Source organism: Mytilus californianus, unplaced genomic scaffold (genome assembly GCF_021869535.1).
Source record: "Mytilus californianus isolate M0D057914Y unplaced genomic scaffold, xbMytCali1.0.p SCAF_10, whole genome shotgun sequence".
NCBI classification, from domain to species: Eukaryota; Metazoa; Mollusca; class Bivalvia; order Mytilida; family Mytilidae; genus Mytilus; species Mytilus californianus.
The window spans coordinates 9,468,638-9,522,467 of record NW_026262582.1 but is presented as its reverse complement, the minus strand read 5'-3'; the positions used below and the strand labels follow the sequence as shown (position 1 = coordinate 9,522,467).

Below are 53,830 nucleotides of genomic sequence, written 5' to 3'. Positions count from 1 at the left end.
GCATTCAATTTCAGCAATTCTAAATATATAGAGAAAATGCACACCCTATGCATCAAAAACCAGATCCTGCGGGAGATGTTATATCATTATTGACCTTGTTGTAAGTCAGTTGCTACTGATATAGTCAAAACTCAGCCCACCATGATAAATCTTTATACTAATGATCTCAGAAGTTTAATTACACATTGCATTTACTTTTTTCAATATGGATTTTATTCATTTAGTACATAACATAATATATTTTGTTTTTTGATTGTTACAAAAAGTAAGTTATGCATGTGTACACAAAATGATCAGTTGGTCAGTTTAGGGGATCCTTATGGAAGATTTTTAGAATTGTAATTGTATACAAGGACAATATGGTGTTTTACACAAAGTAGATTTTGTTCAATTTTGCAGTTTGAAAATGAAATATTTAATTTGTATTTTCTTTTAAAAAGAATTCACATCTAAACATTCTCCCCCAAGAAATTCCAGTACATTAATTGTTATACAATTACATTTGTTTAATTTCTGTACATTTATAGTTTGATTCCCTCTATATCTCCAAATTGTTACTTTTTTTCTCCTGGCAGCTCCATTAATGAAATGTATTTTCATTTGGAATTCATTATCTTCATTTTTCCATTAATCCCTAATCCACCTCTTTTTCGTAACTGCTATTTGCATTGCTGGTCAGTGGTCATAAAGTTATCGAATGATTCTATTGATTAACCACAAAGTACTGCCCACATGTTCTTATCTTGTATCAGTCATGTGATTAGGAACTTTCCGATTGAATTTTCCTCGGAGTTCAGTATTTTTGTGATTTTACTTTTTTCAGACACGTGCATTTGATTATAAAACTAATTATCATCAAAACTCATTAACAGTTCAAGATATGTAAATGAATTTTTCTTCTGTGGTTTAGGAATATTAAGAAGTAACAATAACAGCTGAAAATAAAATTTTGATAAAATTTGGTTGCTTTTGTATTGTGCTACCTTAATATATTACCAAACAGAAAACAATAAACTTGCGGAAAAGATGGTATACCGCAAACATGAGGTGCAAAAATTTGTACACCATATCCGGATTTCGACAATTAATGTCTCTTCAGTTATGTAAGGAATCGACACGGTATTTGGAAGGTCATATAATTTACCTTAATTTAGGATAGACTCTTGAATTTTGAAAGAGTCAAAATAGGATGAACGGATCATATAAACCCGAAGGCAAATATAATACAAGCCCAAACGAAAAAATATAAACAAGTCTAAATTGAAAACAACGTTCAAACCTATGATTGCGTTGGACAAAAACCGCAATCTTTATACGTTTGCATGCAAAACAAATTTCTTGGTAGAGGGGTCTAATTACAGCACAAACAACATTTTCTAAAAGACCAAATGAGTGAAAAGGTATATTTTAACAAAACGCATTTGACTAGCAGGTCGAACAACTGATGTTCTTAAACCCTGCTGACTGCCATTGGCGATTGCCAAATAAACGGATCACAAGATGTAACAACAAAGATCTTATTATTAATATATTACCAAACATAAAACAATATTGTGGAAAAGATGGTATACCGCAAACATGAGGTGCAAAAATTTGTACACCATATCCGGATTTGACAATTAATGTCTCTTCAGTGATGTTGGGAATCGAAACGGTATTTGGAAGGCCATATAATTTACCTCAATTTAGGATAGACTCTTGATTTTTGAAAGAGTCAAAATAGGATGAACGGATCATATAAACCCGAAGGCAAATATAATACAAGCCCAAACGAAAAAATATAAACAATTCTAAATTGAAAACAACGTTCAAACCTATGATTGCATTGGATAAAAACCGCCTTTTTTATACGTGTGCATGCAAAACAAATTTCGTGGTGTAGGGGTCTAAATACAACACAAACAACAATATATATAAAAGTGACAACTCTACGACATATCCATGCATAGAATCACCAGTGAAGGTGATACACGGCTGAAAACACATTTTATATAAATAATTACTTTAAATATGTATATATTTGTGTAAACCAAGCTCTCTAAAGTAAGGTTTTTCCAGGTTGTTCTTATGTCGTGCTGTTGCACCACTGTCCCAGGCATAGGGGGAGGGGGTTGAGCACTCACACACATGTTTAACCCGGACACATTCTTAATTTGTCTGTCCCATGGTCCCATGTCAGAAGCTTGTGGTTCACTTGTATTTGTTGGTTCATATCTGTTATATTTGTTTTTCGTAAATTGATTTGTTTTAAATCAGGCCGGTAGTTTTCTCAATTGAATTGTTTCATATTTTTCATGTTGGCTCCTTTTATAGTCGACTATACGGTATGGATTTTTCTCATTTATGAAGGCGTACGGCTGCATGTCATTCATTACATCGACTTCATTTCTCATTGGCAATCATACCACATCTCCTTATTTTTTTTTTTTTTTTTAACTAAATACGTTGAATATTATCAGGTATTTTAACATACCTGGGGGTACTTTAAGATCGGTATTCGCTGTCTTTCATCATAAACATGTAATTGTTTTGGGCTTCATTCAAATTTGATTAGTCGAGCTATTTCCAACTGAATTTTAAATTTTATTTTCTTATATTGTGCTGTTACACCAGAGTTTTGAGCGCTGATAAACGTGTATAATCAAGCCGAATTCTATATTGGCTTTCCCAAGTCTGAAGCTTTAAATTCATTAGTTGTCGTTGGTTACTTTAGGTCAAATTTGGGTTATTTTTACTCTTGTAAACAAATTTTTTTTCGTTTGAACTGTTTACATTTTTCCAAGTCAATGCCTTATATACTAGTATCTTATAATACGGTATGAGTATTTGCTTATTGTTGACGACAGTACGAGCCACTGTAGTCGTTATTCACGCCATTTGGACTCTGTTTAACAGTTTGACGCTCCACATCACCTTATTTGATATAAACTTTAGTTGATGAATTCAATCTCTTTATCAGAAATTGTACATGATATTGAATAATTATTGCAAGTTATATTTCAAACAGATTAATATATATTTCTTACAAAAAGAAGATAATACAAATTCATCTATCTGTATTTAAAATATATGTTCGTCTTTTGGAAAGACCGGCGCACAGTTCTACCAAACATGACATGTGCCATCGGGAATGACGATGTATGTTTAACGACCCTATTGCCCGAAATGTTTTTATCTCTTTTATAACATGTTCGATGTATACACGTCTCTTCCTATGCATTCGATCTACGTCGCCGACGTCTCTCTGGTCTTTGTTGATTTCTGATATCAGTAGATTGGTATGGGGTTATCAATAGACAACTGTTTGGATATATGCTATCCGCTAATATATAACAATTTAATGGGAAGTTTAACGGCAGATTTGATCCGATTGGCCCTATTTGATGGTACGAGTTCGCATCGTTGTCATGCCCAAGAAAACCTAAATGTACCATTAGTTACATAGTGTGCTAGTGATTTCCATATGGGGTGAAAGCGAATTTATCTTACCGACTATCTTAACATGTGGTATTAAGACTAGTGACCTATCAAAGTGAACAAGTCTTCGATACCGTTAGCATTAAGAAACTACTTCCATTGGTCATACAAAAAAACAAATGCCAACAATAAAATCTTGTTAGCTTTAAATGTGTTTTATGAATTTACTTCAATCTTTAATCATCAATTTCTTCGTCTGTTGAAACCTTCAAGATTTTTTCTCAATACCGTTTTGTTTTTATAAAGGGACGTAACACCACTGCTAACCGTGTATTGAAATAAGCCCCGCTTACTAACCTAATATGGAATATACACGGTCTCCACGCGGTTGCTTTTAACCAATTATATTCCTAGAAATGTATAGGAGGTAAGATAAAAAGCATACAGAGTATCGATTACCAAAAATGATACTCGACTAATCGGTTTCCTGTAAGAATGTTGTTGCTTTCTTGCTTTCTTGCTTTCTTAAGCTAAAACAACAAATAAATTTTTTTTTTGAGAGCGCCTCCCGGGAAATTAAATAGTAATAAAAATTAATAAAACTTAAAATTCGATTCAAATGTTTGTGTCTAAATGTCATTTGAAATTCCTCCAAAGAGAGGTAGGATATATGAACAAGAGCATGTTTCCAAGGCTTACACCTTTGGCTAATCTTAATTATTCTTCCACTTCTCTTCCCAGAAAAAGTATACATGATGATATTTTTCAATAAGAACAAATTCGTTGCACCCTGTGTTGACCCTCAGAAAAGGATTAAGTTCTAATCATCACCCCTTTGGTGATCATTAAATGTGTTTTTTACAATAACTGTTGTTTGAGTTATCATTTTTTCTATAGATATTAATTAATTACTTGGTTAGATTATTGTCAGATTACATAATCAGTTCATGTAGTAAATGAACTATTAATTATGATATAAAATTCCTTGGACTATTATCTAATCCTAAGTAATAATGTTGAGGGTTTAACGTTTAAAATGCAACGACTCACAATACATAAAATGGATATAATTTTGTGTTTCCATTTTGTAAATATAAAATGCTTGACCGAGCGAGTACTCGAGTATCGCTCGGTAAATCCTACGAGTACTCGATTAGTTTATCTTCACCGAGTTGACATCCCTAATAAATACAATAACAAATTAAATAAATAAAAATTTTTGTACACTGTAACATATGTAACAGCACAAGACAATCAGTTGATAATTTAAGGATTGATTATTTTTTGTATTAGATTTGCTTATATTTAATAATGATGTCTATGCGTTGAGAGTCTCAACATATTGCTCGGTTATATTCTTTGTGATACATAAATGACATTGCTACACTCACGTATTTATTATAAACGACTATTTATCTTAATCTTAGAAACGATGTCTTGTTTCAAAGCCGGTGAATTCATCAGTGTTTGGACACATGAATTTTGGTGAAGGTTGGACATATTATTCAAAACATAACCAGTAAACCATATTTAAACCAATATCAGTCCATCAATGGCTGCTGTAACCCCGAATTAGTGACCTCAAAATCAATACAGATCTTGTCTACTACATGGGCTCAATCAAATCAAGTAAGTTAAATTGGTAATAAGTTTCAAAAGATAACATCTATAAACCCAAATTTACCAAAGTTTTGCACTTGATACTTGCTGCTGTTAGCTTGATATTTGACCCCATAATCAATAAGAATGTTATCATTCCAGATGTCACAATCGAAAACAACATATCGTGAAAGTTGGAAGTTATAATCTATAAACCTTTTTTTTTTTGTAAATGTGGCCATGCTCCGTCTAGTAAATAACCAATCTTCAGTTCATTACATCCAAGTAAGCTATGCTGGATGTCACTGTGACTCTGAGATGAAAAACAGCAATAAAAGCGTTGTTCCTTTGTTTTTGTGGTTTCGCTTTGCTTTTACTGACAAGGTTTTATGGATGGATACCCCATATCCTTTTTTGTCTATTGTTACATATGTATACAATGATATTTACGATGACCGCTGTAAAAGTCTTGTTGGGGTTCATTCATTGGCACTAATATTTCATGCGACGTCCCATCTATCATTCCAACGACATTAGGCATTTCATGCCATTTTCCCCTTTTGTCAAGCCACTTTTCCGGCGTCGACCATACTACAATAGGTGAAAAAACCTCCCACAATTTTATCCATGTATCCTTTATGATGTGACTGATGGTTGATACTCTAAATCAGAAATTTAGCACAAGTAATGCATAGGTAGGATATTGACGAAGCCAAATTAATGTCATTAAGATTCTATTGTTAACTAACAGGATCTTGTTACCATGCCCTGTCATATTGCCTGCTACTAAACCAACTAAATTATGGAATGAGTTTGGATTTTCTCCGGTCAGCATCCAGAAATCATATAGTATTCTGATGATCAAAGAATAAACATCATTTATAACATAGTTTTCGTGTTCCCAATTTTCTATAATTTTGTTTCGAATAGTCATCTTGTAAAATGGTAGGGGTCTATTGAATATTGGTAAAATAAATTAAGTAAAATAACAAATTCAAAATCATCAGTATCACGAAAAAAACAAGGTGTTAGTGGTTTTAGCAGCATTTTATACTCACAAACATCATAAGAAATATAAATCAATTGTTTTAAAAACAATTGTTTAACGGTCTTTCCCCTCCGAAACATGATTGGTTGGTTGGTTGGTTGGTCGGTCGATTGATTGATTGATTGATTGATTGATTGATTGATTGATTGATTGATTGATTGATTGACAGTTTGCATGACACTCTCTCTATGCGAGGCATCGGACTTGACGTTCATATTCTGACGAGGCTGCGTACTTGTATATCCAGCACTCCCAAAATGACAGCTTCAGGATTTCCTAATAAATAAAAATCTTCTTTTTTTCTAATTTTCTCTATTTGCTACGAGAACTGATACTTCATGGTTTCTTTTATGTGTTGTGTGTACATTTTGTTTCAACTTGTAGGAAGAAAAAAAATGAGTAACATTTTGTCTTGGAAGTTTCACTTTCCATATTTGGATATGGATCTCGAATGTTTTATTCTAATTTTAGGTCCGCGCGCGTGATGATGTTTTGAAGTCACGTGACGCTCAAATATATATGTCTGGAGTTAGAATATTAATTTCTTTTCAGGGGAGACCGTTGAACAGAGCACATGTGTACTGATCGGACAAACATGATCACTATTGGTTTTATTATTTACAGGTCATTGATAACGGATCATGCATGCATCTTACGCACACATGTTTACGGGAGCACAGATTTGTATTTTAATGCATGATTAAAACATTTGATTGTAGGATTTCAGCAATATTTACGATTTTTCTACGGCATTGAATTTTATTTCTCAATCAAGCGGACCGCGTCTAACGGGAACCTGAATTGGAGCCGATTTTTGCAGGAATGAATTTCTATTTAAGAAGTTTGTACATCAGAAGGATTGCATTTTTACAGTCAAATGTACAGGACTGAACTTCAAGGCGAACGGGATTCCTCAAAGTAGAAGGAAAAAAAAAAAAAAAAAAAGGGGGGGGGGGAGGAAGTGGAGGATGGTGGGCCTTGGTTGATAAATTAAGATAAGATGCATGTATACATCATGATAGCTGCAAAGTTTCAGGCTATAATTAGTTCATTTTGTTCATTTTACTATTTCAGTGACATGGAACCCCTAAATCAGTGAGGCGTACCATTTTGACAAAAACTTTCCAGTTATATCATGTCGCGACTAACATTTTGGTCAAATTTTTTTATACGGCTTACGGTTTACGTGTTACAAAAACTTAACGACAAATTAATTTGGTAAAGGCAGATAACTCCTTTAAGATCTCACTGGATCGCTTCGATCCAAATAACGCAAAAATTCCTGAGGATGTAACAAACAATTTAGAAAAAGAATTTTGTCGATATCTTTTTTTGTTACGAAGGAGATGCACACATATGATAAACAGTGAATAGGGAGATAACTCTTGCAAAGAAAATGGTTCGGCTTAGCAGGGTGAAATTTAAAAGCGCATAAACTATACGATACAATATGAGAAATATCTAAGCGACATATTGCGAAACAAAAATTTCAAAAGTTGGCGGAAAAAAAAAAAAAATAATAATAATAATAATCAGAACAAATACAATAGGTCTTTCCACAGAAAAGTGGAAAGACCTAATAATAGCAAACAATTTTTTTCTTCTTTCATTCATGATGTGACGTTGAATTGTAATCTTCGGGCGACTGATAATCAACTTATTGTTAAGCGGTCAATTCGATTTGTATACATTAGGTTAACTCTATCATTTTTTGTGCGAGGTCGGTTTGGTTTTCTCAGGTCAACTCGATCAACTAAAAGTTTATAACAAACTGACCGAATAGAAAAAAAAAATGGCAACCAACAAAACGCACGTAGAGGTAGCACCAACAGAGGTTGATTTAATTTTGGAAAGTTTTCCAAAAATAGCAGCAATTGGGTGGCTATTCATGCCGACGTTAGACGTCAAGTACATCTTCTTCCACCATCTGCCAGGAATCTGTACGAGAACGGGAAATTTGACGCATGTCCGACCAGATCAAAAAGGTCATGAAGGAAGGTTTTTTCAGCACCAGTGAGGATATAAAAAAAAAATAGTAGAGGACATTAAAGCAAAAAACAAAAGATACCAAACAAAGGAGCACACTAGGGGTAAATCTAAAAAAGAAAAAAAAGAGGTATTTGAAAATATTGGCACATCTTTATAATTTTACTAAAAACCATTTCGAAAAAAAACAAATAGGTTGCCTCATTTTGGTACATTTATATTAATATATTTTTTTATCTATAGCTATTTTTTTTATTGTTTATCCTTAGGAATTGACAAATATGGTCAGATTTGAACCACATATTTTACTCTGAGTACACACAAACCCGTGCAAATTCAAGAGTGTTAAGGCAAGGCTGGGCCTAAACTAATACTATTAAAATGGTTTTTGTTTTTATTTTATTTTTTGGAGGAGGGGGGGGGGGCTCAGTGACCCAGTGGTCTAAGTAGTTAAACTACTGTATCAATAGCTTGTCAAACTAAGGTTATGAGTTATAATCCCGTACGAGACAGGTGCGCTGGACTCCAATCTTCATTGACTTGAATTGTCAGTTTTCCGTCCGAAGGTCGGTAGCTCTCCCCGTGCACTGTGGCTGCCTCCGCCAAAAAAAAAAATGAACACTTCGAAACAGAGCAATAGTGCTGAAAGTGGTGTTAAACACCAGTCAATCAATCAATCCTTTTTTTTATTATCATTTTTTATCATGATTTATTATACTATTTGAATGTGTTGATTATTTTATGAGCCCTTTGTTAATCCTTCTTATCCACCTATGGTATTTACCCCACTAAATAAATTGTGTCTTTTCTTCGGAATAAAATATGATGAATAAAACGTAATTCTTGTACTTTTTTGTAGGTTGCACCACAAAAACAAGAAACCGACATTCGTCAGGCTGTCATCAATCCGGACGCCGATGTGGATGTGCCAGATTTGGAAGATGAGGTGGTTGAGGAGGATAAGGAGGATGCAGAGAAAGAGGATTCGAGCGATGAAGAAGTTGTGAGACCCAAAGAACCTGACAATCAGGAAAATGCAAAACATAAGGAAAAGAAAAGAAAATAAACAACGGAAATGGCAATTGAAGCCTACGACGGCTACCTTGATGATTCGGATCGTGGAAGGCCATTAGAGGCAAAAATGATGAGGTGCATGGACACATTTTTAGACATGTGATCTGCAGTAACTTGTTTGTTTTAATTCCGTATTGCTAAGTAAATCTTTTTGGTTGGAATAAAATAATTTAATTTATAAGTTATGCACAAAATATATTTTTTTTTATTTAATTCAGAAGAAGCTTCAAAATATGACAGTAGGCAGCCTATGAATAAAATACATTGGTTTATAACATTTACGTGTTATTTTGTATATGATTGTGGCTACTTCTCTCCAAATTCTAGTCGACCCTTGCAAGAAATATATCTCATTTTGTTTAGAGTTTTATTTAACTTTAGAGAATTCGTCCAGATAATCAATAGACAATAATTTCAAGGAGTATAACAAATAAAGGAGTATTAAGGAATGAAAATACATAAAAAAAAATAGAAACGAGAAACACATTTGAACCACACCTACAAACGACAACCACTGACCAACAGGCTTAGGACAGTTGCTTGTTTAGCGACAGTCTTACCAAACAAAATATGGTAGGGTGTTCAATTCGTTTGTGGGTCAGGATATAAGTTTACTCTGTACTCGGATCCAGGTATATACATGTCGGAGTGTAAGGAATAAATCGAAAAAAGAATGCATGATAAGCATACTTAAGCTTTGAAGAGAAAATTGAAAATATGTGTTGGACAGACTGGCGGACGGACAGACAGGGTGATTGTAATATGAGTGCGGGTACAATATTTTGTCAGTGTATGTATCTTAGATGCTATAGTGGTAAGGAAGTCTAGCTCAAAATGGGGTAATCTTGTTAAAATATGTTATACTATTTAGAATAATAATGGCATGCATACTGTCACAAGGAGAATGGAAGCTATGAAACACCATTTTACAATAAAAACTGAGTTTTTTTATACAAAGAAACAAGTAGAAAAATCAAATAAATTATGCAACAAAAAGTGTTATCAAAACAAAACAAGTGTTGCTAGAATAATAATATATGCACATAAAGCATAAAATATATAAACAGGTTTTTATTCAATATGGGATTGACTGGTAGCAGGCTAGCCTCGATTACGGGTTCAATTATTTTGTTGGACCCCCTGATCGAATGACTGTAAGACTTGTTTTCGGCTTCTCCACCAAGCATGATGCATCCACGAGTAAGAACAGGTATTGAATTACTCGTAGAAAGACAAGTGTTTCTTTGTAGCGGATACGCTATCTTGTTACCTAGCATATAAAAATGCTACTGTAAGTGTTAGTCATGTACAAAAAGGTATATTCATTTATCATTATCATTTCATCATCCTTAATATATATGTAATATTTGTCGCTGGATATAAGACATACATCAGTATCATCATCATCATAAGTATTATAGCTTGAGGCTAAATCTTCTTCGTAAGTATTATAGCTTGAGGCTTCTTCGTCGTAAGTAATATAGTTTGAGGCTAAATTCTTATCTGATATTTTAGCTAATTTATTTCGAGAACTTATTTTACGCATGCATCTTGAGCTATTTATACTGTAAATTTACGATGTCTCTAGTCTGGTCAATGGGTCAGAGTTGTCCTACTTAATTAAACGATTAATTGTTGAAATTAGATAACATGTTTTCACTTGCAGAGATATTTCACTTATGACCAGTGCATGATTAAATTACATCTTTCTTATTGGTCAATGATCTTGCAACACGAGTTCACTTATAAGGTCGTTGTGGTCACTTCCTCTTATCATCAGCGTTTGACGTGTTAACTTGTAGTTCTTATCTGACAAGTTGTGAAAAATTATTTGTGAAAAATTTTAATTTTATGGATAATTTTTGGACTGGAGTGATTTCCTTTTTGCAATTTGAGGTAATATCGAACTATACTTTTATGTTTTAGCTATTTTATGCTTAAATTCTGAACAAACATACAGTTACTCTTTGGCCATGCTTCCATTCGGATAGATTACACTATTTTGTTTCATGCATAACACTTAGCAGTTGGTCAAATTTATCTCTTTGTGAAAGAGATATTGGGGTAAAATCAATGTTGGTGTTGGTGGTGACTCTGTGCTTTTGCGATCAAAATGTACTTATTTACCATACTTATGGAAAATGATAGCTGATGATAAACCCGATGTTGAATTTTTACAAGTTACTGAATCCTTAATAGTATATGACGTTGTACATTTAAATGCAATAGGAATTCAAATTTGCAGATCGTATAAGATCCGCCTTATGTATCTGTATGAGACATGCTTCATTTTAATACAAATACAAAATTGTATTGGCATACGGTCATTAACAATGAATGGTAAGACCTATTTCATATAGTATATACATGATAGAATGAAAAGTTACATACTTATATATGATATTATTAACGATTCCATTTAATTAAACACTCTTATGTGAAAGAGGCAGACAGTTTAAGTTTTAAGTTTTAAGGCTAAGCTATTGTTTATTGTGTTACAAACTAATTTGCCTTACTTGTTTTGGGTAAGGTGGACGATATTCAAATTGGTGCAGAGGGCGGGGTTGCTTGTACTAATGACCTCTGTGTATTTCCTTTTGCAAATATGATTTTGTGTTGTGTTCATTGTTTAATGCTAGGTCACGAAACTCATGCTACTTTCGTAAATCTCGTCACCGTGCTTTGTTTGAAGCAAATAATTTTGAAAGTTAGCCTATTCGCTATAATTGTCAGTATTTTAATGTACATGTTTGCACGTGTACCTTGTTTGCTTTATGTTAACGGCATAAAAGGATATGTCTCTTACCTATCGCAACCCAATGCTTATTCATTTCAAACCAATTTGCCTGTCTTTGCCAGTTTGGGTAATGTGGACGATATTTTAATTGTTGCAGAGGGCGTAATTGCTTGTACTTAAACCCTCTGTGTATTTGTTTTTGCAGAGGTTGTGGTAGCTTGGACTTATGACCTTTGTGTATTTACTTTTTCAAATATGTTATTATGTAGTGAGTATTGTTTTATGCTTCGTCATGAAATTCCTGCTACTTTTTTGCGGAGGTCGTAGTAGCTTGGACTTATGGCCTCTGTGTATTTGCTTTTGTAAATATGTTATTATGTAGTGGGCACTGTCTTATGCTTCGTCATGAAACTCATGCTATTTGTTTTGCAGAGGTCGTAGTAGCTTGGACTTGTGACCTTTGTATATTTGCTTTTGCAAATATGTTTTTATGTAGTGGGTATTGTTTTATGCTTTGTCATGAAACTCATGCTACTTTGTTATTTCGTCATGGTGATTGGTTTGGAATAAATATTTTGTAATTAATCCTTTCGCTTCATATATAGTTGCCAGTATTTTAAGACATGTAGCTAGTTTCACATGTTTGTCAGTATTTTAATATATGTTTCTAATGTATTTACTAGTTAAATTATGTTTACTATAGTATAATTCATATAGTTGGGTTGCTATGAACTTAATTTATACTTTTTATACCATTACTAAAGCATTGTAAGGTCGTTTGCTTTTACTTTATACTAGATTTATTATTAAAAATAACAATGGACAAGACATACGTTATCAATACACTGGTAATATTTTAAAGTTCATTATCTCCATTTAATACATGATATATAAGTTTAATGGTTGATTGATTGAAGAAAAAAACATGATAATCAAATATCGCATATTATTCCTTAACATGTGTTATATTTGTTTTTTCTAGAGTTAGATCGAGTTTGTTTTTAGTGGCAATTTAGGTTTTTCATTATTTCACATTCTAATTTTGTTTATTTCATGTTTTAACTATGGACAAAGAGCGCTGAGTCTAGTATTCATCTACGTAAGAACTTTCGCCCATTGAAGGAAATATGCAATAAAGCGTGATATCAACAACTTACATATACTTTTATATATCAGTGGTATGTCATAGTTCCGATAATACAAACATACGAATGTTGATGGGTTGCTGTTTCACTGACATTTATGACAATACTAAATTCAAGATTAGAATTTTGATTCAGACGTGCGAGTCGTATCAACAAGAATCCTCGACTGGCCAAAACCTACTTTGACTGTTTTATAAATACTAATTTACAAAAGACGTTTTCGATCAGTTTTTGGATACACAACTGGACCCTAGTTCTAATGAAATTTTGAGGCACCTTTGCACGCTCTTATTCCACCATTCCTTTGAAGTTGACTCTGTCTTTAATGGTTTTGGACTCTCGGTACTATACAGCACCTAGTTTTAGAAAAAAGACTTCTGCTGCAGCTCATGGATGGAATTCTCGTATCCGTAATTCAAGGATTGAAGTCAAATGCGTTTATGGAATTTTACAGGATATAAAGGATTAAGTTAGTAACAGAATTTTATGCTTCAGCTGTTTCGGGCCAGTATTGCCTGACAAAACAATTAAGATCTTTATTTCATACAATTACAACTATTATGTGTTGGGTCAGCATTGCCTGCCAAAACGTTGATGATCTTTATTTCATACAATTACAACTATCTTGTTTTGGGTCAGCATTGCCTGCCAAAACGTTTATATGAGTCTTTAGTAATAAAAATGCTATGCTTCTGTTTTGGAAATACTAATAGTCTGTACTTTAATATTTACGGGATAATGTTATTAGATGTCTAGATGTAAGACGAAATATGAATACATACACTTAATAACGATGATTATTGTAACTTTATTGCTGTGGTCCTGTCCGGAATAAAATTAACACCTTTAATCATGTTTATCATGGTGAATGTGAATGTCACGCTACCAAATTCTAACAAGTAATATATAAATTGTATTCATGCCGCGGGTGGGGGATCCACTCTTTCAACCTCAGAGTGGATTTGTGGCAGATTTTTCTCCCCACCTTTGCTATTTTTTGTCATTTATTCAATTGATATGATTTTAGTTGATGTAATTTCGTATTAATTATGTATTATAATTTCATGTTAAATATGAACTTTTATGTCAAATGTTTTATTTGGAAAATGTATTTTTTGCATTGTATGATTTTGAATAAATGACCTTTTTTCGTCAATTTAGTTTATATATTATATAGCAAAACAAGCTCAGACTCTGGCCTGTGTATATGTAGTATGTTTATGGTATCTAGCAGTCTGTCTTAAATAAAGAATAATTATCCAGTCTAGAATATTAATCAATGATGTCGTACTGTTACACCACTGTCCCAGGTAAGGGGCCTGCTAACATGTTTAACCCCGTCACATTATGTATGGAAGTGCCTGTCCCAAGCCAGGAGCCTGTAATTCAGTGGTTATCGTTTGTTGTTGTATTTTCGTTATTTTTTTTGTACATTAATTAGGCCGTTAGTTTTCTCGTGTTAGTTGTTTCACATTTGTCATTTTGTGGTGGCCTCTTATAGCTGACTATGCAGAATGGGTTTTGCTCATTGTTGAAGGCCGTACGGTGGAATATAGTAGTTAATTTCTGTGTCATTTGGTCGCTTGTGAAGAATTGTCTCATTGGCAATGATACTACATCTTCTTTTTCGTACATATCACAAATTAAGTATAAAAAAATCATAAACAGTATAGAAAAGCAATTAGACCTTTTGTCATGTCAATAGCACAGAATGTCTGTAGGACCATTAGTGTTCATAACTGTATAGCAGATCATATGAAGTTTCTATGAAATGTTATGGCAATTTATAGGCAAAAGATACATGATGATTTGTTAGTGGAATTATATATAACTATACAAATAAATAAATAATATATATATATATATTTATATTAAAAGAAACATCAGAAACAAGAATATGTGTCCATTAGATTACACGTCAGTGTCACATTTCTGTGTTAAGAGAGCTATTAAATTCAGGAAAAATCCAGTTCAGTATGTAGTCATGCGAGATGTCCAATGTTCAAACATTGTTGTTTTTAAAACATATTTATCAAATTCAAACGACAATCATTGATTTCGTTTGTGCAATACAATTTGTGATTATGGCCGGATCCAAGATATTTGAAAGAGGTCGTAGTTCCCGATAATTGAATTTATACTGCCAAGCAGGGCGATGCAAAAAAAAATTTGGACGATTTTTTACTAAAAATTTGTATAGATAACGTAGAAAACAAGAGATTTTCAAAATTATTTGTCGATCGAAAGGGGGAGGGAGTACGCCTTCTACCCCCTGTATCCGCGAATGCACGCTTAGGTATACATGGAAAAAAACCTCGTCCCATGCATTATTATAGTTAAAGACGAAAAAGTACTATTTGATAAATGTATCAATGATATTAATTTCTGCCCACGTCAAATTATTCTGAATTAAATTATAGAAAAATAATTTTTGAAAAAAAGTTAGTCGAGTACACCTTTTACATTCGGGTGTGTTGGAATCTTCTTTTTAAACGTTAAATCTTGTAAAAAAAAAAAAAAAAGAGATAACCTTCTCGCTTCGGATTTCATTATTTTAATATTTTCATGCTAAATTTTGACTTGGTAGTTTTTAAAATTCATATTTTTAGAAGAACTGAAATATTGGTCAAGTGAAATGACAAGAAATGATGGGTGTATTTGATTACAAGTTGCTAGCTTACTTATTTCATTAAAATATTTTTCTCAATAAAATTATTCAAAATTTAATAACAAGTTATTTAAAGATTAAAAAAAGTTGTTGGGGTTGATTTTTACTTTAAGTGTATTCCAACCAAAAATGTGTGTTCAAAGAGCAAAAAATGTATGCAGTGTATGCTCCCCTCCGTCATGCTTAAATGCAATATGACGAAAAACGTTGAGTTAGGTCGGTTATGTCGAGTAAAGTCATTTTATTGGAAATCTCTACTTGTCCTTAATTTCTGTTACCCTTTGTTTACTCTTTTAAAAATTAGGTGCAAAAAATATCGCTTGAGTGATTGCCTTTCATTTCAATGCTTGCTTTTAATTGTTCTCAAAAAGTTGTCGTGGATCATGTTTTTATTGGGATTAAGCATTTTTGGATTCATTAATTCGATACGTTTACAATATGAACGATTTCTACCACTTAATTCTACCAAGCCACACCGTTGATAGTTACCCCCCCCCCCCCCCCCCTAAAGCCATTTTACTGCTTTTAATTCTTGTTTTCTAATGCGTATATTTTCCGCTTTGCTTCTGTTTATAAAAATAAGGAGATGTGGTACGTAGTAAAGGTTTGTTTCGTGCGGAATCTTCTGTTGCGTGTAAACATTCTGTCCATACATTTTCATTCTATAATTGAATAGTTTGTAAAATCAATAGAGGATATAATTGAATGAGATTACATCTACTGTGTAACATTGTCAGTAATAACGAAGAAGAGAAAGGGTTTAAAATTTGCACTACTTATTTATTTTAATTGGAAACTATCTTTGAGGTTTTATCATAATCAATAGTTATTTTCTCGGACCATTGTTTTAGAATTTTATGTTTTATTGCAGGGTAACTTTATTTTATTCTGAAAATTTTCCATTCATAATGAATAAGGGTCTGAATGGAGGTTCTTTATTTCTTTATTCCTTAACTTTTAGACCATTTCTTCTTTATTCTTTTTCTGGGGGGGGGGGGGGTGGGGGGGGCTGTTTTTCTTTATTCTTCATATTTTTGTCCTTTATTCTGCCCTTTTGCCCTTTATTCTCTTTTCTGCAAACCCATCCAGACCCTTATGAATTATTTCAAACATGAGAGTTGTCTTGTTTCTGTTTTTCTGATTATCTTGGTATCCACAGAATTCACAATCAATTGAAATTAATTGCAATACACGTTAAAAGTTTCACCTTGCAACATCAGACGTTTTGATAAATTGAGTGATGTTTATTTAACGTCCAATGACAAATATTGCACACATTTTTAAGTCGAGAAGAAATTAACATAACAACAAATAGATAGATAGGATCTGCAATGTGGATAGACCTAAATCAAGGGCGGAACATTTGATGGAATATGAAAATATACAGACATTTATCATTGCACAAGGGTCCTTTAATGGGTAATGAACGAAGCAGTATCACTACACAAAGCATCAAATTAAACAATATTCCAACCTGACATACTTAGGTATTTCTGCATCCCGCATTAATAAATGAAGGACCATTGTATCAATAAGATGGAGAAACTAAGTGGTACAACAGACACTTTGCAAAAATAACTTAATTTAATAAAATTTGATTGCATTAAATCAAGCAATAGGATTACACAAGTTATTATTATTACTTATGTTTAGTCCTCTCAACTCGTCGAAATTTTGGCCGATATTCCGTACCTCAACCGAAGGACCGAATTCACACGAGGTTTATGGATTGTTGACCTCCATTGACATACATGAGTGCCTGGATGGGGTTTACAGAATAGAGAACAATTGGCAGATACTACAGAAAAAATCCTCCCCCCCCACTCCCCCCATAAAAAAAAGAATAGAGAATAATGGTGTGTTAAAATATAAAGAATAATGGACAAAATTTATAAAGAATAAAAAAAAATGGATTAAAAAATTAAAGACTATAAAATTGAAGGATCCCCACCACTCAAATCAAGACCATCATATATGATTACAGCAAAAACTATACAACAAAACATTGTCTTATGATATGGAGAGGTAAGGCGCCTTCAAACATGTTTTACACCGTCGCATTCTGTTTATGACTGTCCCAGGTCAAAAGCTTGTAATTCAGTGGTTGTCGTTTGTTGCTGTATATCATATTGTTTGTTTGTGGACTTTTATAGCTTGCTATGCAGTATGGGTTTTGATCATAGTTGAAGGCCGTACGCTAACTTTCTACATCACTTGGTCTCTTGTGGAGAGTTGTCTCATGGGCAATCATACAACATCTTCTTATTATTTTTATTGATGTCCATTAGAGGGTACAATTACTTAAAAAACGGCCAATCAGGGAAATACTATGCCAAAAGATATCAGTATAGTCATACACCAAACAGTGAGACAGTTACATGCTGCAGAAACAACAATATCATCATTTGCCTCACTACTTGCTTTGGAAACATCGTGATGAGGATTCGGCTCCATCGGATGCAAAAATTAAACGCCGTAAAATCTGTTGACCCAAACCACTTCAAGCTATGTATACCATGTCAGGAATAGGACAATCATATTCATGTGTTTAATTATGTTTTTTCAGTTTTTTGTAGGAATTTTTAATTTTCTATTTTTTATAGTACCCTGTAGTTAAGTTCGTTGGTTATTTCCTCTCCTTGTTAAGTGTTACTTTTGTTTTAATCAAAATGTCATACAACTTTTAAAATAAAAGGCAAAAGAATATATTAGGCTATTTCATTAATAGGGAATTTGTCATATTACAAACATGACAAAGTCCTCCATACAATTGTTGTATGAAAATATAAGTTGTGCATAGTAACAATTACAAAATACGTAGATAGATATTTCAAACCAATCAGAATACAATATTCAAAGTACCAGCTATCTTTGATAAATACGAAAATGCTTCTATTTAACGTAAGGAGTATTGTAAAATGAAATAACATTACTTTTGAGACAGTCATTCATGAACCAAAAACGTGAAATGTGACAAATGAGAAGTAAACACGTTAGACTAATTGAATAGTGAAATAACGAGAAAGTTATTTATTTACCTTCTGCTATTAGCCGTTATTGGAATGCAGTGAAATTTCTTTGTGATTGTCATTTTAAGCAATTACAAACGGGATGTTTACATTGCATTTATTGTTAACATGACATTTATTGACATTTCAGTCTGTCTTATTGGAATTCCTTTCAATATATTTAGAATTTTATATTATTATACATTCTAAGTTACCTGGGGATGTCAAATATTTGCTGGAGTGTTTGATTTTGGTATTATATATTCTACACATCTGCTAATTCTAATTGCAGTGCATATATACAGACAATGTTTTATGTCTTTTGAGATCACAAAGTAACAGAAAAAATTACAACTGGTGTAATTTTTGTTATGTTTTGTTTTGTTTTTTTATTTTAGACATATTATGTTACATAAACCCTACGTTGTGCAGGGAAGCTCATTGGTAGGGGAAATGCAAAAGAGAAAAGAACTCCCATTATAAATAATCATATTCCATCTATATATGTATACATCACGCCATATGTGATCATTTGAACAAAGTATTCATTTTATTTGTATGTATACATTTTTTTCTCCTAAAAGCTACCTGTATATCAAAACAATTTCGATTTTATGTGCAATTCATTACGTTGCTGTTTTATGTTTTTACACACAACAAAACCATTGGAAAAGAGTGATTTTTATTTAAATTGCACCAATTGTAAGCGTTAATCTAATTCTTTAAGTCGCTCTTACTTGACCGAGTACCATAATGTCCTACCACAGAAATCAGGCCGTTAGGTTTCTCGTTTGAATTGTTTTACATTTGTCATTTAGGGGCCGTTTATAGCTGACTATGTAGTATTGGTTTTACTCATTGTTGAAAGCCGTACGGTGACCTAAAGTTGTTAATTTCTGTGTCATTTGGTCTCTTGTGGAGAGTTGTTTCATTGGCATTCATATCACATCATATTTTTATAGAATAGACCATCGCGCATTTTAAATACAATATACAGCTGATACTAATGTTTAGTAACGTTTAATCGCTAGTTCGGGATTCTCTTTAACATATCTTTGTAATGTTTTTTTTTCGTGCACTCAAAACAATGTATATCTTATCACCAACATCAAACAAATTATCAAGCATACGGAACAACAACATATATTGCTTAAATACTTTCTCTACATGTCCCTTTGAGGGTACAATGGTTACAATCTACACCTATTTGAATAGGACAAAATAAAGCATACAAACATATTTTAACCTGGAACATAATTTATTGACATTTTGAATTATAGAAAAAAGTAGATACAAGATTAAAATTGGCCCTCACAGGAACTTGATCTAAAATTTTCATTCTAAATGCAAGTTTCTTTTAATGATATTTAAGTTATAATAGTAAATATTACAGTCTAGCTCCATTGGAAAGAGCAATTTTTTAACTTTGGAACCTGAAGTTAGTTACGTTAATACATGAGTGCTTTTAAATACGTATCGTGTCATTTGAAATTCATTTTATAAGATAACGATGCATTTAACAAATTAATTATCGTTTTATTTAATATGACAGTTTTCTAAATGAGCTGAATATAAAATTCTTTTCTTTAATTCAAATTGAATATTTAACATTGCTGCTCCACCATGTGGTCATATGAATAATGATTTCAGATTCCTTCCCAGTGCTTTGTAATAAGGTTTTTTTGTTTCTGTTATTGATTGTAACTAAAGGGAATTAAAGATTTAAACTCATTCATGAAAATAGCTCATTTGTTTCTTTATGAAAAATAAAAAAAATTACAAACAGAGATTAAATCACCTAACAAGCTCATCGATGCTTGAATGTTGACAGCAGGGAATAATAACTTATGAATGTTTCTAAAGCTTATCTAAAATTCATCTACAGAACTGAATTCGAAATAGTTGTCGTCACTAAAACGTAGGTATCAATGAGATAGACACGTTAAAAATTTCTATCTTGGGGGAAAATCGAAAAATTACACATAAGAAAAATATGGACTTCACTAATGTATATAACGCTTCATTGATATTATCATGTATTTATTGAAAGTATGTTAAACGAAATAATCCTTTACATTGAAATAATCATAGGATTGGCATTTTATTTTTTTTAAATTGAGAATGGAAGTGGGGAATGTGTCAAAGAGACAACAACCCGACCATAGAACAGACAACATCAGAAGGTCACCAACAGGTCTTCAATGCAGCGAGAAATTCCAGCACCCGGAGGCGTCCTTCAGCTGGCCCCTAAACAAATATATATACTAGTTCAGTGATAATGAACGCCATTTGCTTATATTTAAAATATGTTTCTTTGTTCTAGAATTGACTGAAATATTTTCCATTGCACTTCAGGAATCAACCATTATTATCATAATACTGGTAAAAGCTTAGACTATAAATGATGATTATATGTTTAAAGCCTTGAAAATGTGCCTAGGACATTTTATGGTCATTTTATCATAAGTTGTTTTAAATACGAAAGAATATGGTCAAAATGGAAGGTTGCGATTACAAAAAAAAAAAAAAACGTAAAATATCGTTTCATCTCGGCCTCTAGTGTTCTACTACTAACCTAACAGTGTTTTAACGAGGTTCTTAACTACTATAAAAAACCTTATCACCAATTGTGGGCCCCTTTAATAGCATACTTGTTCCTGTACTGTTATAAAAAACAGTTTATGGCCAAACTCAGTAAAGACCCGTCTAAATTCCATTTAATTGATCAATGCAACTACACTTACCGTTATCTTGATGATTTCTGTTCATTAAATAATCAAGAATTCTCTAAATATATTGCCGACATTTATCCAAAGGAACTTACCTTAAAAATATCATATATTAACAACAATAACTGTCCTTTCCTAGATTTCGACCAGACACTCCACACAACAAATAACGACAAAAGGGACGATTTTTCCTTCCCTATGGTTAATTTTCCTTTTTTTGGACGATGATGTTCCTTTGGCACCTCTAACGGTGTTAATATATCCGAGTTCGTTCGCTATGCCCGTGTCTATAGTGACGTTTTGGATTTAAATGAGCGTAATCTATATATTACTGGTAAATTATTAAGTCAGGGATTCCGTTACCACAAATTACTTAAAACTTTTACCAAATTCTTCCATAGATACACAGATTTGGTTTGCAAGTTTGGCTGTAGCTGTATTTCAAACGGAATAGCACATCACAATTTTAACGTTGATGTTGTTTACCGAGCCCGGAAATTTAGATACGATCCGGGCAAAGTTATCAATCCTTTCAACTTATTCTAAAAGGTTACCAATTCAACACTGTACTCAGATCTTTGAATATTGTTTTTGTTTGGTATAAATATTGATTTAATTTGTTATCAGTCTTTTTTGTTATTAGGGATGTATAAATACACTGCCACCACCGTTGTTTTTGTTAGATGTTATTCTGCTTTGTATTACTTTCATATGAGTCGGAGTTCCTTCAGACACTTGTCTAAAACAAAATGATCAAAGAAGCCTGATCATTAAATTTCACATTCTGATATATTGATGATGTTCTTTCCTTTAACAATCCAAACTTGTCTGATTGGGTTCCTTTAATATATCCCCTACAACTAGAAATTAAAGAAACAACAGACACGGCGCCCTCCGCCTCATTTTTAGACTTGTACCTCGAATTTGACATAAGCGGTCATCTCAGTACCTGAATCTATAACAAACGAGACGATTTTAATTTCGAAATTATCAATTTCCCCCACCTAAGCAGCAATATACCAACTTCACCTGCATATGGGATATACGTTTCCCAACTCATTTGGTATTCAAGAGCTTGCAGCTGCTACTCAGACTTTATAAAACGTCACCAGTGTCTGAGCAGAAAGTTTATGAATGAAGGTTATGTAAAAAAACATCTCGTCCTTTTTCTAAAAAAAAGTTCATCGGAAGATATCAACACTTTGTTGATAAATATTCCGTACCAACTTCACAAATAATACATGATGGTCTTGAAGTATAGATTCTTGGTACTGAAGTTGTTTATCATCTTAAATATGTGTTCTTTTTATTTGTCTTTGTATATTTTTAATCTTTACTTTATGTTCATTTTTGGTAATAACCTTCTGGCGAGGCTCGTTATTGATACACCCCGCCATTGTGTTATTGTGCTATGGTCATTTTTTGTATTCTTGTTTTTCATTTTTGCTTCTGTGCTTTGTCTATAGAGTGTCTACATGCCATTTTGTTTTTCTCTGTTGACAAAGTTGTTTGTTTTTATAGTGATGAAGATTTCATCCCAATGTTGACCAATTTTTGACATTTTTACCTATTATGTCTTTATGTTTTACTTACACATTGTTGTCAATATAATTGAATTTTATGCGACTGTCATACAAGTAAGAGGTTAAACGAACTATAAAACCAGGTTTAATCGACCATTTAATACATAAGGAAATGCCTGTACCAAGTCAGGAATATGACAGTTGTTTTCCATTCGTTTGATGTGTTTGAGCTTTTGATTTTTTGGTATTTGTTAAGGGACTTTCCGTTTTGAATTTTCATTGGAGTTCGGTATTTTTGTTATTTTACTTGTTCTTGTTATATTTTCTGTGAATTGTTGATTGATTGTCTAATTTTTCTCTCTCCTTCCAATCATGAGTTTGATTGCCATTATGGTAACTTCTCCCTTATAGTTTTGTCTAATTCACATTCTCAATAAAATATTAATTTTTCGTTAGCATTATTTTTCATTAATATCATAATAATCTGTCGAAAGCCTCAGTCACACATAAGGATTTATACTGCATTCCTTGATAAGACCATTCCCGATGACAATTTGACAAAAGTTGGATTAGGATACTTTGAATAGTGGATTGAAATTTGTAAAACTCTTTATTTAATCACGTACAACAATCAGATATTGTTCATGAAGCGTTCCGATTATCCTGTCCTCAATTAGATTCTGATCCGATTTGTTTCTTTCGCATCTAAAAAATATCCGGTTCTGACCAAATTGTATCTTTCGCATTGTAAAAAACCCCGACCGAATATATCCCGACAGCGTCACGATTCTCCATGGTGCGATCAGACGGTGCCCAAATAGTGAAACAACGCAGGACATTTATATTATTTTAATCCGATACAGCAGAACCTGTCACAACATAGTAACGATTGTAATCTGACTGGGCAAAATTGGATGAGTTTCCCGAATGTTACGGGACGCATTTTTCTGTCGGCCTCTCCGAATCATTCCCGATCCACATGACAGTCGCGAACGTATACCACTGCGTTCAGACAATGATAGGACATTCCCGATCATTGAGAAGTGTAATCCGAATTTTTGTACTTTTCCTGTCGTAGCACTGTCTGATCTCAAACGGGAGCCATAATCGACTATGTGTGACCGCTGCATTAGTGGTTTACTTTTATCTATTTATCACTCAACTTTAACATCACATATATATATATGTTTGATATAACAAGATATCGTTTCGGTATATATTAAGTGAGAGATAAAAGAAATCGTCAGTCCAAGTAGGGCAAACATCATAAACAAACAGGAAAAAGAAGAATAAAGTTAAACGAGTGCACCCAAGGCTGCGTGGGAAACTAAAGATGGAGCAACACAATTCACACCAAAACCAATTGTAGCTTTGTGTGTTTGCTGAATTTAGATTACAGAAAGTTGTTTAAAGTGTAAAGAAGTATATATAGAATTCAAAATAAAATACTTTTCTTACTAACAGATCTTGTTTTTGTTTAGAATTTAAAATTACCAATACATAAAGTAATTTGATAGCAACGATGTATCACGCTTTTCACTATGCTGGTGAAACAGATGTTGTAATTTGGAAGTAAATCCGTGGGGCACTTGGCACACCTGGCAGTTATGATTAGTGTAATTTGGGTATCATGCAGAGGGATTTCCAACTCTTTGTTTTTAAAACCAGGTTTAATCCACCATTTTTTCTTCAGAAATGCATGTACCATGGAATACGACAGTTGTTTTCCATACGTTTCGTTGGTTGATATAGTCGAGCGATTGATTTTGTCAGATTTTATGGACCTCACCCTTTTTTAATTTACCTTGGAGTTTGGTGGGTCTTTTTAATACTTCTTTAGTATAAATTGCAAATGATCATAAAACAGGAAGGTTCATAAACAATTACATTCTACAATATAATATTTTTTATTTGAAATGGATATTTTCGCAGTTATAGTAGAACAATATCACTGTTCTCATAAAAACTACATAGACTGTGAAGAGGAAATATTATCTTTTGGAAAAAAAAATGATATCATGACATTGATTTATTTCAAACTAAAACCCTAAAGACTTTGTAGCAATTACATAAAAAAAATCATAAAACTGAAATCCGAATAACAATGGCACTTTGCGAATTGAACAGAAGTTTCTGATTAATTGCTGTTGTGATTAATATATGGTCTTTTAACAATGGTGTTAAATTGAGATTTACTGTTACTGTTACATAATGACATCTGTTTATTATTAGGTCTTTTTCACCTTTTCGTGGAAAGACCTTTTGATTTTGTTTCGATTATTTTTATTTGTGGTCTTTCCACCAATTTTGTTTCTGAAATATCGCTTTTGTTTCGCAACATATCGATTAGATATTTGGTATATGATACCGAACAGTTATGGCACTTTTGAAACTTACCCTTTTTTAATCGAACACTGTTCCATATGGTAGTTATCTCCCCGTATACTGCTTCGTTACTTTCTCAATAAGATCTGTTAAATTTGGACTGAAGCGATCTGGTTACATTATAATAAGTGTCATTTCCCTTTGTGTGTTTGACATGAGTGGTATACTAGGGTAACTCATAAACCATATGTCATAGAGACTTAGAGTTATCTTCTAAATCTTTAACTAAGCTTGTTATCGCAATTCATTAGAAACTGTTATAGTTATTGACACTTGATTTACACAAATTGACAGGTGGGACATGGCGCTACGCCAATAAATGTCGGTCAAAGTGCTCTGATGACTTTATATCGGATTTTACCCCTTTTATATTCAAAATCAGCTGTTTGGTAGGATAACTTCTTAACCACACATACCATTGACCTGGTGTCTTTTGATTTAAGGGAAATTCCCGTTAATTGAGGTCAAGGTCAAAGTTAGATTTGACGTTCTAGATTCTGACATTTGTTGTAACTTGATACTGGTATATTAAAAAGCCATAAGGTGTTTTGCATTAGCTTGATGACATACAACTTTGAAAAGGGTCATCTGGAAGTCACCTTGCGTAATCCAGAGGTGGTATTTTTTGCACTGATTTCATAGAAAGCACGTAGAAAGCATATATTTGTAGATTCAGTGTGAACTGGAAGTGATATTTTGTAAACCTGAAATTGTTTCGATTATTGCAACAAAAGTATATGGAAACAATATATTTTTCGAATCAGGGTAACAAAAGCTATCATATCGACATTAGAAGTACCAATTACCTCTAGTATCAGATCTAAATTAATTCATTTAGGTTGAAGATATTCTTTTATGCAATTTGATTACAGAAACATGACAAACTTGCAATATTGATGCAAAACTGCCTTAAACAGCAAAAAGTAGAATTGATGAAAATTTCGAAACTCAAAGATAAACAATAAATATAACAAGAATATATTCTTAAGAATAATATGCCCCCAACGCATATTTTCACATTTCCATTTTCCATAAACCGTGAAATCTTGGTCAAAAACCCTAATTTGCTAAATAATGAAAAGTTTAAAGTTGATATAATCACTAATTACCTGAATCAAAAATGTTATCTGCCTTGACCCAAAATTTTGACCTATTACATTTCTATGGTCAGTGAACTGTGAAATCTTGATGAAAATCCTAATTTGACATAACTTTTAAACAGTTCACTTTATAGTAAACATATGTACTAAGTTTCTAGCTTATGTAACAAGAAACTACCACAAACCAAAACTTTAGTCTACCTTGAACCAAAACTTTAACCAGTAACATTTCTTACTTTAACATATATTTTGAACATTTTGTATTTAAATGAGCATGAGAAATTAGTTCCGTCCTATGCGACACACGGCACTAACGGGAGTTGTAAGTTGTAAGTTGTACAGGATTAGCAGCTGGACCTGGACATGACACCTACAACAAAGGAACATAAGTACTGGTGTGCTGGTAAGACTTACATATAGAATATCGAATTTTGTCATATGATAATGGAATTATGCAAACTATTGAATCCTTTCTTACGAAAATGACGATTTCATTCATATTCAACTCTGTTTACCTCAAAAAACGTATGCCGATTTTTTACGCTGACAAAATCTATTTCTTTTTATATATATATATAAGCTTGATGAATAATACTTATGATTCAGCTAAATAACACTAGAAAGGGTGTTACCATCAAAACATATGATTTGGTATGTTTTACTCAACATATTCATTCGAATCAAAATAGCACATGAACAAAGTTTCATTGAAGTCGGAAAACCACCTATACGTTGAAACAAAAAGAGGCCAAATAGTAAAAGTCTTATTTTTGTTATTAAACAAACAACGCAAGTCAGTATACGGATATGAATACAGGGGGATTTGAATTTATTTCAATGTAATGTAAACAAAGTACATAATTCTAGAGGTTAACATACGTTTACAATTGATTTGTGAATCAATTCAACTAAGAAATGCTATGATATTAACACAATATCCATAAATGACAAAACATTTAAGGAATGACTGTAATATTTTTTCTGTCTATGAAGAAAAAACATCAAAAATGCGGTGCACACTGAATAACCCGCGTAGCGGGTTTTTTTAAAGTGTGCACCACATTTTTTATGTTATTTCGAATAGACCGAAAAAATATAACAGTCATTTCTTATAATTTAACTTTAAATTCTATTTTAAACCTGAGTAAACCATGAAAAAACGTTGATGACGTCACGGTCACATGAAAAAAAATTGTCTATGAGCTAATAAACAAAACAACGTCAGCCAATCAGAAGACGCGTTACATCCAAAATTAAATTATTTACAACTAAAACAATACAGCCAATGATTATTCCGTATCTCTTTAATAAAAATGAATAAATTACGCATTAAACATTTTACCACATTTCACGTATTTCCCCTTTTTTTCCACAATATTTTCACTAAGAAATATCATTCTTTTATTTCAAGCCGTTAATTGGGTCTAAAACTACGCTTCTCAAAACTTTTAAATCAATTTAAGTGAAAACGAAATGATGATCTAAGCTTTTACAGGCTTTTATTCTTTTTAAACTGATTGCATCCGTTTGTTTTGACAAACTAATATGGATTGTAATCTAAAAGCATAACTTTGATTGGAATTACAAAAGACCCAATGACAAGAAACAAAAATATTTTCAAATCTCGAAATAAGTAATACCTTACCATTCGAGTTAACCCGCGTTTTCGATAGGGTTCATGTTACGTAATTTTAAGTTTTGTGTATAATGTTGTGTTATTGCTGTTTGTTGTTTTTTTTGTTTGTTTTTTTTTATATTTAGGCTTCGGTGTTGTCTGTTTTTATTGGAGATATGATTTTCGATTCTATTTATTTTCAATAACGTGGTAACTTCTATATAACATTTTACCATTGAGTAAAGTTATGACTTACATTTATTCCCCAAAGCTATCAGTCTACAAGAATATGTTTCCTGACAGAATATTCATAAAATTTTATGAAAGTAAATTTAATTTTTAAACAAAAAAAAAACTTTTATTACTCTGACCGAATTGAATTTCCATAGCATTTTAAAGTTAATTGTGTTCTTGTTGTTTTTCCTCAGTAAGGTTGTTTTTAGATCTTTCTGGTTTAAAATGTATTTACAGAAGCATACATTATGAAGTAAATTCCCTTCAAGCTATATTCATTTTATTAACTCTAGTGTAAACATCAGCAATCACTACTAAAGGACCATTCCACAAAAATGGAATATTTTGAGTTCATCTGATTGATTCTACTAAAGATATTTTATACTGCAGTAATTATAACCTCTCCATGAAATGCATTTATGAATATTTTAAAAATAGCAAAAATATTACTTACCTCCGCAGACTTTCTATGTAAACGACGAGCTAAAAATAAAATGAAAAAATCTTATATTGAAGTACCAGTCCATATTAGAAACAACCAGATCATGACACTGTCACTCACTTAAGAGTCGGTAACAATAGAAAATAGAGGCGGAAGATACAAAAAAGACATTCTAACTCATAAGTCGAAAATAAACTGATAACTCCATGGCAAAGAAAAAAACAAAAACAAAAAAAAAGATAAAAAACAGTATACAAAGCACCATCATAGAAAACTACTGAGTAATACGACCCCAACCCCCTTACAAAAGACATAAAAAGAATAGCCAAATTTGGCTAAGGTCAACTTTGCCTCAAAGGGTTGCATCGTGATTTTCATATGAATATCATCATTTATCAATAGAGAATTTTTGGAAAATATGTTATTAATCATATCAGGTCCGCAGCACTGACTTCTGACTAATGATTCCATTTTGGACTAAAAGTCCATTAGTAGTGTTATCGACCCAGTGCTAGTAAACATTTTAAACACTTTATAAATTTTATGCATCCGAAGCACAAAACATCTGGATCTATCTTCATCTATATGTATCTTCATAAGATATGGAATTTGAATATCGAAAGGGAAATAAATATGGAAATACATGTCAAAATACAAACTAATGTATAAGAAAAGGAAAAGACATTCTTAAATATTACCCAGCAAGAAAGAGATAGGACGCTTATATATTAGTGTAAATAATTGGAAATAGTGAAAAATAAATGGTTAAGTTAAATCGTGAAAACAAAAACACTTACTATTTTCTTCTTTAACCTCTTTTTCCTGTGAAAAAAGTAGTGTTGTAGTAATGTGTTATTTCTGTGAAAATATTAATTTAAAGTAACCAAGTAAGGAGCCTGTAAATCAGTGGTTGCCTTTTGTTGCAGAATATCATATTTGTTTTTCGTTCATTATGTTGTACATGAATCAGGCCGTTAGTTTTCTCGTTTGAATTGTTTTACATTTGTCATTTCGGGGCCTTGTAAAGCTGACTATGCGATATGGGTATTACTCATTGTTGAAGGCCGTACGGTAACCTATAATTGTTTATGTCTATGTCAGTTGGTCTCTTGTGGAGAGTTGTCTCATTTGCAATCATACCACATCTTCTTATTTTTATATTATTTTTCTAAATGAAGAAATAATACATTTAGCGTACATTCACAGTGAAAATTTGCGTCCGTATGTATTATATTTTATGGGTTTTTGACTGATTAGTAAAAAACTCTTTTGTACACTAGACGCAAATTTTGACTACAAATGATTCAGCATCGTCACACTCTAATCAAGACAATTTGAAGCAAATATTATAAAGAAGGTGAAGAGCATTAAAAACATAAAAATCCAAAAACGTTGATTATGCAATTATTCATGATATAATAAACCCTGATCGACTTAACTAACGAGTTGAATAACATCAGATTATGAGCATTGTAAATTAACCTACTTATCACATATCCTATATATATAATATGAGTTTTAAGTACCCTTGTGATTTTATCAAATCCCCTAACTTAGAACAAACTTTGTATCTTTTCATTTGTTTTCGTAGAATCCATGGAAATAATTTCAAAACAAAATGTTTATTTCGAAGAAACACAGATAACACCATGACAGAAGGAAAAACAAGTCCTCACAAAATGACATCGAAATGTAAAACGAACACTACCTAAAACTGGGTGTTATCATGTGCTCAAGACGGGTATTCAATGTTTTCGAATATAATTGTTTAGTTATATTCAATAAATCAACTACTCATACTTACATACCCATTCAAATAATTTAATTTTGGATGTAACACGTCTTCTGATATGCTGAAAGTTTTTTTTTTGTCTATCAGCTCATAGACATAATTTTGTCATGTGACCGTGACGTCATCAACGTTTATTTCATGATTTATTCCTTAAAAACGGAATTTAGAATTAAATTAAAAGGAATGAGTGTAATATTTTTTTTCTGTCTATTCGAAATAACACCAAATATGGGGTACACACTTTTAAATAACCCGCTATGTAAGTTATTCTGTGTGCACCACATTTTAATGTTATTTCGAATAGACAGAAATAATATTCCTTAAATGGATTTTTTAATTAAAATCTCAGGATGCAAACAGAATTCATTAGAATATTGAAAGACATTTCACTTCTTAACTTAACAAAAACTGCAGGTAGCATTATTTCTATTTCGTTGATTTTATGCAATGGACAACTTAGTGGTTGGAAACGCAAGTAACTGATTTCAAATGTTGCCAACGATTAAGGAGCAAGGTCGTGTTGACAGCTCATCATGACCTCAAAACGCAAATAAGTTCAACTTCGAAAAAGCATATGCTTACTGTATCTATCTCGTATATACCTGTCCGGCTTTAATTAGATGGTTTGGCTATTTATTTAATTTAGTTTAGGTTCCTTTTTTCATATAACGTGTTTCGATATTTATACATCCATGACGTTGAAGATTTTGGCTTTTAGCATTCCTGATGAAGGTAAATCCTGAAAAGCGTTTCGTACGCCTACAATTTATATTTTTATTTTTATTTAATTATGGAATACCATTTTCTTTCTAATATTGGTGTTTTATCAAAACATTGAAAAGGGGAAAACAATCCCTACTTGCTGATTGGGATATTTCGAGGCACTTTTAAAGCTTCAATAAAAATCTTTTAACAGAATACTTTATATAACTGCAGTTTAAACCGTTATCAAAATTTTAAGAAAACAATTCTTTGTTGAGAATTGGAAATCTGTGTTTTTGTTGTGCCTTTGACCTCTGCGTTTGATTTGGAATAATTGTAGCCTCCTCTATGAGATTCTTTTTAATTTTTTTTTTTTGGAGAAACAAATATTATCAAAGAACCAAAAAGGGCCGTTTTGTTTAATAGTAGCAAACTTGAGAAATATTCATTCTTGACTTTAGATATTGACATGATTGATTAAATTGAAATTGCACCGGTTTTGTTTTACGACCATAAAAAAGGGAGTACAATAAATATGCCTTCGACTGATATATGATATAGCTGTATATTAGATTGATTCATTAAAGTCGTCAAACAAGAGTCTTTTTGAAAAATGTTACTCGTCAAAAAGTTTCTGTTAAAAACATTTACTATTTGTACAGCTGTTTGATTTAGTTTTTTTAAAATTCAATACATTGAAATCTTCCAATACGCAGTTTAATAAAAAAAAATCACCTTCTAAAATATTTATTCATTCTGTATTTGAATGTACAATCAATTTGTATTGATCATTTACATATGAATAACATATATTGAAACGTTCCAAGTAGATTATAGAAATCAAATACTGTTTTTACATACCGTCATCCAGCTGTTGTATACTTCCTTGCTAACATGCCCGCCATTGTGTGCCTCACAGAAGTACCTATTCTGCAATACAATATCATAACCAATTCTTCCCTCCTTCATGGAATAATCTCCATCTGAGCATTTAAATAGTTTGTTATAAGTTATGTTTATACGATATCTTAGATTCAATGAATGAACAAGATCAATCAGTTTGTTTTTAACAGAACTGTAACAAACGAGTGTTTTACTACGATACCTCACCTGTACAGCAATGGAATTTCTTGTGGCGCATATGACGAGAATTTCGCTACCTGAATCATTTAGTAGAAATTGTCCAAAATTGCAAGATATGCACAGCTGTTCATCTTCTTTTGTCAATGCTTTGTAGTTTTTTACAAAGAAAACTAAAATATGATTGAAATATGACGGTGGTAAAAAACAGAATTTCAGGCAAAACCATGAGGTTCGTTTCCAATCTTTTGTTTCCACCTTTATGATTATGTTGTAAAGTGGTGAAGCATTGATCATGCATGGAATTAAGAAGTATTCTTTTGCATAATTATTTCTTAGTCGTACAATAAAGTCAAAGTTTTCCACTATTTGTAAAACATCTTCCTCTTGTGTCAATCTCAGATTCGAACCTTTTCCTAGTGATTTGTCAGTCAGGTTATCTCATAATTTGTTCGTTTCCGCTTATACTGTGCATTCCGTCAGACCTGAAGACTCATTTTTATAATGATGCATGACAAAATATTGAAATACGTTAATCAACCATTCAGGATCTAACACAATAAAGCTTTTTTGCAAATCCTTAAAAAAATACGATGTTACCAATATCGTGCTCATACCTTAGAAAAGAGTCTAATTCAGAAGTTGAAGCTGTGACATCCGGTAATGAACAACACGTTGCTAAATTTATAGCTTCAGTGTACGAAATGATTTTTTTACTTTTTTGTATTTGAAATTTTTTTTCAAGAACTATCCATCTCGTTGGCAGATTGACTCCCCAATATGTTAATGCCTGTGCATTCCGGTAAATATATCTTCGTAGACTTTCAAAGTCTTGCTTTTTATAAGATGGAAGCGTATTTGACAAGCAATGTATTGTTCTCTGGACATAAGGAATTGCACCCAGACATTCTTGAATCATTTTCTTTTTTTCTTCAATTTCATGCTGGGGAAAAAAATCAATTCAAAAACGACATAAACAAGGTATAAAGTGAAAAATTTTAGTTGGGTTTTTAATCATGTTAATGTTATCTTCTCAAATTTGTTAACTGATTATTCTTTCTTCAGCCATGTCAGTCTCAATAAGTTGATAAATCCAAAGTAAATTTTTCGTCTGTTGTTTGTTTTGATTAAATAGATACACGTTTATAACGTTTTTGAGAGAATTGATTGTATGTTTACATCTACATCGCGAAAGGGACTACACTATATTTTGGAATGCATGCCGAGTTTTTGTGACAATAATGAAAATAAGTAACCAAAGAATAGATCAATCTTTCATCATGTAGCAATTGTATCCTTTAAGGTCAGACAAAACTCGCCAAAACGTTTCCAAAAATACATACACCCTTAATAGCACACAAAAACAAACAAACAAACAAACAAACAAGAAAACACACAACTACAATATGCATTGGACCTTTTCATATCATATTTTTTAAGCAATAGCTATTATTACGAAAACGTTTCATGAATTTAGAATAGTTTCATACCGTTAACAAATTCATCGAATTTTGCATATTTCTGACAATAACTATAAAACATTATCTATACGTATTCTAACAGCACAGGCGTTAAGGGCATACGTAACAGTTTTGATCCCACGGTGATTTTTTTACGAAAATTTGCATACAAGCTATTTTTCACCTGGTCAATGCAAATATGTGATAAAAAAATATATACCTGCATGTGCTACTTTAAGACACTACAAAACACTCGCACTTTTAACCTGAAAATCTTATTTTTGTCAATTATATAACACTTTGAAGAGTACAAAAAGTTTTAAAATGTCTGATGATAAAGTTTGACGCCAGAACAGGACATACGACATCATACTAGTATGTACAAAAGACTAAATCAACGAGTCCGTTTACTAGCTACGAAATTGTTTCCCTTTAGAGAAAGAGGTTTAATGACTCATGATAATTATGTTTTGAAACAAAATCTAGTGACTCTAAACTATCTACGCCAGAAGCATGGGTAACTTTTTATAAATGGAGCAAATCATAATATACCATTCATATTGCCCCCATTCCCCACCAACGCAGACATTATCATTATTCTGCCTCAAACATCTTAAATAATAGCATGCATTGATACTAAAACAATCGAAGGAAATGCTACACATGCCCGCTTGTTAGGACGAATTCTTCAATCGATTAGTAATAGTAGTGCATTGAGTTTATAATTTTCTGACAAAAATCCACGCAAAACTAATCGTGATGCCTATGTTGAATACTCAAATAGAAGCCTGATGTAGTACAAAGTATTCAGGCGAAACGGACGTCCTCTTCAGAAACGCAAGAACAATTAGATCGTTTTCGATTTCTTGATTTTACATATGTATATATCAGCATCTGAATTCTTACTACCACCAATTTAAATAAATCGAAGTATAAGATCTTTAACAAATGATTAAATTGACAAATAAAACTAAAAGTAAATTAGTATGATTTTTGAGAAAAAAATCTTAACTGCACAATGCAAAACTGTTTATCCTTTTTTAGTGTAACACAGGAGATGTGGTATGACTGACAATGAGACATTTATCCACCAGAGACAAAAAGACGTAGATGCAAGTAACTAATGTGTCATCGCACGGACTTCAACATGGAGAAAAACCCCATTCCGACTAGCAAACTATAAAACGCCCCAACATGACAATATGTGAAATCAATTCAATCGTGAAACCCAGCGGAATGCTTTATTTACAAAACGAAATACAAATATAATATGCACCAACAACCACTGGATTATAGGCACCTGACTTCGGACAGACACGTACCGAAAGTAGGGATTAATATTTCACAACAGGCATCTACTAAGATTGTGGGAAAAATAAACCCTTAACAAGGAAGATGTGTAGACATAAATCATAACAACTCCTTATTTTTATATCAATTTGTGACTATTTTAATTAATTAGTAATTCATAGTTAGATACACATACCAATGAAATTTTGTCGATCCCTTTAGCAACTATTATAATACGTGTGTCTGTGCTATAACAATTTATGTTCTTGAGCCAAAAGAAGATGTAGTCTGAAAAAAAAGTTAGATTATACAGATGAAGATTAGTCTAAATCGTATGTTTAATAGTTCGAATAGTAATGCATGACCATGCGAGATACGCAGTTTTATGAATTTACAAATACATCATACCAGGAAAAGAACCTTGAAATACAGTTTCGTTACATCTAAAATATATATTTCAATTAATGCTGTTAAGTTTACACTTTGTGCATTTTATTTCCAAACTTACATGCACAAAGAGAATCAACAAATAAAGGACTAGAAAAGTTACTTATTGGTTGGTAAGAACTCATTTTAAGATTAAGTATATATGGTTTAGTTTAGCAACCATGTGTGTTCATGTTACTGAGGAAACAAAATTAGATTTGAACATTCCCTGTATGTGGCTCTAGGTAAAAAATTTAAGAAATGGTTTTGTTTGTATTTCTTATCTATACTATCTGATTCACTTCACTTTTTGCTTTTTTCAATGTAGTTTAAAATTATATTCAATAGAAAAATATACGTATATGATAATTAAGAGTCCATTGAAAATAATCATCAACAGCTTTTAACATCATTGTGTGGGTTAGTTGCTCTTTTGAAATTTCAATACTTTGGAATAACGCGTTGTTGGTTTCGAATTGCAAGGACGAGAAATGAATGTCATTTTCGCATTTCTTTGTGTCTCCATCACCTTCCCCAGTCTTTTCTTAAATCTCATATCACGGCTTTGTGCATTGGGAAATCGATCAGCAATGTCACCATATGTAAGGTGAAGTCATCAGCAACGTCACAAGGTAAGAGAAAACGTATCAAGCGTGTTTTCGTTAGAAAAATAAAGCGTCAACATGTCTTTGGAACAGGTGAAATACCATAAATAGTACGATTAATGGATTATCGGGGTTTAATCTTATAAATGTATACATATCAGCCGCTGGACACAATGCAATGCTTTCAGTCCGTTTGCTGCGCTTACCAGGTTCACATTGTGGCTCGCGGCGGATATTTTAAGATATCAAAGAGAAAGAAAAAGATTTTAGGAATGCGTATGTAGTGTATGCAATTATATGCCTGGTGAGTTTTTTTGGTGCATTTTGAAAAGGATAAAGAGATGAAGTGATTGATACAGCTGAAATTTATATATGTAATATAAATATAGAAATCAAGAGATGTATACACGTGGGGTCTCAAAATACAAATTTTGGTACAGACGTCCAGCTGGGGTTTAAAAAACACCCCATTCATATATTGATTTATGCCAAAATCCGTACCCATTCAGATATTTCATAAGAAAATCACAACCCATTTATATATATTTTCAGCTATCATGACATCTTATTTAGACATTAATGACATTGGATCAATGATATCATAAGGTAAAAAGATCAGAACACATTTTTTAAAGACATCTTAAAAGAAAACGAACCATATTATAACCCATTGACATGTACATTTCTATACATTGATATATCAACTCCATGAAGTTGTACCCCATTGTTATATTTTACATTCCAAAAAAGTTACCTATACCAGCGGCACGTCTGTGTTTACCATTATATAGGAAGAACCCCCAGCCCCAACCCCACGTGGATGTATACTTTACTAGACAAGTTGCAACATAGTAGCTCGAACTCCGCTTTTTTTATAATGAATGCCATCCTGTCATCCGGAAGTTATATATATATATATAACTAATTGGTCGCATAATGCATAGGATTTGAAGGAAACCATATTAATGTTAAGCTCACGAAGTCAAAGTTCAATGTCATTATTTTTTGACAATTTTAGTTTCAGGATGAAATCCTTTCAATTTCTTGTTCAACTTTCACCGAATTTAGCTTGAAAATATATCCTGCAAAGAATGAGACTTACTGATTTTCCATCAGTATGTAAAACTTTCAAAGTCATAGTGGATATAAATCGACAATAAATGTTTATTATATTGTTTCAAGACAATATATTTTTGCCCTATACAGATATTTGTGGTTCAGGGAATTCATGAAAGTATTTATCAATAGTATATCCCAAAACCTGTACTGTCAGCAATTATCACCACACCGACACACAAAAAAACTTTTCTTCTACTTCAATACCATATAGATCGCAACTATATTTGGTATATTTGATTTCTTCCGGTCTTTATGCGGTAGACAGAACTATTCAATCCAAATTGAACTTAACAATATCATTTACAAAAAATCAAGACTTAAACATGATTCTTAATTTTCTAGAAAATTCTCTACTGAATTTTAATATCAATATCAAAGCTACAATAGGTTGTCAAAATAAAAGCAACTGGGGATTTCTGACATTTATAAGTGTGAATATTAAAACAAGCAATGACAATATAAGCAAAAGTAAAAATTGTCGGAACCAATCTTATCCTCCGTTTTGTCACCAGTAAAAACATAGCAAAATTTAAACTGTATTGGTTGAAGGGTTCCCTACTTAATGCCAAGATCCATCCACCACTTCCTGCCCGCTAGCTGTAACTCCCAAAATTCATATCCGAATTTTTAATCCGAAAAACATGGTTATCAATCGAATCAACTATTTAAGAAGAAATTTTCCTTTATCATTTCTACAGTTTTGCCTAACTGATTTATATAATAATGTTTAAATTATAACAAATAACTATGTATCATATTTACATTTTTTATATTTTTTTTATATATATATTTTAAGATAGGGTAACAGAGTAAAGCCCAATTTGTGGTTGCAACTTACATTGTCAGTCCAGTATATATACGAACATTTACTTTTTCATATAGAAATAAAGATGATGTGGTATAATTGACAATGAGACCATTATCTACTAGAGTCCAAATGACGTGGATGTAAGTAACTTAGTGTTAATGTACGGACTTCAAAAGTTCGCAAAAACCGTACCGTATATCTTCAGCTGTAAAAGACATGACAAGATTAGAAAACGAAAAGCCTGATTGATGACAAAACGATCAAGAAAATCAAAAATGACAAACGACAACCAATGATTTACAGGATCCTCACATTGGACAGGAACATGAGAAATTAAACATGTACTTACCGAATTATCAATAATAAAAACAACTATTTTTTTGAAAATATTGGCGTCTAAACTTTATTCAATGTGACTTTTTTTTTTATTTATATGGAACTAGACATTAACAGTACATATATACCTTCAATGCTACCGAATTCTTTTTCAGTGCCCGCGTATGTTTTCTTTGGGAAAAAATTGGATATATCTATAACCAAGAGGTAGACAGCATTTGTACTTAGAAAGGTTTGATGTATTGCATAGAATTCTTTTCGTCCGGCAAAATCCCAAAATCCACAGTCTCCATATTTTTCTATGTGATCAGACCAACAGGAAATGTTTTCATCGACGGCTGTAAATGAAAAGAAATGACAGATAAGAGTCGAATAAATTCCCACGAATATACGACAAATAACATGCTCTAAGATTTAATTTGTTTTTAACAGTATTCAAGCAATTAAAGGACACTGTACTGCCTTCAGCAATGAGACAAACCCACACAGTAAAGTCGGCTTCAAAAGGCACAGGCAATAAAAAGTGAAAGATTTTAAATCATAATACTTACGGCATAATTTATAACATTAATACAATTTAAGGAAAAACAAATATGACTGATTTGTCTCTTCGAAACCGATTGGCAAGATTTGAACATCAAAAAAAAAAAAAAAACAAATTTGAACATTGGTGAACTATTGTCGCCTTAATCTAATGAACCAACGACGACAACCACTACGGCTGTAATTCGCTATTGCATGATCGTGAAATAGTTATCAAAGGTGATCAAACAATGCGATTGGATCAGGAAAGAACTAGCAGCAGATCCTTAAAGAAATTAGTAACAAATCAAAAGCAAAAACTGTGAAAATTTATCTACAAATAGTACATCCATGGTCATTCACAGAGGGAGAATAACAAAAAGAATAACTTGACGTCCAAGATAATAATGCAACCCGGAATGAGAAGGGTTCTATGGGAGTTTTCCTGGAAATATATTGAAGGTTTGCGCATTGGTGTACGTCATAATATCAAAGTAGGTTGTGAAAATGTCAAACAACGTACATTGAGTGTGGCAGGACCGACTTCCAAGCTTTGTCTGTAAATTTATCATTTTTTTTCTATTCCCGATCGTAACCAGTCTGGATTCGCTTTGCTTGTAATATATACATAGCAGAATATGCTTATCTTGCGGATACATCCAGTCTCGCTCAGTTTTGAGATAATAAGTTACCTAAGATAGATTTGTCTCTTCCTAATCAACTGGCCTTTTATAGTCGACTATCTGGTATGGGTTTTTTCTCATTTTTGAAGGCAGTACGGTTTCTTTAATTGATTAAAACCACTTAATTTGAACTTTGATGTGTAGTTGTCTCATTGACAATCATACTACATATTGGGTATTAATTTTATATTGGGTATTAATTTTATGTCCTTTTCGGTCATACAGCTTTTGAAATGTTTCGGTTCTTATACATCCTTTGAGCGTTCCTAATAAAGAAAAATCCAGAGAACCGCTTCGGACGCATGAAATTTATATAGTGTTGTTTTCATTTTTCACCATAACGTTTTCTTTCTTATGGTTTGTATCTTTAAAAAAAGTCTTAAATGTAAAGGCCTAGTCAAGCAGCACGGCTAATAACAGCTAACACGCAGGCTTCCTCCATAAAAACTGACTGTCACGAAACAACCAATAGTGCTGAAACACCAATCAACCAATCAATCTAATACAACAAAGGCAGGGTTTCGATCGTTTAATAGTATTATTCCTTCTTACCTTCATCGCAATTTAGACAATGCAATATGAACACCGATAATCAATTTCGAACAGCATAATACAATTAATTTAATTTTGCTGAAGGCCTGGAACAGAAAAGGTTTCATCAAATTTGTGACTTTTTTTTATTCAAAATATTTGGAAATTTGATTCTGGTAATCAATCTCAAATTCCATGATATATCTTAATATGAATTGTTGTTGAAATCCTACCACATAAAGATGAAAATCATAATTTGATATTTTTTAAAGATAAACTTTAACCCCTGCCCCTCCCCAATTTTCACATGTCGCAAATTTAAAAGATATTTCTACAAAATGTTTTAATTTCTTAACCAAAATAATGACATTTTAGATGTATATTCCTCTTTTTTCATAAAAGATCGACAAAGAAATTCCTCTTATATATATATATATATATGATAACTCTTCATTAACATAATTGCTATGAGATAAGGTATTCTTGACTTTTAATAACGACATAAACTGTGGACTGATGGACAGACATACAGTTGTTTCTTTAGGGAACCACGGACTAGTCGACACGGTCTTATAAAAATCCCGACCAACAGGCATAAAAGTCAGTTGTATATGATTTTACTCGATAGATAGGCACAAAGTACAATAAACAACTACAAGTAACATAAAAACAAAAGACACAAAACAACGGTATAAGAGTACTCGCACTTACTGAAAGCTAGTTTAAATCCAATTACAACTAGTTTCTGCTATGTTAAATTGATAACCTTAGTGTTCATTAGTTTTCTTTTTTATTGGTACAACCTAGATAAAATAATATGTCAAGTGTAGACCTAAAAATGTTTATCGATTTGAAAATTACCATTGATAATTCATTAATATCTGATTTCTGTAAAACACTTGTTGATGTAGTTTTCCCAGTTGTTGAAAAAGTAAAAGAAAAGATATGATAAGGTTACTTAAAGTACAAATCAATACTATTGAGATTACATCAAAATAAGAAAGTGTGTCACATATTGAATTTTTATCATTGACGTGCATCTTACGTTTTTTAAGGCTTCCCAACTGCCTTTATTTATACAAAGATATTGTTTTGGGAAAAAAGATAGTTTTGAGTAATTTGCTATGGATTGTAACTGGTTTTGATAAGACTTAGATAACCAGATATAGTACTGTCAATTATATGTTTTAAAACGAATTCAATTTAAATTACTTAATGATTTATTTAGGTTGTTCAATTTATCAGGTATACGAAAATACACAAAACATTATGAAGGTCGGAATGGGTCATTTACAGTGATCGCGCTCGAGGCAACGTGTCTTTGAATTCCTTTTTGACAAGAATTGCTAGGTTTTTATTTCCGAAGGAAAGTTGCATTCTCCGGGAACTCTACCCACGTCTACAAGAGACTTATATTTATGATAAAGCTAGGATTACTGAAAGTGTCGTAAAACAGCAACAAACGACCCCAAAAAAATTTAGTGTTAGTATGATTTTTGTCTTCATGATCACCGTTTTACAAAATCAGTTTATAAACATCCGGTCATTTTGTTTCTATTTTTGGCAATTTTAGATTGGAAACAACAAAATATTTCTGTTGCTTCTAATTTGATTACAATTAATATTGTCTTATAAAGTTTGAAAGGAAAACTTATATCACTATTTTATATCAAAAAGTACATGTATGTAGAGCATGACTTTTACAAATCTATACCTCTAGATTGAGTTCATTCTTTTCAATTAAAAAAAAATATTGAATGGTTTAGGAAACATTATCTCTAGAACCCTTTAACAATATTTCTGCTGGACATAAATTGAGTAATTATTTTAATAATTTTTCTTATAAATACTGAAAAGTATTTCATGATCTGAAATATTCATGGAAGTGTTCTTTTCATAATTTTCTAGAAATCAGGATTTACTGAATCGTTATTATAGGCTTGATGTAAATTCAATTCACTAAGTTAAGAAGAGCTCAAATTATAAAATGACTGTTTACAGATCAAAATAAAACTTTAAAAGATACAGATAGCGTGGTGTTACTTGTAATTAATTCCGGCTAATTATGATTATGATTACAGATTCTGAGTATCCAGTTTCTATTTACACCTTCTACAGAATTTTTGTATACAACTGCAACAATTTCCTTTTCATTGGCTCAGATGTTTCTAGGCGGTTTCGGATCTTACAATTTGGTTATATATTTTACTGAATGATTACTAAAAATATGTTGTGCGCACGAAAATCAGAATCTGTATAAACATAAGAAGATGTGGTATGGTTGCCGATGAGACACTTCTCCACCAGAGACCAAATGACGTAGAAACTTAGCAACTATCGGTCATCTAAAGGCCTTCAACAATGAGCAACAGCAAACTATAAAAGGCCCCGATATAACATATGTAAAACGATTCAAAGTAGAAAACTAACAGCCTGATTTGTTAACAAAACAATAAAAGAAAAACAAATATGATATACAGCAACAAACGATAACCACTGAATTACAGGCTCGTGACTACACAATGTGGCGGGGTTAAACTTGTTTGCGGGAACGCCAAACCTCTTCCAACTTGGGACAGTGTTGTAACAGAACAACATAAGAGCAAACTATAAACATCAGTTGAAAAAAGCTTTACTTATTATATAGATCGATACAAAGACAACTAATAAAAACACAAAAGACACAAATTACAGATATTTTTGTATCCCTTCTTTTTATTGATACTGTCAATGTATCTGCTGACGGTTTATATGTTTTTATACGTTGGCACAGTAAAATCTGTTATTCTATTAAGAATATTTAGTGAGAAGTGTTATAAACGATGTGTATTTTACATTACCTTTCCGGAGCACCGGAGATCATCTGCGATCTTTGGTGGAGTTCGTGTTGCTCAGTCTTTAGTTTTCTATGCTGCGTTTTGTATACTAGTGTTTGTCTTTTGATCAGTTTTTGGTTTTTGTCATGGCATTGTCAGTTTGTTTTCAACTAACGAGTTTGAATGTCCCTTTGGTGTCTTTCGCCTCTTTTTAATGTTCTCTAAGTATTATGTTTGCGAGTAAATTGGGTTTTCCGCTTTTGTGATTATGTTACATTGCTTATAGCTTATACGCAAACATTAGTTAAACCATTTGGTGTTCGTACTGCTGATGTGTGATAACCTATTGACCGTTGCCTTATGAGTGTTACGTATCACTAGCCAGTTAACACTGATGTTGTGAGTTAGAATCCCGCACGGGGCAGGTACACTCGATTCCAATCTTAATTGACTAGGATTGTCAGTTTTCCTACCGAAAGTCGGTGGTTCTCTCCAGCAATAAAAACTGACCGCCACAAAATAGCACAATAATGTTGAAAATGGCGTTAAGCACCAATCAATCAATCAATATAAGTGTTACGGGATTAATTTCATAAATCAAATATCATCTATTTAAATTAGGTCACACTGAGTAAAGTAATTGATAGCTTTTTATACTATATGTATGAGGTTTCAATTTTCGAGAGATTCTGATTTTCCACCAACCAATAAAAGTTATAACAGTCGAATCATTATCAAAACAAATTTAATTATCATCGTAAATTGTTTGAAGACCGTAAGTTGAACTCTAAATAAATTGAGTTTTCCTCGTCTCCTTTAATGCATAATTCTGACTAATTGCGACTTGGTGATTTAAAAAAACCTTTAGTGTAGACTGATTATAAACTATGTTTAAGTTAGGCACAGGTTAAATACAAGGTAAAGTAATTATTTACGTGTAGAAAAATGCCATTCACCCGTTTTTACGTCAATCTGACATTGCCTTCTTTCAATATTGATCACATTTTTGCTTCCAACATCATCTATTGTCTCTTTATTCATCAATCGTCTACATAGGCAAGTCTTTCCAGTTGAATTTTCTCCCACGACCATTACTCTTATGATATATCGTTTAGTTGTACCACGCTTTTATGCCTTATTAACATTTTCTTTGTCATTTAGCGACATCTGTTTTATCACATCTGGTATTCCTGTCAATTATATGCATATTTAGAATTTAAGCAACAGCTCTCTATTTTGTAAGCTTACAGCTAGACTTTCAAGAAATAGACTCAGCCGTAAGATGAATTTTACATATGCCAAATTACATTGTAATCAAGCAAAATACCAACTAAAAGAATCAATCCAACAATAAAAAAGACAAAACATAAACAAAAACAACTGAAGTTGTCTGCATAGCATGACTTATAACCCCCGTAATGCGTTTTAGTTGCTGCTGTTAAATACAGTATTGAGCCAATGACAGTTATAACTGTTTGGTTTTCAATCATATCAATATTAAATATCAATCCATGTTTTGAGGTTGAAAAGTCAAAGCCACAATGACCTAATCTTATTGAGAAATCAACCTCCTATAATAAATCTGCACATTTAATTTGACTTATTTTGGTTAACCTAAGTTCTACAGAGAAAAGATCTGCCTGAACAGAAATAGGTATCATAGGGTTTAAGGTCAATGTCAGCATGACCTGATCTTTGTATTTGACACATCATAATGCTTCTGCATACAACGTTTTTACAATCTAAGTCGTACTGTACAAAAGTTATGCACCGTCCACAAATCAGACAATATCTTACTTTCAAAAGAGCCAAGGTCAGAGTCAAGGTCAGTATGTCAAAACTGTCTAAAAAAATATAAACATTAGCTAAAGTGGAATAAGCACCATCTAAAAAGTAATTATAATAGTGTTCAACGAAGGCATTAACAATAATATGATTGAAGCTATTTTGTAATGAAATACACTTCTCTTAAATAAAGGCAACAGTAGTATACCGCTGTTCAATAGTCATAAATCGATTAAGCGAAAACAAATCCGGGTCACAAACCAAAACCGTGGGAAACACATCAACTATAAGAGGAAAACAACGGAACAACAGAAACACTGAAACTGCAACAAAAACAAACGCCAACATACATAGAAACGGACTATTTGATAACAACTGCCATATTCCTGACTTGGTACAGGACATTTTAAGAAAAAATAGTGGGTTGAACCTGGTTTTATGGCTATCCAAACCTCCCGCTTATATGACAATGTTAAAAATACCGCTAAAATGACAACATTACGTGACAGAAATACAGTACATATAAACGCAAGAACACTCAGGACAGAGAAACACATAAATAAATAATATAATATTACATTACAACATGTAATCCACAGAATAACAACGGACACCTCCAATGAATCCACGACAACACACCAAGACAGCACAAACGAATTATAAATTTAACTGAGACTGGCACCAAAAAGCGTTTTCCTTAGGAAAAATTCGACATCAGAATAGTGATCTGTATGCAATCGTTTTATTATACAAATTGACATGACTTCAAATAAAAAGTTTTTCTCATCGCGTTTCGACTGCATACCTGTAGCCATTTGACGACTCAAACTAAAAATAAAGATTTCGACTTACTATTTTCGAACACCTTCGTAATACCGGGTTAAGATTCAAATTTATACCTAAAATTACCTTTTACTGTTACTTGGATGTCTATTTGCACCTTTTCAGCTTTAACATATTATGTTCCGGAATCTGTGACGGTTGAGTTTTAGAATTGTTAAAAAACGTTGATTTCCACTCTTGGTTATGAATATATTCTGACAATCATATAATTCTTGATTCCCTTTGTACCACTTCACTTCAATGTTATCAGAATAAACTGTGCACCTCAACTGAAACGTGGTACCTTCGATATAAATCCGTGGTTTGCTCTTTGAAGTAAACATTGCTGTTGAAAAACAAACAACTATTCACAATGTGTCAATGTACCATTCTGTTTCATGGATTAAAATAAAATGTATAAATTTCGACAGCTTCTGATACTTGATATTGTTATCACAATTTGCATCAGATGAAATATACATATGTGTTGCGAATTCAGTCTTTTATTATCATAGAAAAACAAAGGAACAGCGCTTGTATTAATGTTCTTTACCTCAAATTCAGAGGGAGGCCTAACATTTAATTTTTATTTTTTTTTGCTTTTTGCGTTCATTATAAGGAAATCATAATACAAGTGTATGAATCAGTTTTAAGCATCCCTAACGCTGCAGAACTGTGGATTAATGATAATTTATTGGCACTAAAAATTTTTTTTTTCAAGTATTCATTGAGGTACACATTTTTTCTTCATTTAAAAAAATAATTTGTAAAAACCACGTAAACCTAATTTGTAATCAATCCACGAAAATTGCTATCCTCAAATATTGATATACCTACATTTTATTTATATTGTTGCTGTTTTGCTAGATGCAATTTTCAATAAACCATTAAAAACTATTTCGATAAAACACAAAAATCATACGTACAGTCTTTTCTACAAGTGCTGTTTTGAAATATATCTTATATAAACAGAAAATGAAATGTTTTAAATTTAAAAGCGTTTAAACTACTATGTTTCAAATTATAGAAAAAAAATGCTGAAGACTTTAAATATGTGTGGAATTGTTCTCTAAAGTTTCAGGAATTGGGGTTAAACACAATAGGGGGAGTTGATTGCATATTAACGTTTATGGTTTACCCTTTATCCTGTAATCAGCAAACTATTGTATAGACAGCAGGTTCACAAATAACTTTTTGCTTTATGTGTACTTGTACAAATAAAGTCTGATGTTACCCCTCTTCCATGTTGAGGAAGCGGTGTGTACATGTTTGCGTAACAGTTAATTTTGGGGTTCACTTTGCGGTAAATTTTTAAACTAAGTTGATCTCATTGAAAAATCAGAGACAACTATACGGATTTAAATACTTAAAGCTACAAGTGCTGGGTGTAAATTGCAGGATAGAAAAATATATGCACATTGTCGGAAATATGAAATTCATTTGTACTCGAAAGCTTTGCTTTTCGTCCTGTTTCTAAAGCTTGAACAAATAAATTTAATATTTTCCACCTATGTACAAGTCGTATAATGTATTTGTATGCAATCGTTTTGTTATACAACATTATCATAAATTCAAATTTAAAATTTTCTTACAATTTGTCAACTTCAAAGTCGTAACCGTTTGACGACACAGACTAATAGCAAAGGGTTTTACATACTTTATCTAGAAAACCGCCTTAAAAATGTTGAGGCGCAAATTAATACCAGAACACGAAATCATGTATTAATAGTATTATCTTAGTATTAAAATTACAGTTCACTGTTACTGGAAACTCTATTTGTACATTTCCAACTTTAAAATAGTATGTCCCAAAATCTGTGACGGTTGAGTTCAGAACTGTTAACATACGTTGAATTCCTTTTTTGATAATTATATTCTGACACTTATGTAATTCTTGTTTCCCTTTGAACCACTTTTCTTCATCGTTATCAGAATAAACTGAGCACGTCAATTTGATCGTTTTACCTTCGATGCAATTCCGTGGTTTGCTGTTGAAAAACATATTAAACTATTTACAATGTGTCAACGTACCATTTTATTTCATGGATTAAAATAAATCATATCAATTTCGACTGCTTCTGATGCTTGATATTGTTATCACGATTTGCATCAGATGATATCTGCATATGGGTTGCGTGTTCAGTCGTGTCTAATACATATAATTTTTTTCAGTATTTTTGTTGTTTGCCGTTCTTTTTAAGGAAATCTGAATACAAGTATATGAACCAATTTTGAGTTAGACAAAATTTGACTATTTTTCCCTCTGAACCTTTTTACAGAACAAAAACGGGCACCCCTAACGCTGTAAAAATGTGGGTTGATAATTATTCATTAGCATGGAAGAACCACGATTACAATTATCCATTGAGTTACAAATTTCTTCTTCACTTCAAAATAATTTGTAAAAACCACGGAAACCTCGTTTGTAATCAATCCACAATTGAAGAATTGGTTTGCGTGAATCTTGATATACCCACATTTAATTTATACTGTTGATGTTTTTCTATATGCAATTTCAAACGAACCATTAAAAATATATTTCGGTTAAACACAAAAATCATACGTTAAGTCTTTCCTACAAATGCTGTTATGAAATATCTCTTATATAAACCGGAAAATGAAAAATTACAAATTTAAAGAAAGTTTAAACTACTATGTTTCAAATTCTAGACACAAAACGATGAAGAATTTTAAATGCGTACTTGTACAAATAAAGTTTCATGTTAACCCGCTTCAATGTAGAGAAAGCGGTAATGTGAATATTTCTTTTTGTGTAAAAGTTCATTTTGGGGTCCTATTCGCGGTCCGCGTTTTAACTATGTTGATTTCTTTGAGAATCACAGACAACTATTTGGATTAAATCAACTAAAGCTTCAGGTGCCTGGTATAAATTGCAGGATAAAAAAAAATTTACTTTGTCGGAAATATAAAATCCATTTGTACTCGCTACGAAACATAAGAAAAGCTCGGCAATCGTTGCTTTTCGATCTTTTTCTAAAGCTCGTACAAATAAATTTGATATTTTCAAGTCATATATTGCATTTGTCTGCAATCGTTTTGTTATACAACATTAACATGTTGTTCAAATAAAACGTTTCCTTATAATAATTCAACTTCATACTCGTAACCATTTGAAAACATACACTAAAAGTAAAGGTTTTTACTTACATTATTTAGAAAATCGCCTTAAAATTTGGTTTAGTCGTAAATGAATACCAGAAAACGAAATAATGTTTAAATATAGTATTATCTTAGTATCAAAATTACCTTTAACTGCTACTGGAATCTCCATTAGCACCTTTCTAACTTTGAAAATAATATGTTCCAGAATCTGTGACGATTGAGTTCAGAATTGTTAACATACGTTGAAGTTCACTCTTGCTGACATTCACGTAATTCTTGTTTCCTTTTGCACCACTTCTCTTCAATGTCGTCAGAAGAAACTGAGCAAGTCTATTGAATTCTGTTACCTTCGATACAAATCCGTGATATGATCTTTGAAGTTAACATTGCTGTTGAAAAACAAACAACTATTCACATTGTGTCATGGATTTAAATAAGTTATATACATTTAGACTACTTCTGATAACTGATATTGTTATCACAATTTAAATCAGATGATATCTGAATATGTGTTGTGTTTTCAGCTTTTCTGATACATAATATAATATTTTTTTCAGTTTTTGTTGTTGTTTGCCGTTCATTTTACGGAAATCTGAATACAAGTATATAAATTAATTTTACGAGAAACAAAATTCAATTGTTTTCCCCTAAACATTTTTATTGAACTATCAATTATAAAACATGTATTCCTAACGCTGTAAAAATGTTGATTTAGGATTATTCATTTGCATGAATAAACCACGATTTCAAGTATTCATTAAGGTACAAATTTCGTCTTGATATAAAAAAAAAAAAAAATTCTCAATCTACGAAAATTAGTATCCACGAATATTGATATACCCACATTTTATTTATCTTGTTGCTGTTTTTGCTGAATGCAATTTCAAGTGACCCATTTAAAATCTACGCGGAGTTGATTACAAACATTCGATATGAAAAATGAATATCTTGATCTATATTAGTTCTAAAATACAAACAGTTTACAAATAACTACATATAAAACTGAAGACTGAGCAACATAAACAACACCAGGTATTACGGAAGGGTAAACAGATCCTGCTCCACTAATGCCAATCGTCTTGTGGAAATAACTAATTCGATGATAAGTCTCTGGTGTATTTTCAAAACGATTAAGTTTATCTAATAATTTATGTTTTTGGTTTACCATTGGTCACAATTAAGGCAATCGAACTAAAAACATGATGATAATAAACTGGCGTTTAAAGTCTAGATGCAAATCTCACAAGCAAATCTGGACGAAAACTTGTTAACGTGCCATGAAAATGACCCGTGCTTTATCTGAGACCTACCAGCTATTCAAAAGTTAACAGTCCACAGGAAGACATGTCACCCTAACCGGGCACATTATTCTCACTTCGAGTCGACCAGTTAGAAATCTTATTTAAAACACTACTGAGTTTTAAATGACAAATAAAATTCTTTAAACATTTTAAACAATGTTCGCTCTCGTCATTACTCTCTCATAATACATAATACATTTAATTGAAAAATAAAATCGAAAGTAGCTTTATACCCTCTTTTTTTACCAACAAAAAAGGTATTTTAACATTGTTTTATTTGTAGTAAAAACTGCTATAAATTTCAAAGAATAGTTTAAAAGTTTTTGTTAATTACAATGATAATATGTTGTATTCTTTTCAAAACCAGTCTATTTTTTACTATTTAAAAACTCTTAAATGTAAATGAAAATATAGGTAATGGTACATGTACATATCATTTATAAACACACAACAATCGATTTATCAGGTTTACATTGTGATTAAATTTTCTTTATTTGTTTGAATTGATATTGCAAAATCATAAATTCGAAGTCTTTATAACGTTCCATTGATATACCTGGAATAAATAAATGTATTGCTTAAATTAAATCATGAATATATACATTCAATTATGTTTTAATTTGTCATTTACTCATTTATTCATCTATTTATATTCTTAGTTGTTGTGGAATTGAACGGATATGCACAAATTCCTTACAAACATTTCTTTTTTATTCGCTGATAAAGTTTTAAGAAATTTCTAAGAAAACAATAATTTTCAACTTCCTCACACAACATTTACCGTAGATGAATCTCCTTGGATATTTACCCATTTTGTTTAGTTTTTGAGAGTTAATGAGCATGAAAAAGGTTAATAAACAAAAGCTACTCGAAAGCATTATATGTATTAAGTGTTATATCATTTACCTTTAATTGTTGAATTATTCGAAAGTATCGTTCAAAGATCTTTTTTTTTTTAATTTTACCGAATGTGTCCTATTCCCGATAGTTACATTTTAACTTAATGTGATTCCCAGTTTGTGTGATGCATTCATGTCGAACTTTGTTGACGCACCAGGTCTAGCTCTTTTTGGAGTTCATTTGATTCCCTCAGTTTCTATTTGGTACCTTGATTAATCTCTTCTTAATCGATTTACGAGATTTGAACATCGGTAAACTACCGCCTCCTTAATTTAACACTTAAATTTGTTCTTGCGGTATACATTAAAATACTTTGTGGCTTAAACTGGCGAAAGATCTAAAGCATTGAATTCATTAGAACTTTATCCCAATCAACAATATCATGTATTATATTGAAATCTTGTGAAAATTAAAGCTATTTTAAAATAACTCACATTGCAACAAAACGACAAGTGACCTGAAGATATTTATTTCTAATAAACGGAAAACTAACTAATTAACAAGAAATCATTTCAAAGTCACCAATAACCTATTATAAGAATGACCTGGAAAATAATTTGTTTAGTGATACTATTTCCAGGTATAAAATAAGGTATGACATTCCGAGAATTTAAATTTTATTTTGTATAGCTACAGATCTAACGAGAATAAAAGATATATATCTATATACATAACATGTCATTGGCCATTTAACCAGTCATCCATTCATTCCTTTATATGCATTTATCAATTAAGGATGATATACCTATTGTTATGCGGAACAATATTTGTAGTATCCAGAATTAATGGAAAAGCTTATTTATTTTTTTAAAAGGAAAAGCAATACTTTAACACCTACGTAACCTGCGTAAACACGAATTGTATTTATAGTGTTTGAATTTTCATTACTGAAAAGTAACCACAACCACTATGTCTATGGTCTTAACTGGACTTGAATTTCAACTAGTTTCTACTCTCTTAATGTAATTATCCACGAAATATGTTGATCTGTTATCTCTGGCTGTTCATCTATTATATAAAAGGTTTCAACAACGTCTTGCTCACTTACCAAAGTAATAACATGTAAATGAGAGATCTCATTTAAAAATCGACAAACTACTGTCTCCTTACTTTTTACCCTAATCTGTTTTGGGTTCTCAATTTCAACGAAATAAAAAGGACAGTTCATATTAAAAACAATAAAAAAAACATTGCATTTCGTTCTTTTTTTTTTTTTTTTAATTAATTTCCAATTATGAAATATGTACAGGGCTTACAGTTCTAGTAAACCAACTGATATCCGATACAGTCTTGAGCGTTTAAAAAACCAACATATCCGATACAGTCTTGAGCGTCTAAAAACATATCATTCACATTTGCTGTGGTCCATCTCGTCAGGTAGCATTTCAAAGTATGAACAGATATTCCAAAAGTTTACAAAAAATATAGAATTCATTTGCTGCATATTGAGTTGAAACGTCGCGTCTTAAACATCAAAGTTTTAGTTACTAGTATACTTAGGACTATATTTTTTAAAAGGGTGGACAATTCTTTCTATAGAAGTATATCTTGCAATCGTGGAGTTTATTTAAAGGTGAAGCCGTTTTGTCAATCTAATTACAAGATAAACAACATTAGAAACTGTTACAATATTCGCCTCCTTAATGCACATTTACTTCACCTTCAACTGCAAAAAGAAATCGAAATTAACGTGTTACTAAGTAACACATCCAGTATTTTATCATTTAATATAGTCATGAAATCATGCATCATTCAATTTTTTTCTTTGTCTCCTAGAATAACAATTACATAAAAAGAATTCATACTTACATTTCTATCAGACTTCACGCCAAGTGTGTAGTATCGGGATGCCATTCATTTCAAGTAAACAGGATATAAGCTAGTTTTCGACTTGTGAATTTGAATGTCCCTTTTTGTATATTTCGCCTCTTTTTAACAGGTTTAAATATTGGAAAGCTGACAATCGTTTCTATTGTTATTAAATAGGGTATGACATTCTTAGAATTTAATGTCTATACGTTTATCGACTTAATTACCACGAATAAAAGAATATTTTAAAGGTAAAACATTTATTCGTGTGTCTATTTATATAAATATAAAATATGGATCGACATAAAGAGATATTTAAATTGTTGAAGTATTTAAACTGATTTACCCAAATCTTTGTACGTGTGTTTTAGGTGCCGTTCATCCATTCATTCCTCATGTGAATTCATTTATTTATCCATTTACTTATTTAAAATAATATATATTTTGGTACATAACTTTTTATATATTTAAACTAAGTCAAACTGCCCTTTTGAAAGCAGCTGATTTCTGCGAAGAACTAGGCAGCCGCAATGTTTGGATATATCTAACATGAAAACAGATGTGAGAGTGTTACAAGTATTCGTTGTATAAACAAGTAATATTTGCATTATCTATAACCATTTTATTTTTGAAAAAAGAAAATCATTTCAATGCATGGTAATACTTTTACCAAACAATATAAGGAACTGAGCACATATATTTATAACTTAAGATAAAGAGTGCCATTTTGTTTATAATCTTTAACAAACTTGTAAACATATCTATGTATATCAACCAGTGCCAGCTCCCTGTGCCTTTATCGCCAAAATTTTATTTATTATTAAATTATGATAAGTTTCTACCATGTCTTTACTCACTTCCAGAATTTGAACAAACATAAACCAACTCACTTTTACGAAATCAGATCAATTGAAATAGGGTATTACATTCTGAGAATTTCTATTTCGTATAATCTCAGATTGACCGACAATAATAGAATCTTTAAAGGTAAACCAATTATTTGTTTAATTTAAAGGTCTATTTATTTATAATCACATTGTGAAAAGGTGAACAATTATTACGCTTTAACTGCGTGCATTGTGCCATGGTGTATCCTGCCTACTGTGTTCTAGTTGAAATATTGGTTTTTTTTCTGTAAAAACATTAAAAATGAAAATCGTATTTCACAATTTTGATCACTGCAGATGAAATACTTAGACCACTAGGTCAC

The 53,830-nt window shown here is 31.8% G+C and overlaps 1 protein-coding gene across 2 annotated transcripts; it reads right to left on the bottom strand.

The window, feature by feature from the left end:
• Window positions 1-26,712: 26,712 nt before the first annotated feature.
• Window positions 26,713-52,814, bottom strand: LOC127717596 (uncharacterized). Of its 2 annotated transcripts, XR_007989255.1 has the most exons (10): window positions 52,621-52,814; window positions 48,755-48,999; window positions 45,575-45,833; window positions 43,816-44,070; window positions 38,457-38,666; window positions 35,231-35,322; window positions 32,066-33,227; window positions 29,508-29,532; window positions 28,723-28,751; window positions 26,713-26,789 (listed from the first exon to the last, which is right to left on the bottom strand). XR_007989255.1 is itself a non-coding variant. In XM_052223305.1 (4 exons), exons 1-4 carry the CDS (start codon window positions 32,579-32,581, stop codon window positions 26,730-26,732), a joined length of 630 nt encoding a protein of 209 aa, XP_052079265.1. In that variant the 5' UTR covers window positions 32,582-32,719; the 3' UTR covers window positions 26,713-26,729. The 2 variants fall into 2 exon arrangements, 1 of the variants encoding a protein (XP_052079265.1); XM_052223305.1 differs by lacking the exons at window positions 35,231-35,322; window positions 38,457-38,666; window positions 43,816-44,070; ... (1 more) ...; window positions 48,755-48,999; window positions 52,621-52,814 and having other exon boundaries at window positions 32,066-32,719.
• Between the last annotated feature and the right edge of the window lie 1,016 nt (window positions 52,815-53,830).

What these genes read in the sequence shown, in the direction of transcription:
- LOC127717596 (XM_052223305.1), bottom strand. Translation starts at nt 32,581, where the DNA reads ATGATCAATGCTTCACCACTTTACAACATAATCATAAAGGTGGAAACA. An exon ending in TATACAACAGCTGGATGACG is followed by an intron (nt 29,533 to 32,065) that starts GTATGTAAAAAC and finishes CTTTTTTCACAG; the next exon opens with GAAAAAGAGGTTAAAGAAGA. An exon ending in AGAGGTTAAAGAAGAAAATA is followed by an intron (nt 28,752 to 29,507) that starts GTAAGTGTTTTT and finishes TTTTATTTTTAG; the next exon opens with CTCGTCGTTTACATAGAAAG.